General features: G+C 40.2%; 1 protein-coding gene across 1 annotated transcript; it reads left to right on the forward strand.

Moving 5' to 3' along the window:
• Window positions 1-5,399: 5,399 nt before the first annotated feature.
• INF2 (inverted formin 2) lies at window positions 5,400-51,462 on the forward strand. Its single transcript, XM_070931584.1, has 5 exons — window positions 5,400-5,618; window positions 46,525-46,933; window positions 48,023-48,138; window positions 49,325-49,484; window positions 51,425-51,462. Exons 2-5 carry the CDS (start codon window positions 46,540-46,542, stop codon window positions 51,460-51,462), a joined length of 708 nt encoding a protein of 235 aa, XP_070787685.1. The 5' UTR covers window positions 5,400-5,618; window positions 46,525-46,539.
• The last annotated feature ends 20,627 nt before the right edge of the window (window positions 51,463-72,089 follow it).

A 72,089-nucleotide genomic window follows, 5' to 3' on the forward strand; every position in this document is an offset into this window, starting at 1 on the left:
CCTAGTCCAGAATCAGCATCATTTTATGCAGAGATGGGAAACTTAATCCTCCAAAATGTGGTTTGCAACACTGGTATTTGCAAGCAACGGGAGGATCATGGATTTTTGTAAAGCTGAGGTTTGCACAAGCAAAGCTGAATCGCTAAATGTCTATGGAGTTTCTCAGTCATCCAGGTCATGGTTGTCCCAAAGGTGCTTTTTACAAAAGGCAACTGGACTTTCTGGTTTTTCTTTGAAGACATTCCTGCTTCTCATCCAAGAAGCGAAACGTCTTCAAAGAAATTCAGAGTCAAAAAAGCTTCTTGGATGAAAAAGCGAAACGTCTTCAAAGAAAAACCAGGAAGTCCAGTTGCCTCTTGAAACGAGCAACAGCAAAGTTTTAGCTTTGGGACAAGCAAAGCTAAAGTTTTGCCAAACCCCTTCCCTCTGTGGACAGTACTCCGATTTTACTTCTGCAAGCCTGGCAAAGTAGGTTTGTACAAAGTGGAAAGCAAAGCCCAGGGCAAACTTTAAGAGATGGCTAAGCCCAGAGGTCTAGACAAATGAATAACAAGTCACTGTAGTTAACTTATTTAGCTGTTTAATTTTATTCATGGAGAAAATTGCAGAAATTCATTTGTTATTTTGAAGGTGCCAGATACATACATTCCTAGGTTACTTCCCTGGTCATTCAGAGCAATCTTTCAATTGCTTTAATTGTTGCTTATATGCCACCCAGAGTCATGTTTTGTGAGATGGGTGGCTATAGAGGTTTGCTAAATAAATATATTCAGTGCATAAATTAAATGAATCTAATTCCATCAACACCTTTGGGGAGACATTTTAATTCTGTCTCTTCTCTCTTTAATTGCAAGGGAACATTTATTTTTAAAAAAACGAATGATTAACATTTGGATAGCATTACTTTTACATATACTGTAAAAGAGGTGGGGGGAGATGAGGTGGGAACCCAGAAGTGAAGATGGAATGTATAACCATGTCATTACCCCCTACACACACACACACACACACACACACACACACACACACCATCATTCAGGTGTGGGTTTTTTTCATGCTCTTGGACCTTTTTTGAACCCTCGAACCCTTGTCCTTTGCCTATGTAGCAAACCAAGCATGCACATGACAACCTGATCACAATTATCCCCAGACTTCAGAGGGGTGTTTTGCAACACTATTTAAATTATAGATGTCAGATTCTTCCAATCAAGATATGGCTGTCAATCACGATTTGTGATTAAGTTTCAAGGCTTAGCTTCACTTTTTGGCTTGCCTTGGCAGAAAACTCACAAACACAGCTTGGATAGATTAGAATGTTTATTGCAGGCCAAAATTGCAAACATTTACAATCACAAATAAATGCAAATACAATATAAAAGTGCATCATAGTACAAAGGCAGAGGTGGTATTCAGCAGGTTCTGACCAGTTCCGGAGAACCAGTAGCAGAAATTTTGAGTAGTTCGGAGAACCGGTAAATACCACCTCTGACTGGCCCCGCCCCCATCTATTATTCTCTGCCTCCCGAGTCCCAGCTGATCGGGAGGAAATGGGGATTTTGTAGTAACCTTCCCCTGGATTGGGGTGGGAATGGAGATTTTACAGTATCCTTCCCCTGCCACGCCCACCAAGCCACGCCCACAGAACCAGTAGTAAAAAAAATTGAATCCTACCACTGTACAAAGGTAGCAGGGACATATGTTCTCTGCAGTTTCAACTCAACTCTTCCTCCTTCCTCTTTACAGATTGTTTGAGACCTTGAAAGTTAAAGGTTGTTATACGTTTTTGTTATGACCTTCTTTAGCCTGGGAACTGCTGGTCCTCTCCTCACTAGCTTCAACCCCTACAGATATTATTTCTCAATGTGTATCATCTCTCCCTGTACTGATCATCTGCAAACTGCATGCAGTACTGTGCTGGTTCTGAGTAAAGGAATGAAGCATTTATTCTTTTAGACTGACATATGGCCATTCTGCTAAAATATGGTGCAACCCATCATATTAAAAGTATACCACCCCCTATGCACATGTTAATTCAGCTTTGGGGCTGAATTTAGTTTAACCAAAGACATATCTCTGGGGTGAGAAATCTGTTGGCCTTTAAAGATACAATTCACAATTGTAGCTTGTGGTTTTCCAAGTTGACCTAGCAACTTAAGTTACAAATACTTAAAAAAAAAAACTGAAATATCTGCACTAGTATCAAAACTCGCTGCCAACAACCCACTTTTGTCTGTGAGGGATTGAATAGCAAAGCTGGGTATTTTTAGAGAGGGCTAAAACCATGGATTTGAGCATCTGTCAAAATTATACATGGGTCACAGTGTTGTTTATTATTTAGTCATTTAATTTTTGGCTAATTAATCACTATCAGTTATTTTGTGATTCAGAGGGAGGTTGCAAAGATTCATTTAACCCTTAGGGTGTCACATTACTGCACAATCTGGGAATATCTATCTTGATCCAGTTTTTTTCGTTATTACTTATTACAATTTATTTTATGTTTAAAATAAGGGCTTTTTCTTTTTTTAAAAAAATGACTTATTCAATACAAAGAGAAGGGAATTCTACATTGTTCCAAAATATTCACACTGTGAATTTTGGTTCCTTGCATTGTCCCCAAAAAAAGCACTACAGAAATACTTTACTTTGAATAGATTAAAGTGGGAATCTATTGTGAGTCACTCCCAGCAGCAGCTCTAAAAATAAAGATGTTGTAAAAGCAAACAAAGGTAGAATGATAAAATGGTCAGTTTAACCCTGTGACCTATATATCGATTGACTCATTGGGCCCTTGCTTTGTGAGCAACAGTCACAGAGGCACAGAAAAATAGGAAACTGCTGTATCCTTTTCGTGTGTGTGCCTTTGAGTCACGTCATTTGCCATATCATTTGACTTGTTGCTCTTCTGTAAAACCCTGAATATGTAGTTTTGTCAGCAGGCCTGGGGACCCCAAATGGAGATGGAGATGGAACCGATCAAGTGGTTGATTTGATTGTGTTGCTGCTGCCATGGGGTGGGGGGTGGGGTGGGGTGGGACTTGTATGGTTTTTAAGTTGTTTAATGTTGTAAGCTGCCCAGAGTCACCTGTGTGTGTTGGGTAGCCATCTAAATTTGAGGAAGGAAGGAAGGAAGGAAGGAAGGAAGGAAGGAAGGAAGGAAGGAAGGAAGGAAGGAAGGAAGGGGGAGGGAGGGGAGAGAGAGAGAGAGAGAGAGAGAGAGAGAGAAAGAAAGAAAGAAAGAAAGAAAGAAAGAAAGAAAGAAAGAAAGAAAGAAAGAAAGAAAGAAAGAAAGAAGGAAAGAAAGAGAGGGAGGGAGGGAGGGAAAAAAAGAAGGGAGGGAGGGAGGGAGGGAGGGAGGGAGGGAGGGAGGGAGGAAGGAAGGAAGGAAGGAAGGAAGGAAGGAAGGAAGGAAGGAAGGAAGGAAGGAATACACCACCTGGACAAGTCTCCAAATTTTCTTGGCAACATTTCAACAGTGGCTTGCAATTCCCTTCTTCTCAGTGCTGAGTAAGAGTGACTGGCCCAAGCTCACCCAGTCTAAGGCAGAATTAGAACTCCAGCCCGATGTATGACTACATATACTGGCTCTTGAACTGGCTCTGTCTCCATAGAGACTATTTATAAATCTATCGTTGCTATTGCTTAAATTAGAGGAAGGCAATCTATAGCTATATCCCAACCTCAGTACCCAATTTGTAGCCCCAACCTCTTTAGGCAAAATTAACATTTCCAGACCTTTTGATTTTTAAAGGTTGGGAGAAATTTAAGGAGAAAAAAGGGATAAGAATTATAGATATTTACAATATCCACAGCACTGCTTAAAACCCTTGTTGGCTGGTCTACCAGTGGAGGAAATATTAAAAGGCAAAATGAGAAGTGTGTTCAACAAATTTCAGCCACAGGCAGCCCAGTGTTGTCACTTTATAATCTAAAGCCCCTAAAGGCTCAAACAGAAAGTGATCCTCTCCCACCCCCAAAAAAAGACAGGTAAAGCTGGTAATTTGATAACATTTTCAAAAGCCAAATTTGAGATGCCAGAAGTTGGACCTAAGATTTTTGTATGAAATGCTCGGCTCTACTAATGAACTGCAGTTTTTCCTTTACCCTCCCCTGGATGACCAGTTCAGCAATGAAGTACATTTTTAAATCTGCCAAATTAATATGTTGGCCTTCTGATCAACATGTTCAGGTGGCAAGTGATGGGGAAATCCTTTATAGCAGAGGTCTCCAACCTTGGCAACTTTAAGCCTGGCTTCAACTCCCAGCTTTGCTGGCTGGGGAATTCTGGGAGTTAAAAGTCTGCCAGGCTTAAAGTTGCCAAGGTTGGAGACCTCTGCTTTATGGTGTCAGAGTTCTGGACAAGATGGGCTCATAACAATCTAACAAAAAGTATCTAAATGTTTTACTTTTCCATCAGGACAAGAGATATACAGGAATCTCTGAGCAGATCTTCAAGGCACATGCAACATGCAACACAGCCCAGAAAGTTACTTTAAAGAAGTTTGATGTAGCGGGTGCGTAATTTTCCTTCCCATCCCCAAAACAATGTCACTTATTCAGATCGGCAGCAGCTCCTCAGGGTTAGGAAGGGGTCTGTTATGAGAGGAACCGATGCTCCACTGTCTCCCACCCCCCAACACACACACAGAGCCCCTCTACAGCTATTCCTCTAGAGCAGGGATCCCCAAACTTGGCAGCTTTAAGACTTGTGGACCTCAACTCCCAGAACTCCCAACTTCTGTGAGTTAAAGTCCACAAGTCTTAAAGCTGTCAAGTTTGAAGACCTCTGCCCTACAGCCTGGGATCTCCCACCAGGGGTGAAATCCAGCAGGTTCTGACAGGTTCTGAAGAACCGGTAGCGGAAATTTTGAGTAGTTCAGAGAACTGGCAAATACCGCCTCTGGCTGGTCCCAGAGTGGGTGGGAATGGAGATTTTGCAGTATCCTTCCCCTGGAGTGGGATAGAAATGGAGATTTTGTAGTATCCTTCTCCAGCCACGCCCACCAAGCCACACCCACAGAACCGGTAGTAAAAAAAATTGGATTTCACCACTGCCTCCCACCCACTTTCCCAATGCCACTAGCCGGCAAAGCTAGTCCACGTTTAGCTAGATCCCTTCGTGCGAAGTCTCTCGCAACGCAAAGAGAGGCGGAAGATGTATCCTTCCCGGGACAGCGGGGCGTAGGATCGCGGCTTTCCCCTCCCCAGAAAACGCTGGATCACGCGGCGTAACAGCCAAACGGGACGGCAATGCCGGCTCCGCCCCGCGTGAGATTCAACCCGGCGCCCTTCCCGTTTTTCCCCCCCACGCCTTCCACGTGGGAGCGCAGGCAGGGCTGTCTTCTGGGCTTCCTTCCACTTTCTAGCGCCAGTGCGCCTTCTCCTTCGGGGTTGGGAAGAGCAGGCAGGCAGGCGCGGTCGGGAGCGTCTCTGTCCTGAGCAGCCCGCGCCCGTCTGTGCTAAACCGATCGGGTTTCTTTTCCGCCTCTGTCCTCGGAGCCAAAGGGAGAGGTTTGGCCACGAAGGGATGCCTGTCTGGTGAGCCGGGACTGGAAGCGGCGGGCCGTGGAGAAAAAAGAAGGAGCGAAGGTTGGGGGAAAAAAGAAGAGAAGCGCCGGGTAAGGAGGGGACCCGCAAGGTTATCAGGAGCTGCCGAGGGAATCAAATGGGGGGGGGAGGGAGGGGGGGGGGAGGGAGGGAGGGAGGGAAGGAGAGAGAGAGAGAGAGAGAGAAATTTGGGGCTACTGTGGGAGCAAGAATGTTCTGCTGCTGCTGCTTCTAACGATATACTGGGCGATGTTTCTAGTTTGCTTCCCCCAAATCAAAACTTTTGTAGCGTCGCGAAGTGTCACAAAGCAGTTTTAAGATTGGGAGCATTTTTTATTTATTTATTTATTTTTGAGATGCCTCACTGTCTTCATTCTTTCTCTCCATTCTTCTTCAAGGCTTTCGGGCTTTGGGCAATAGTGGAAAGTTTGATTCCCTCCTCCTGCCTCCCCTCAGCCCGCCGCAGCCTTCCTACTGTGCCTTCTGTTATGGCTGGGTAGCCATAACATGGGTCCCAGACTGGTGCTTGTACTCCAGATGTGCTTGTACTCCAGATGCGCTTCTGAAATCCCCAGCTATTTGACCACACCGGCTTACGGGTTATGGGAGCGTAGTCCAATTTCCCTGACGGGCACCAAGGTTGGGAAAGGTTTTTGACAGGCTTTCAGGCAGAGCAAGGGAACTAAAAAAGCTAACAACAGTGTACCATATTCTGCTCTTTTTATGTGCGGCTGAATGGAACTGGCTGGTGTTCCATGGTTGCTAAGTGACAATGTCTGCAAAATCAGTTGGTGGTAGTTGCTTCAAGTTCATTAAAATGGGCACAAAGGTGTAATTTTGTGTACACAGAGTCAATGAATAAGTATAATGCGCTTTCCTCCCCACACACTGAATCCTGCTTTATATGCATGTGCTTCCAATTTCCACTTTCATTTCAATTCCAGTTCAATTTCATTCCCCAATTTTTGCTCCTCCTTAAAACTGCAACCATCCTGCCTTTCTTTCCCTCCAGGGTAGATTATGCAAACATGAAGAAGGAAAGTTAGGCTTTGAAGCCGCCTTTGAATTTGCAGGTTGGGTGTGTTGTTTGCCAGCTGTCAAGTTTTGGGGAGTTTTTCTTCTGTCTCTGGTGATACCAATACCTTTTCCCTACTTGACAAGCACGAAAAGTTTACTTCCAGACTACTAGCCATGGCCATCCAATTAGGGAAGTACTCTTAAGTGCTACATAACCATTCGATCTGCATATCATCACATTAGCACAGATTGCAGATGTCACTGAGAGTTATTAATGGAATTTAAAGCACCAAGAATGTTGTGCGCCTTAAAAACAACTTATTACAGCACAAAATTTCATGGATTAAAGCCCAAAGCATCTGATGACAAAGAATTTTTCCCATTTGTTTTAATGGCAATTCTTGAAAATGTTCAGCCCCTGGAAATGATATATTTTCATCCCATATTTTAACTGAAACTAATTCCCGAGGCCATTGCTTACTTTAAAAACATTTTATAATAATGAAGAGAAGGAAGTTGCTAGCCATGAAAAGTTCAATGCTGTCATGTTTCCTCCAGCTCTTCTGCCTTGAACTGCAATAGGGAGGGTTAATGGTGTATTGTTTTTTGGAATCTCACATTCCAGTGGAAGTTTATTCCCGGTGAGCACAATGGAGTTTGCTCCTGAGCGAGTGGTTTGCTCCTTCATTGTCTTCTGTGGCTTACACAGTGTAAGCATGTTTGTGTTATCAACCACAGCTGTCTGTGAAGGCTATTTTTTTTTTGTATTGTTCATTTTGCAGTTTCATTTTCCTCCAATCACCCTATTCACAATTCCTTCTTCAAGGAAAGACTCTCTGTATTTGATCAGTCTGCCATCTCACAGATTTTCATAAATGCCTTGCTTTCCCTGTATTGGTTATGGGGAACAAATAAATCTGAGTGGAGGCCTGAAGTCTTCCAGATATATAGGTTCCCATAATTCCCAGCTAGAAGATAGGGAAGACTGACTGAAGAATTTCTTACCCAGCAAGATTCACAAATGGTGCTCTTTGTGTACTTTTTAAATAGAAAAGCAGAATTAAAATATTACAATCATACAGATAGTCCTCAATTTATGACCAATTGTTTAACAGCCATTCAGAGTTATAACACACTTGGAAAGGGTGCTTTGTGGCCCATAAAGCACTTCCAGCTATCATAAAAAGTCATGTTAGTGCCCTCCTATGGTGATGAGATCTCAATGTGCGTGCTTGGCAACCTCTTTGCAATTATGACCAGTTGCCAAGTGTGTCATGATCACCATTTGCAATCTTCTCTGTCGACTTTCCCAAAATATCAGTGGGGAAGCCAACCGGAAAAGTTGCAAGCTGCTGCTGCCTGCAGGATAGCTCCCTGTAATCTCTGGGGGCTGGCTGAAATAGCTGCCTGATGGACAGAGCTGAATTCCTTCAGCAGGATGAAGGAATGGAATTCAGATCCTGAAGATTTGCACCCCCAAAGGTATTATTTTCCATGCACAGAGGAGAGCTGACATCCTCTCATGGGGTGAAGAAATGAAGCTCATGTTCTGCACCCTGCCAAAGATATTCCCTTCCATGCTTGGAGAAATGTTGAACTCCATTGGCAGACAACTCTTTCAACCAGCTCCTAAAGACAAGAGGAAGCTGAAATCCAAGCAGAGAGGCAGCATAGTAAGGTAAAGAGTGCAGGATGGCTCAGGTGGGTGTGAGAGGCCCTAGGATGCCCAACACAGGCCACAATGCAAGTGTCTCTCCCTGGGGATGAAAATCCTACTTCACCAGGTAAGATTTTCAGCTCCAAAGTCTCCCCTGCCCCACAAGAGGAGCCTTGGGCTCTTTTCCTGAGACTCCATCTGCATGATCGTTTAATAGGTGGGAATGCCGGGTTTGCAGTCATTACTAAAGCAGTCTCGTGGGCAGTCATATGACATGTCACTTAATTTCACTCAAAGACTGAGATTCCAGCCCTAACTGTGGACATTAAGTGAGGACTATTGTAATAGGCAGAGGCAGATGGATTAGACAGTAGGAGCAATAATGTCTTCCTCCATTTCTTGCTACCATTTCAGAGTTCACTGCCTTTTTATGGGGAAGTTTCATTTAGTAAACATGATAAACACCTGTTGTTAGATCCTGTCTGCAACCTATATTCATATGTTTATTATTGCTCATTAAATGTATATTCTACCCTTTTTCTAAGAGCTCAAAGCTGCTAATTTGGGGATTTCACTTCCTTTTATCCCCAGACCAATCCCCCAGGTTGGGCGGAGAGTGCCTGGTCCAAAGCAGGGGTGAAATCCAGCAGGTTCTGACAGGTTATGGAGAACCAGTAGCAGAAATTTTGAGTAGTTCGGAGAACCAGCAAATACCACCTCTGGCTGGTCCCAGAGTGGGATGGGAAAGGAGATTTTGCAATATCCTTCCCCCAGGAATAGGATGGGAATGGAGATTTTGCAGTATCCTTCTCCTGCCACGCCCACCAAGCCACACCATGCCCACCAAGCCATGCCCACAGAACCGGTAGTAAAAAATTTGAATTTCATCACTGGTCCAAAGTAATTGGGTGAATGGGTGAGTTTCCATGACTGAAGATGAATTCTGCTCCTAAATCATCATCTTAACCCCTATATCAGTTTAATAGCCTTGAATGGCAGTTTAATCAAGGGATGGGAAACTTCTTAATGGTACATTATTTTTTTCTTATTATTTCAAGCTCCAGGGCATATAATATCTGGTGATGTAGTGATGATTTTATTTATTTATTTTATTTATTTGTTCAACTTGTATGCCACCTTTCTCCGAAGACTCAAGGCGGCTTACAATGTATTTAAAAACCATATATAAAAACATTAAACATTAAAACATTAAAAACAATTAAAACCCATTCATGGCCGGATCTCGCCAGATCGCAACAGCGAGATCAACGGCCCCAGGCCTGCAGGAAAAGCCAGGTCTTCACCGCTTTTCGGAAGGCCAATAGGGTGGGGATGGTCCAGATCTCAGGAGGTAACTGGTTCCAGAGAGCTGGGGCAGCCACAGAGAAGGCCCTCCCCCGTAGGCCCGCCAGCTGGCATTGTTTAGCTGATGGGACCCAGAGGAGACCAGCTCTGTGGGATCTTACCGGTCGCTGGGAGCTGATTCCCAAGGGCATTACAAAAATTTCCCTTTTTTCCATTTGTCAGAGCCTGAACAGTATACTGATTGTGAAATTGGTGTAAGCCTCACAAGCCTCATCATTGGTTTTGTTACTTTAGTAACACATGCCAAAATAATCAGGGTCTACTTGCAGTCCGTGGTCATGGTTGTCCCTCCTTGGCTCAGTATGTCATACTCTGACATAGCCTTTTTGGTTACCAGCTACAAGTGTTTTTCAAACCTAGTGTTTGAGATGTCCAGGACTGCATTTTAACTTTCTGTACATAGACTACATGTCATCTTCTTTCTGGCAAACCCAACCAGCTTGCTTCCTTTTGTATAATATCAAAAAATAATGTCTCCTTGTATCAAGTTCAACTCTTGGCAATTTCATATATGTGACAACAAGGAGTTTGTCATTGACTCCTTGGATGGTTCTGTATCTTTCCTATCTAATCTATCAATTTTCTGTACAGCTATCAATGGCATTTGCGGGGCAAGTCAAAAAGTCAAAATGGCAATACACCTTTAAAGTGGAGGGGTTTAAATCAGGTGATCAGCAGAGATGGGTTTCAGAAGGTTTTGACCAGTTCTGGAGAACCGGTAGCGGAAATTTTGAGTAGTTCGGAGAACCGATAGTAAAAATTCTGGCTGGCCCCGCCCCAATCTATTCTCTGCCTCCCAAGTCCCAGTTGATTGGGAGGAAATGGAGATTTTGCAGTTACCTTCCCCTGGAGTGGGGTGGGAATGGAGATTTTACAGTATCCTTCTCCTGCCACACCCACCAAGTCATGCCACACCCACCAAGCCACACCCAGAAGACCAGTAGTAAAAAAATTTGAAACTCACCACTGGTGATCAGTACTGCCATCTTGACTTTGTTTATATGTCCCCACCCCAAATGGGTGCTCTTGCTGCCAGTAAAATACTAATTAGGTCAGACATTAATTAGCTCTTTTGAGATTAATCAAGATCCGTTCAGGGCTGTTATCTTCCATGTAAGAGCCTTGGTGGCGCAGCAGACTAAAGCACTGTTAAGTAACACCAGCTGCCTGCAATTACTGCAAGTTCAAATCTCACCAGGCTCAAGGTTGACTCAGCCTTCGATCCTTTTGAGGTAGGTAAAATGAGGACCCGGTTTGTGGGGGCAATAAGCTGACTTTGTATAAAAAAGAACACCGCTTTTGGGGAGGGGTGTGTGAAAGCCCTACTAAGCAGGTATATACAAAAGTATGAAGGCTATTGCTTAACGCATTGTAAGCCACCCTGAGTCTCCAGAAAAGGGTGGCATATAAATTGAACCAATAAATAAATAAATAAATGTCAATTGTATTGTGTTTACAGCTCATTAGGGACTAGGCATTAATTAATAATTAATATTTCACTTAATTTATTTGTTGCTTTTCAGATTTTAATGTTTTTAAGCAGACTTCTACTTTCCCAGAAAACTTTGGTTTGTTTGTTTATGAGATTTATAAAATCACCGAACAAAAATAACTTGACTCTAGGAAGTATACAGCATAAAAATAAACTAAAGAAAGAAGAAAAAAAAATGCAAAATGTAAATTCAAAATATAAAATGATGGCCAAACGCACAAGAAAACAATCTTTAGGTGGGAACTCCCAACCAACTGTCTCTAATAGCTAAGTCTTAAGGGTTTCCTTAAGTGAATTGGATCCTGTTGTATAACAGGGAGAATGCATTCTATTCCATGTTTCCATGTTTTCTCTTATTGTTACTTTATTTTATTATATGAAAGTGTCTACACTAACATTCCCCCTTCTCTTATAGAATTGGATAGAATTTTTATTGGCCAAGTGTGATTGGACACACAAGGAATTTGTCTTGGTGCATATGCTCTCAGTGTACATAAAATAAAAGATACATTCATCAAGAATCCAGATGTTCTAGAGAACAAGGAAACCAATAAAGGAGAAAATTTGTAGCTCACGGTTGAAATGAGTGGTCCTTGGTGCTCTTTGAGCTTGGAAGTTTTCTTGCAGACATTTCATTATCCACATTACATAACATCAGCAGAGCACGAAACATCTGCAAGGAAACAACCAAGCTCAGAAAGCACCAAAGACCCCTCAGAACAGGGGAAACCAAAGAAAAGACACACTTCCTAGGTTTCATAAAATGCCAAGATTTTTAAAAAGGAACCTGGAGTAAACCCTTCGGGAGCTTGTAGAGCATGTTCGTGAGGGAAAGTGGTCCCTCAAGTAACCCAGTTCTATGTCATGAAGTTGTACCTTCAGAGGTAATACCCAGCACCTTGAAACACACATGGAAGCTTGCATGAGCATATCAAGACATGCCCACAACCACCCAAACTGCTGCTTTTTGTACCAATCAGGAGAGTAAACTTATAATAAATAAAAATAGTAATAGTTAAAATAATGCTAAATCATCATCATCATGATTGTAGGTCAAGGCATCCACATAACCAGACCCAATTTTATGACTTTGTTTCCAAAAAAACAGAGACAGACACTATTGTTCAGGCATATTTTCCAGTGGTGGATTGCTCCCAGTTCTGTACAGTTCTTTAGAACCGGTAGTAAAATAATAATAATAATAATAATAATAATAATAATAATAATAATAATAATAATTTTTATTAGTCATATTTCTATGCCGCCCACTCTCCGAGGACTCTGGGCGGCTTACACCAAAGACAGTATACTAAATAGCATATTGCCCCCAACAATCTGGGTCCTCATTTTACCCACCTCGGAAGGATGGAAGGCTGAGTCAACCTTGAGCTGGTGAGATTTGATCCACTGATCTGCTGAATTAGCAGTCAGCTGAAGTAGTTACAGTACTGCACTCTAACCACTGCGCCACCTCAGCTCATAAAAGCAGTGGGAGGAACCACCCACCCGCCTGGATGTCATAAATGATGATTTGCACACTCCCGTTGTGCGCAAATAAGGGAAGGGAAGGGAAGGGAAGGGAAGGGAAGGGAAGGGAAGGGAAGGGAAGGGAAGGGAAGTAGAACCCACCCCTGATATTGTCCACTTTAAAAATTACTGCAATATGGACAATAATACTTTATTATAATTAACAGAACCATCTCCCTTAGATAGCAAGCCATCTTTCTCAGTCGAGCAATTTCTTTGCAGTGAATGCATATGTAATCTGAGAAGGTGAGCTCTTTTTTCCCCATTTTGGCTGATCACAGTCATCTTTTCTTCATTCTGCACATTTATATCCTAAATAAAAGCCCAGATCCTCTTTCAGTTTACTTTTCTTCTAATTTGATCTTTTAATGCATGTACCAAGTTGCACTTTATTTAAACACGAAATACAATCCAAATAATTTTTGTGATGACGTTTACTTTTTCCAAACATGATTAGTGTATTGTTTATTACCGCTATTTTTTCTCTTAAAAATATAAATCCAGACAGAGCAACACAAATTGAAAGAATCAAAATGCAGCTGGCTGTGATTTCAGTCATGGTGATGTTGGAAACAAATGTTCAGGATGCTCTATTAACCTGACCCAGTTGTGAAAGAAAAGTCTTCATATTGTAGTTGGTAGAAGTCTAAGAAATTGGATAATTGTGTGGTGGTTATTTTTGTTTGTTTTTGCCTTTCTTGGTGAGTGCAGCATCCAGAGGAGATTGGAATTGAAAGGGGTCACCTTGGCCACAAAATACAACTTTTGCTCAGTGCAGGAGTGTAGAGGAAACTATCTACTCCGCTTAGAATGTAAAGGATGTATATTTGTGTTTTTATTTTTATAATTATAATGTACACTGAAGACGGCATTTAATTTCGTTGTACCATGTGCAGTGACAATAAAGTAAACTAAACTAAATTAAGACATGACAAGAAGGAGAGCCCACACATTTCTCAAGTTTAATTTCTCTTATTGTTAGAAAGTCTTTTTAACATTCAGCTGGAATCTCTCTTCTTATATCTTGACTCCATTGTTCCACATCTTTCTTCTGTATGAAGATATTTCTTTTCACCTGATCTTTTTTTAAGACTTAAATGTACCCAGTTTTCCTCAACCTGCCCTTGGATCATTTCCACAGTAGTGACATATAGCATCACCCAGGCATCATTGAAGCAGTATAAAGCCGGCTCACATTATTATGCTGGCAAAATTACGGCTGGATGACTCCAGAAGATGTTATAAATCACAAATGACCTTAGTTTCTAATCTTGATGTTCTCATTGCTCTTTTATGAACCCATTCCAGTCTGACTGACTTTTTCTTAAATTGAGGTGCTCTGAACTGAACACATTACTTAAATGGGATCTGGCTATTAAAGCATACATTAGCATTGTTTGTTCATATGGTTTGAAAACTATACTTCTGTTGATGCAGCCTAAAATTACGTTTGCCTTTTTTCAATCCTGTCACATTGCTGATTCATATTCAGATTGAAATCAGCCCAGTGGTGAAGTCCAAATTTTTTTACTACCGGTTCTTTGGGCGTGGCTTCATAGGCGTGGTGTGGCTTCATGGGCGTGGCTTCGTGGGCATGGCAGGGGAAGGATACTGCAAAATCCTTATTCCCTCCCCACTTTGAGGCCAGCCAGAGGTGGTATTTGCTGGTTCTCCGAACTGCTCAAACTTTCCGCTACCGGTTCTCCAGAACCTGCTGGATTTCACCCCGAATCAGCCCCAAATTGTTCCTCAGGGACTGTTCAGCAGTGACCAATTCACAAGACTTTTCATAAGACTTCATAAGACTTTAAAAAAAAACAGTTATTAAAACTGTGCAAATATGGACCACAAAGAATCCCCCTCTTAAGGATATGGGCAGTTTAGAAATGTAAAATATAAAAGTAGCAATCATACATGCCTTTGAAAACTCAGGTTTTACTAAGGAAACGGCAATGAAGGAGAATGCAGCAATTGCTGGGGAAACAGCAATTAAATAGGAGGAAAAGTATAGCAGTGAACAGCCGCCCCTGAGGTCTAGCAACCGCATGTAACATGTACAGTTTTTAAGGAAGAGAGTGAATCCCATATATGTTCTGTACAAACTATTTTCTGTACCTAAGAGCGGGAGAGAGAGCATGCATTTTTGATAAGCACAGAGAAGTCCCGGTATGCATGCCTTACTTTTGGGACACAGGAGTTCAAACAAGAGAAGAATGCAAAGAAAACTGAAAAAACACCTGTATGTAACAGACAGAGCAGGAAAGGAATGAGAGAAAAAGGACAGGGAAGAGAAAGAGGTCTGAGTAGTCAGCCTATGTGTAAAGAAAGGCAATACATTAATTTGGCAGGAGGAGAGTGAGAAGGATAAAAAATGCCATATCTGTCCATTTTACACTCCTGGTTCTCAAGGATTGACACTGCATGGTGCCTCCAGAAGTTCCTAATAGGAGAGCAAGAAAAGTAGGGGATCCTTATCCAAAGCTACTAGCTAGAGTTTTTTGGCTGACCTAGAGTTAGGATTCCTGAAGCCACAATCCCCTAGGAGATGGAGTGATAGAATGTGTACCTGAAGCAGCAGAGAGGGAGGATTTGACCAAATCAGAGCTTTCCCAGAAAGAAACCCAGATTAAGAGACTGTAAAGACTGTATTCTGGGCTCAATATCACCACAGATGGGGACTGCAGCCAAGAAATTAAAAGACGCTTGCTCCTGGGAAGGAAAGCTATGGCAAATCTAGACAACATACTAAAAAGCATCACCCTGCCAACAAAAGTGCGTATAGTCAAGGCTATGGTTTTCCCAGGTGCAATGTATGGCTGTGAAAGTTGGACCATAAGAAAGGCTGAGCGCCAAAAAATTGAGGCCTTTGAAATATGGTGCTGGAGAAGGCTCCTGTGAGTCCCTTGGACTGCAAGACGATCAAACCGGTCAGTCCTAGAAGAGATCAACCCTGATTGCTCTTTAGAAGGCCAGATCCTGAAGATGAAACTCAAATACTTTGGCCACCTGATGAGAAGGAAGGAGGAGAACCTAATGCTGGGAAAGATTGAGGGCAAAAGAAGAAAGGGATGACAGAGAATGAGGTAGCTGGATGGAGTCACTGAAGCAGTAGGCATGAGCTTAAATGGACTCCAGAGGATGGTAGAGGACAGGAAGGCCTGGAGGAACGTTGTCCATGGGGTCGCAATGGGTCGGACATGACTTCGCAACTAACAAAAACTGGACTGTGTAGTCCAGAACTGGAGGCTGGAGGGAGAGAAGAAATTCAGGGTAACCACATTTTACAATATCTCAGGTTATATCTAGTATCTTAGAAAATTATAGCTTTAATTTGGCAAGATTCTGTCTTGTTAGGTATAAGCAAATAAAAAGGATTTGACTTGATTGAATCTCACTGTCTCATCTCTGGGCTGGGCCCACATGGGCCTAGTTCAGAGGGTAGGCATTGCCATATTCCTCCTGTGTCTGCCCTGGTCCCAGCTGATCAATGAATCCAATTACTCTTTCAGACTGTGAAACCCAACTCAAGAGGACATTCCCAGAACCTAGAAAGATTTTGGTTCTGAGGTCTAAAGAGGCAACATGCTAGACGAACTAAATTCCACTCCCAGAAGATCAAGAGTTTTCTTGATATCTGTTAATTTGAAGAGGTTTTCTCCTGTGCAATATTGGAATTTCTGGAATGAGTCTCTTGAGACAAGCTCAAAGAGAGGGTGTGCCTTTTCACACTACTGATTCCAACCCATGAAATTCCATGGTTGAGGTTCACTGCTGAATGGTTTCTGAATGGTTTCATTAAATGAAAACAAAGAGAAGCTACACTCCACAACAGAGGTCTCCAACCTTGGCAACTTTAAGATTTGTGGACTTCAACTCCTAGAGTTCTTCAGCCAGCAAAACTGGCTGAGGAACTCTGAAAGTTAAAGTCCACAAGTCTTAAAGTTGCGAAAGTTGGAGACCCCTGCTCCGCAACATACTGGAGCTACATATTCCAGTGGGACAGAGTTGGCATGCTTCAAGTCCCATTGATGAAGCAGTCACCAGATGAACCTTATTTGCCTTCATGGCTGCCCCCTGGAATAGCATCTTCCAGAGAGTCAAATGGCCTTAACTTTGGCCTTTGTTAAATGAACCCTTAAAACTTGGCAGTTGTTCCAGGTCTTGTGATAGACCCCCATGTACGATGACTGATTTACTAGAACCTGTGCTGTTTTTCTCTGGACATTTGTTTTATATTCTTTTAGTCTGAATTTTATACATTGTTTTTATATTATACACCAACCAGAGTGACAATGAAGCTAGGCAGCCTGTAAATCTAATCAATCCATAAAACTATTTATTGCCTATTTAGGCAATAAGGATAAGATGTTTAAACTTGAAAACTTACATAGGCTGATCTTCTGCTTTGTTCGGGACTCTTGCAATTGTATTTGATGATGAATCTCTACAATAAAAGAGGCCCCTCTGTCTTCCATGGCAGTCCCATACCTTGACAAACAGCTCTCGTATACATTCTTTAAGTGGTTCAGTGGCTAAGATGCTGAGCTTGTCGATTGAAAGGTCGGAAGTTCAGCGGTTTGAATCCCTAGTACCGTGTAATGGGATGAGCTCCTGTTACTTGTCCCAGCTTCTGCCAACCTAGCAGTTCAAAAGCACATAAAAATGCAAGTAGAAAAACAGGGACCACCTTTGGTGGGATGGTAACAGCGGTCTGTGCACCTTTGGTGTTTTGTCATGCCGGCCACATGACCACGGAGACTTCTTCGGACAGCACTGGCTCTTCGGCTTTGAAACGGAGATGAGCACTGCCCCCTAGAGTCAGGAACAACTAGACATATGCGTGAGGGGAACCTTTACCTTTACCTATACATTCTCTACGTTGCATAATGAAGAGTTCCAAATATCTTGAGATCTTGTTCTCTGAAACAAAAGTACAACCATAATTCCTTGTTTGTTAGACTTATATGAATAGTTATCCAAAACCAAAGTAGTATGTCATTTGATTAGCAGTTTTTCAGAGCACTGCTGAGGGACATGAACATGTAGAGAATATGGATGATTTGTTTGAAGGAATAAGCACTGTGTCAGAGGAGAATCTTCTTTGAGATTAATCATTCTCAGTTTCTTTTAATTAATTAAGTTGACCTGTTCCCTAGCAGAACCACTGTGAATTTGGAGTTATCCATTTCTTGTTGCTCTAGTTTGGCCTGGATGTTACACTATTGGAATGTTAACAAAGAGCACTTTTGCAGATGGGCACAAGAGATTGGGGAGATTTATTGACCCAAAAATTGTAAACTCTCCCTAGGAAAGAAAAAAAAACTATTCTTGTATAACAGAGTTTTTCAGTAATTGTTTCCAAATGCCAGTGAGGGTGGATGGGTGTCTGATTTACAGAGCCTGCTATAGAAATTGGAATAAAACAGGGTATGTGTGTGCCTTTGTTCACCCACTATTTAGTCATTCAACTGTTGGAGTGATTGCTGCTGACTGGAAGCACAGATATGGTTAAAGAGCACAATTTGTCAGCTTTGTCCTTTTTCTTCCCCGGGTAAATAAAATGTAAGCAAGTTTATGGGTTGATTCAGAGAACAATAATAGCAATTCATTTCTGCAATGCAATAAAAAAAAAAATTCTTAAATACCAAAATCTCAAACAGTTGAAGCGCTAAGTTCAAAAAAAACAATAGTATCCAGAAATACATGCATTCTGCCCTAATTACGTTAAGGTAGTCCTCAACTTAAGACCAAGCGCTTAACGGTCATTCGAAGTGACAATCTACCTGAAAAAGATCTAGAACTGTAAATCCAACGGTTACACCCCACCACCCCGTGCGGTCACATGACCTCACTTTGGGCACTTGTATTTGCGGCTGTTTGCAGCATCCTGCATTTATGTAATTGCATTTTACAACAGTTTTGCAAAAACCAAACCTTTCTTATAGTTCTCAGCAAAATTATACCATAGAGAACAATGGGTCCGTACACAAAAAATGGAAAATCGGGTTTATGAATTTACAAAAATAATGGGCAGGCTCCATTACAGTTCTAACTCAAGGGCTACCTGTATTAAATTAAAGACAAAAAAAATCATTACCATAGATAGTATAAATATGAATTTATCCAACTTTAAAAATGCAGGTACCTTAGAAAGCCCTCTGTTCTTGGGTTTAGAATGCAAAATATGATCAAGGGCTCTTACCGTTGCTCCATGAATGTCAGGCTGCATCCAAGATGAAGGCTCCATTGCCAGAGAGCCTGTCCCCCATAAATGGTGAGTAGCCCATCTCAAAGCAAAGACAGGAAGGGGGAGAGTGGGTGAACCCTAAACGTGCTGAAAAGGCAGACTGACCAGGTTAACTTCTAGCCAGGTATGGAAATTGTTCCATAATGTTTTTTGCCTTATCCTTGATGAAACCAGTGAACTGGATTTTTATTTAATTTTCAGCAATTAATCAGCAACCTTTTGTTTTTGGAGGGGAAATGTTTTCAATCAATTATCTCAAAATTATATTTTCCATGTGCTCATCTTGCCAGAGCCTGTATAATCCCTACACCTATCCTGTTGGTCAGGTATTGGCTTCTACTAGGAATTTTCTAATTTATTGCATATGGAGGACATTCTGTCTCGGCATATAAGCGGTGAATTTCATGCTCACCTGGACACATCTTTTTCCTGGGACTGCACAGCAGCTGCAGAAAAAAAAATCACACAAGCACAGAAAAACACAGAATTCCTTTAAGATGTTTCTGACAAATGCTGTTACAAATGTTTGTGTACATATTGTACTCCAAACTAGATTTTTCCCTTTGAAGCCAAAGCATTGCACAATTCTATTGCTTACTGGCTGAAGAAAAAAGTTGTTTTTTCATGATAGCATACAAGTAGCTACTTGGTATTTCACCTCATCATTAGAATAGAACAGAACAGAACAGAATTCTTTATTGGCCAAGTGTGATTGGACACACAAGGAATTTGTCTTTTAACGTAAAATGTAAACAGGATAGGGAAAACTCACCACCTAGTAATTTATTAAGTGATGAAGCTCTTTTACAGTAAAAATTAAAGATGTGCTTCTGAAAACAACCACCTTTTATTTTAACATGCATCCTCTTCCTTCTGCGCCTGCTGAGATAACAACCATTTTTAAGTTAGCCCAGCTGTTTCTGGTTTGTCTTGATAGTGGGAAATACCCTACTTGTTTTCAGTTTGACATTTTAATAAATGTTGCATCTCTTTTTCCTGTGCTGAATGTTGGTTGGGAGTCCTATTCTTAGCTCTTATTACATGTTTATCTCACTGGGATGCAGCCCAGGAAAGAATATGTTTGTCTTCTTTCCCCTCTGCCTTCCCTTTCTTGCTTCATTTACTATGACAGGGGTGTCAAACTCGATTCCATCGCAGGCAGTATCAGGATTTGCTTATCCTTGGGGGGCCAGGGTGGCATGGCCTGGTCATCACGGCCAACTGGGTAGTTGGGGCCGGGGTGAGCCAGGGCGGCATGGGCCAGTCCTTCACCATCTCTGAGATGGCTCCACGAGACAACTCTGGGCCTATCACGGGCCAGATTTTTGATACCCTTGTATTACAACAACCCAATGGAAGGGTTCACTTGCATTCTGCATGATAGGCTAAATATATTAATATCAGGAGAAGAGAGCCGAGTTCCCAATCTTATCCCAAGAGCTGAACACAAGGGCTTCTTCAAGTCAAGTTTGACTCTTTGTGACAGGCTGTGCACTTTGATTGTTAACATTACAGAAGTGATTTAGCAATGCCTTGTTTCTGGATTGTTTACAGTTTTCCAGCCTAACAGCCATGCAATCCTCAAATAGTCTCCAAGTACTCATTTTCCAGTCTAACCAGTCTAACTTCCAATCTAATTAATCAGTTTTCAGGTCTCAAACCGCCCTTCAATTCCCAAGTGGCCCCAATCTAAGCCTTAATTAAAGCCCACCCTGTTTAGAGCTTCTGAGATCAGTCTAGATCACTCTTTTTCAAACTTGGCAACTTTAAGACACGTGGACTTCATCTCAAAGTTTCCATCCAGGACTTCATCCAGAGCTTCCAGAATTCCCAGCATGGTGGTTGGAGGAATTCTGGGAGTTGAAGTTCACATATCTTAGTTGCCAAGTATGAAAAACACTGGCCTAGATTGTGCAAGTTACTAATGTTTTACCCTGACCTCCCACAACAACGCCTCCTAATGCTAATGTTTCTTCCATCATCAATCACTCCAAAGTGCAGTTCATTTGTTGCTCACAACAGGGGTTGGTTCTGTGCCTCATTCATGGCCCTTCTTTGTTTCCTTTCTGTACTTTTAAACTTTTTTTTTTTACTGGGGAATGCTAAGAATCTGTCTTTGGATTAGAAACCTGCTGGAAATTTGTGGCATTTCCAAGTATCAAGACAGAGTACTTCCTAAGTGCTTTGTTCTGCAGTTTATTCTGACAAAAATAAAACAAGAGAGAAGAAAGTGAATCTGTCACCTACTTTTTCACTTATAATCTTGGTGGGTCCCATTCCCATACTAGCTTGAAAAAAAAAATGTAAACGATAATATTCAAAGGTCAATTTTCCTCGTGATATTTGTTTATTTGTTCCCCTTGTTTATTTGCCATTTAAGTTTTTTTATAATTTCCCTTAATATGTTTGTTTGTTTGTTTGTTTGTTTGTTTGTTTGTTTGTTTGTTTGTTTGTTTTATTGGTTCGATTTATATGGTATATTTCAGTGGTGGATTGCCCCCAGTTCGGACTGGTTCACAAGAACCAGTAGAAAAACTGGCGGGAGGCTCCACCCACTGACCTCGACGACATCAGGGGTTTCTATGCATGCATAGAAACGGGCACAGCCCCGTTGCGAACCGGTAGTAAAGGTAAGTAGAACCCACCCCTGGTATATTTGTTCATTATTTTTCAATAATCATCTCTATCCTCTTTTTTTAATATGTGCTTTTTAAAAAAATTGCATGACAAAAAGCACATTTTGAAGGATAGTTAAGCTTCAATTTATGTACTGACTCAAACATGTGCAATTAGATGAAGTCTCATTCAAAGGGGAACCAAACAAATGTTCACCCCCCAGGGCATAATATTGTTTATGTTTCCCTTACCTTTGGATAACTTCCATTGCCCTAAAGAACCTTGTTAGACTTCAGATTTCAAACTGTCTCCTTGAAGACTATTTACAGTCCCTTATCCCAGGGGAGAACATCATCCATTGATTCCACCCACATCAGTTCCTCTGACTGGCAGTGAAGGTGTCCAAGGTCTCAAGCAAAGAAAGGTTCTACTAATAGCCTGTTACCTGATTCTTTAAAACATTTAACAATCAGTGATGCCAAGTATTGATCCCAGAACTTTCTCCTTACAAGAGATTTGCTGTATCACTGAGAGGAAGAAAGCCGAAAAACTCTCTTCCATTGTCCCAAAGGTGCTTTTTCAAGAGGCAACTGGACTTTCTGGTTTTTCTTTGAAGATGTTTTGCTTCTCATCCATCTATCTCCAGTCTACATTATCTATCTCCAGTCTACAACACAGTCCTTTCAACAGTTCCATTTGCGCCACTCAGGTAACCCTGGTGGCACTGATAAACCTCCAGGTGACCTTAACAACTTGTTAAAAGAATGCAAATGACTAGCTGCCTGCAAGGAGTATAAATCCTTCCATTCCCCACCATCCAGTCAGCGTTGAAGAAACTTCTTGAATGAGAAGTGAAATGTCTTCAAAGAAAAACCAGAAAGTCCAATTGCCTCTTGAAAAAGCACCTTTGGGACAACCATGACCTGGATGACTGAAAATCTCCATAGACATCTCATGCATTGTGTATAGATATAGCAGGACCAGGAAGGCTATCATCCAGCAAAAGACATAACATTCAGAAGGCCTTAGCATGAGTCCTTGCATTTGCAAACTGCCAAAGACTCCTATCCTAAATCCTGGAAAGTTGATGCCAACCTGGTGCCTGCCAAGTATGATGGCTACAAATCCCAGAATTTCCCACTAATAGCCATGCACTGTAATTCAGTGCTTGCTTATTTATTTATAACACATTTAGAAACCTCCCATCTCCCTCATAGAGAAACTCTGGAGTGACACATGGAGACTAATAGATTGTGGAAAGTTAATATAGATAATACTGAATCAGACCTCAAGTCATAAGCTGATTTGATAGAAGGCAGCTTCTATGCACCTAATAATTAGCAATGAATTACTGTTATTTCTGTCTACATGTATGGAATGTAAACCCTAATCCCATGGAATGCAAGAGTCCAAACTGATTTGTATCAACAATAATATCTGCTTGACCAATTTCACAAATTATTAGGAAAAATTCCACAAATTATTGGGGAAATCATTGGGTTCCAATGGCTTGTTGTGCTTTGGAATTTGCAGTATCAGCATTCTTTCCAGTATATCCCTTGTTATTGTTCATAGACAACATATTATGCAATGGTTTTTTTTTTTTTCATTCTGAGACTAAGCTCAGAGGCTCATTTTATTGGAGGATTTAGGATTTATACCTTCCAAATCATCTGAACATAAATTGCTGTTACTGATGTGAAATCCATATAATAGAATATTGTGTAAGCTGGGCTACAAAAATAGCTCTCTGGTCTTCCTTTCCTCCCCAGAGGGATAAGGAGAAATAGGTTTTTTGCCAACTCATTTCCCAGATCAACAAACACAGCAGTCGGCCAGGATGAAGCTTTAGTTGCCCATTAAAAGTTTGGGCACAGAGACCAATTAATTTATTCAAACCCTTTGCTCAAGTAATTTGCTGGTAAAAATCAGCATAACATTTGAACATCTTACAATTTAGCTTTCTAGAATGGTGCTTTCTAGAATGTCTGCTAGACCAGGGGTCTCCAACCTTGGCAACTTTAAGCCTGGTTGACTTCAACTCAGGGGTGCTATTCAGCAGGTTCTGACAGGTTCTGGAGAACCGGTAGCAGAAATTTTGAGTAGTTCGGAGAATCAGCAAATACCACCTCTGTCTGGCCCCAGAGTGGGATGGGAATGGAGATTTTGCAATATCCTTCCCCCAGGAGTGGGGAGGGAATGGGGATTTTGTAGTATCTTTCCCCTGGGGTGGGGTGGGAATGGAGATTTTGCAGTATCCTTCCCCTGCCATGTCCACCAATCCTTCCCCTGCCACGTCCACCAAGCCACGCCCACCAAGCCACACCACACCCACCAAGCCACGCCCACAGAACCGCTAGTAAAAAAATTGAATTCCACTTTGTTGGCTAGGGAATTCTGGGAGTTGAAGTCCGCCAAGGCTTAAAGATGCCAAGGTTGGAGACCCCTGTGCTAGACTATGTTTGCATCATCTGAAATCATGCAACCAAAAGTAAAAATTGAAGATGATGGCAACTGTAGTCCTGCATATCTGAAGGGCCCCGGGTTGGAGAAGCTGTTGCAAATAAGATGTTTTGTGACTTTTCTGTACCTTGTACTTCTCAGACTTGGCATAAATATACTTTAGATGAGTATTTAGATCCCCACAGATGTATATAATAATACATCTCACTGGCATTTGGTAGCCAGTGAGATATATGCATACAGAAGTCTTTCTCATAAAGCTGAATTTTGTTTGCCCCAGAATTCTCCACTGCATATGTAGCCATTCAGCACTGTGGAGGCAGGCAGGAGTGTCTACTGGGCAGTTCAAAATAATCAAAATGGTGGGTGCAACCATACCCCCTTTTTATATGAATCTTAGCCTACCTAAAAAGAGGTGGGGCTTCAATCACACAAGATGGATGCCATCTTGATGTTTGGTTTTACCTACTTTCTACAGACGTACTTTGGAGAAAGGATTTTTAGCATGACATTTTAACCCCTTCATGTATTATTTATTTATATCCCGCCTTTATTGGTTTTACAAATATTTCAGGGTGTTAAACAAAATGGGACAGCTGTCTGTAATTGTTATTATCACCATCATCATTATCATATTTTTAATGCCAGGGAGGAACAAATGAACCAATAGGTTCTTCTGCCTAAGGTGCCAAAATATCTTGTAACTACACATTTTGAGATGCCATTTACTGTTCTGCCCCATCAGCAAAATATCTAGGACCAGCTCTGAAAAGCCGAGTAGATCATTTGGTCCACAGTAAGCATATTTCAGGGGAAATCCTAAGTGCATTGAGACTGTTTATTCTCAGTTAAAAGGAGGAGTTAAATCTGAATCTGTGAAGAAGCAGAAACAATATTCAACAATCTGTAAGGAAAATTATAATCAAACTTGGGTGTCAAACTCGCGGCCCGCCGGGTGGATGAGTCACGTGCTGGCTCCGCCCCCGCCTGGTTTAGCGAAGGGCGGGGGGAAGTCCGACTATGTCACGAGGCGACCCTGTGACGACGTGAGTTTGACACCCTTGATCAAGCTGAACACAACTCCAGTATTTTTTTTTTGCCACGTCATTTTGAAATGGAGAATGAAATTCAGAAGATACTATTACTGAAGTGTCATTGTATTTAAGTACAAGAGACACACCAGAAATCTCCTAGTGAATCCTTTTCTGTATAACAAGCACTTGCTTATTTTCAGCAGAAACAGCCTGACTGATCTGAACATATAAAGTTAACACCAACATCCTGTTGAACTCTGTTCTACAGCACAGTTGGCCGACAGGATAATAAATTAGCAAATTCTTCCTCCATTTGGCAAGTAAATGGCTCCTCTCAGAGTAATGAAAAGGATGAAATGAAAGTCATGCTACTATTTTAAATCCCAGTGATTTTTTCCCAAGCATTTAAAAAAACACACAAGATTTAAAAAGCTGAAGAAAGTAAATTTTCAAATCACAGAATGTGTTAATGAGGCATATTTTTGGATAAATATATAGAATTGCATTATGGTTTGTAAACATATTTTATTTAAAGTTCATTAATGTTTTAGCTCCTCCCCCAACCCAGAGATAGTTACCTGGAGTCTCTAAATCCTGTTTTTTTTTTTAATTCTTGAGCCGCTGATCTCAATGATAATATATTGCACCATTTTGTTGTGGGAGAGTCATAAATGGTTATGAAAGATCTGAAATCGACAACATGATTTTTTGAACCAATGAAGGAAACAGAAAATCCCCATCCCACTTGCATTATTGCACCCGGTGTAGCTTTTGCTGAACCTTAGAATATTGAGTGTGACTCCAAAAAGTTGTCTACCACTGCCATAATTGAATGTGTGGTCTTATCAAAGTATCAAGGAATTGTGGTTTATTATGATAGCCAGATAAAATTAATTACATGAGATTAGAATCTGAACTCAAGAACTAGTGATGAGTAATGTATGGAAAGAAAGAGAAGCTTGTTGAAGGTGTGGGAAGAAATATCCATCTGGTTCAGTTCCAAGCCGGGAGAAAGGCATTGGAGACAAAATGGAGGCTGGAGGCTGATTGGAAAGAGGGTCCATTTATTGATGAAGCAGAACCACCAAGCATGTGTGATTCAGGGCAGCTGACTACATGGAGTTGAGAGTGAGGGGTGTTTATACCTTCTCTTGGGCTTTGCACTTGAGCTTCCTGTTCTTGTGCAGAACATGTATTCTGTTGGCTGTTGTCAGACTCCCATCGGGCCATGTAGCCGTTATATAGGGGTCATAGCTGGCTCTATAGGCAAAGTACAAATCCTAGCTTTGTCCTAGCTAAGTTTGGTTGAAGTTTGGACTGCCCTGAGGGTGATGCAATGAAGGGCATTGTGTTCTGAAAGAGTGTTGGGTAATTCCTATTGTGGCTTAATGGCTTTCATCCTGTTTTGGCTCTTCGGTGAGGGTATTTGCTTATGAATAGAGCTATCTAGATACTTGTCTTCTTTCAATAAGCTCTTTATCTCTTAAGTGCAGACATCTGCTGTGGGCTATTAAGGAAAGTGGGGGTTGCTTTTTGCCTCTAAAAAACATGTTTCTCCATTTCTCCCTTTAGGAAATATAATATTCTGCCTTTTTTAATATTCCTCAAAATATTTCATTCTTCTAAGAGGGGTAGGCGCTGACTTTCTACAAAGGAATTGCAAGTAACTTTGACGTTCAACAGAAGGGTATTTCTTCTATACTTCTGAGGTTTGGTGACGACATGAAGAATTGTCCTCTTTTCAAGAGAGATAATGAAGGGATTTGTGACTCTTCACCTAATCTGATCTTTGGTCTCTGAGATACCCTGTTGCCTGCTCTCTTTCACAGATATCCTTTAGAGCAGGGATCTCCAACCTTGGCAACTTTAAGCCTGGTGGACTTCAACTCCCAGAATTCCCCAGCCAGCTGGCTTGGGAATTCTGGGAGTTGAAGTCCACCAGGCTTAAAGTTGCCAAGGTTGGAGACCCCTGCTTTCGAGAGGAAGAGTCTTCAAATTCATCACTCTGTAGTGGTTTCTGATTGGGAGCCCTCCCATTTGTTTATTTGTAGAAAACTCTTTATCTGTGTATAGTTTTACCATAATCATTAATCCAGTTTTCTGGGTTTCTGATCCAGAAGGTTTGCACAACATGCAAGGCTAAGATTGGTTGGCTGGTTTGTAGATCAATATATACATCATGTGAATACTCCCCATCACCTATGACTTGGTGATTTTCAAAAAAACCTGGGGCAAAAGTGGTTTAACAAGTTCCAGATGGAATGCCTTCCAACTGATAATTGCTCTGTGATTGCACAATTTTTAAAAGGGATATTTTTATGCCTATTAATAACTAGAAAATTAATGCTCTGCGTGTATGCTTGTGCGCAAGGGAGTATTAGTGTTTATTAGCTTTATAAGCCAACTTGGGAATGATTCTACTAAAAAGCAGGTTATAAATCTCTAAATTAAATATGCATCCACTTTTGTAGAGTGATAGCGGGAGATAGAACATTTGTGGTCTTTGAAGAAACATTTTGCTGGCAATTGCAGTAATAGGATGTTTGATTCAGTGGACAGTTGATTGGATTCAGCAGAGCTGTTTATGTGTCCTTTAAGTCTTGCAGTAAAACAGAAGGCCTCAGCAATGTTTCCTGGATCCGGATGAACACTGATATTAAAAAGGACAGGAGTGCTGAGTACAGACTGTACATATCCTTCTAGCTAAGAAACAAAATAAGGATGGTGGGAACTATTGAACAGATTTCAGCTGGAGAATGAATGTAAGCCTTTTTTTTTCTCCCAAAATTTGGGTTAAATTAATTTTAAAAAAAGAAAAAGAAACGTTATTCAGCTATACTACATATCCTCTTTCCCATAGACAATGCAAGTATCCTGAATTTCTAGTAGAGTTGATTTCCCAATTACAAATAATTCTATTATGGAGTTTATTAGCTCTGCCTCCGCTTCCTTTGGCCCTCAACTATATCTTCCTATTTCAACTTGCAACTACCACTGTTGCTATTTTTATTAGAATCTTACAATTTAATAAATGAATAAAAAGGAAAAGGAAGAAAAAGATACAAAAAAGGGAAAAACAAGTGAAACAAAGAAAAGAAAATGTAGAATTTTTACTTTCACTCTTTTTTATCAGCGCTTCCAGTCTGACTCTTTCTCATCCCTCGTTTACCATTTTTAATCCCAAACCCATAAATCATCAGTTCAGTCTTTTCTTATTTCAGCATGAAGTCCATATAAACACTTACATCTTTTTTTTTTTTATCTTTATTTTTTCCCATGACTTAATTGGTCAGCTTTGCCATTTTCACAGGGCCTAATGGAAACATTTAAAAAGATGAAAATTTGAGGGAAATGGGTGCATTCACAAAATAGCTGCTGGGGAGACATTAGTCCATTCATAAAATGATGTCTTGGACAAATAGTTATAAAGTATTAATTAATCAGACTGTTCCTTGCCATCTGTTGTAATGAGCCTTTCGGTAGGAGGCTTCCTTTCTCCTTTTGGAGGACAATATTTTCTAATGTGGCTCTTAGATATGGAGCAAACGAATGGAAATGCAGCTTTATCTCATTTTCATTTTGGGAATGAAAAAAGCCCATTACCATAGCATCCACCCATCTGCCACTCCTATGAAGAATAAACATGCCATCTGTGAGTCATAACTCATAGAGAGGAGAACATGTTGAATCATACAGTATAGGAGAGTCCCAGGAAATCAGAAGAAAAGCTTAGGTGGTGGACATAGAGTTAAACTACATGCCAATCAGTGCTATGCCATTCCATATATTAATATTAAAAGCCTGTGTGATTCATTTGTGGTTCTTATGCAAGCTAAGAGTGTAGGGTACCTTAAAATAGAGAAACCCCGATTTCCCTGAGTGAATCCCTTTGTCTTTAAATAAGAGTTACGTGTAGTGTTATATCAGACTTAGTGTGATGCCCATACCCTCTCTAGCACAGTAAAGATATAGTGAGCATTTAATTACTATTACAGTCGCTACTCAACAAATATTAACACCCTTATGTTTCCTGCTCCTGAGTTCAGTGACAATCGTGCACAGAGTTTCCCAATCATGTAGGCGTCATTGGTGAAGATCTGAAAGGTGTGGTTAGAGACAGGTTGTTATGGAAAAAAGTATCCCTATGAGTTGACAATGACCTGATGACACTTAACCCATCAAATCATTCAGGAGCCTTATTTACATTGAAATTGTCTACTTCATCTTAATGAGGCATCTCTAAGCCAAAAACCATAAACATAAATGCTTACATTAATATGCCCATTTCATACGCCTTTCCCCAGCTATGAGAGGTGCTATGTCAGTTCATTGCTGGCCTTTTTGTTTTAACCATTCTAAATTATTCACTGTGTTTAGATTTGATCAAAGTTGCTCATTGACAAATTTAAAGGAGCTGATCCCCTGTTGGGAGATATTATTGTTGGAAGAATTGTCTAATTGTCCATCTGGGTCAACTTCAGTTCCAAGTGGGGAGAAAGACACTGGAAACATGGAGATTACTTGGAAAAATGGTTTAATGGTGGACTGGACCACATGGTTTTGAGGTCCTGGGCAAAAAAGCACATGGGTGTGAAAGAGAGAGATTTATACCCTCTGTTGGGCTTTGAATTTGAGCTTGTATTGGTTGTCAGACTCTCATGGGGCCATGCAGGGGTAACTTTGAGTCCCAGGCTTGGTTGAGCCTTGCTGGGTGATGCAATTTCCCCAGGTGCCATGTGGTGAGTTCTGTTGCTAGATGGATAGAGGGCTAATCCTATCTTTGTTGGATCTTGGGTGAGGGCATTTCCTTATGAATAGATCTAGCTATCTCTTTATCTCTTAAGTGCTGACATCTGCTGTGGGCTATTGAGAGTGTGGGGGCTATTAAGAGTGAGTCTGCTTCCTGCCTAAAAACATGTTTCTCCATTTCTCATCCAGGGAGGTATAATATTCTGCCTTTTTAATATTTCCTAAAATATTTCATTCTTCTAGGAGAGAGGTGGGGGCTAACTTCCTACAGTGTCATTTCCCATTTCAGGCTTTGGTCATTTAATCTTCTTTTCTGTTTCTTGATATTGTATCTAATCAGTTAGTGTTCCATTAATGAAGCTTTTTTTCCCTTGTAGTATTGCTTTTCTTTTTATTGCTTCTTTAAGTGTTTTTAACAAAATATTAAGGCAATGTAGGGAGCCAGTTAAGGTAAAAGTTAAGGCTTCATACTTAAAACCAGGAGACTGGGAGGTCTACTCCTATCTGAGGCACAAAGCAGAACAAAATATAAATTAATAATAAGTTAATAATTTGTTATTTTTTCAACTGAAAATCAAGCTATTTTTTTAGCAGCTGATTGACCTTCTCTCCCTGTGGCAAATTCATACAGTGTAGCTGCAAGTACCTAATTCCTTTTTAGCTTAATGCTTTGCTACTGGAGCTAAAAAGTTTCATCCTTATGCTCATAGAATCAGGTTCCTTTACAAACCTAATTGAGAGTGTTTTACAGTCAGGATTTTCCTGAAAGCAGTACAGCTCTTCAACTCACGGCCACAATTGAGGCCAAAATTTATGTTGCTAAACAAGACATTTGTTAAGTGAGTTTTCCCCTATTTTACATCCTTTGTTGGCACAGTTGTTAAGTGAATCGCTGCATTTAAGTTAGTAACATGGTTATTAAGTGAATTTGACTTCCCTGTTGACTTTGCTTGTCAGAAGGTTGCAAAAGGTGATCACATGACCTCAAGATATTACAACTGACATAAGTATGAGTCAGTTGCCAAGCATCTGAATTTTGATCATGTGACTATGGGGATGCTGCAACGGTCATAAGTGTGAAAAATGGTCATAAGTTACTTTTTCCAGTGCTGTGCTAACTTCAAATGGACACTAACTGAACTGATCTAAGTCGAGGACCACCTGTTGCAATACATTCATCTAGAATAAAAAGATACAATGCTTAGTGATATCGTATAACATAATAGCAAAGTGAAATAAAATGAATGTGGATAAATTTAGTGATATCGCCAAGTTTCATTAGTGGTGTCACTAAACTTCTGAAAGTTTTCTCACTGTCTGAAACTTCTCACACTGTCAAATGTAAACAATTTGACACTTGATAAATCTGTTGCCAAAATAAAGAACAACTAGAAACTCTGTCTCCTTTCCAAAAGAGTTTCACTTTATCCCTTTTATACAGAACAGGTGGAAGAGGCACCAAACTTATTGTTATAAATAGAGCTTGCATTTGATACATAGCAGTCTCTGGAATTCTTTCATAGTGATTTCATAGTTTTGCTATAAAAAAAATTACTTATCTGACAAATGAATGAAGGCAAATATACATGTCCCAGGATAATGTTGCAGGATCCAATCTGAGTCAGTCACTGGGACCAGAGGTTTATTCTTCCAAACTTTTGGACTCATGCTGGAGCCAGGAGTAGGTTCTAAAAATTTTACCGGTTCTGTGGGCGTGGCTTATTTTGTGTGTGTGGGGAGGGGTAATGTGACTGGGTGGGCGTGGGCATTTTTTTTTTTAACTTTTAAAAGCATTTTTTCTGCAACCTCTTAAGGTTGTAGAAAAAATGCTTTTAAAAGCCTCTGACGATCCCAGCTGAGCCCCGCAATCATCAGAGGCTTTTTTTTTTTAACTTTTGAAAACATTTTTTCGACCGAAGAGGTTGTAGACAAATGCTTTTAAAAGTAAAAAAAAAAAAAAGCTTCTGATGAGGTGGGTGGGGTAAGCGAGCGGCGACCAGGCCGGGGACCTGTTCGGGGACATGGGCAGCCAATGTTATTACCGGTTCTCCAAACTACTACAAATTTTTACTACTCCCGGTGCGAACCGGGAGCAACCCACCACTGGCTGGAGCCCATCCTTGGGGAATTTCTCTCACTTATCTGAGCCTTACTTATCTCATACTTATCTGAGCCTTTGCGTCCTAGAAAATATAGTCTTTAGTGCTAGTCATGAGAGGTCTGATGTTATTTTTTACAGGAGCCCTTTTAAGAATATTAATATTTTTGAAATCGAACTATTTGGTGGCATTTTTGCCATTTATTTTAATCTTGCGATTTTGTCACTACAATTCAATTATTGTTCTAGTGCAGCAGTCCCCAACCTTTCTGGCTTCGCGGACTGGCAGTGGGAGGGGGGAGGGAATGGTTTTGCACACGCTACTTGTGCAAATGCATCTCCATGTGCACATGCTCAATCACCACTTATATGGCCCAGTTCCTAATTGGCTGCAGCCTTCTCTCCCCCGCCCCCAAGGATTGGAGACTTCTATTCTAATGTTACCCAATCATATACCATTACCAGCTTTCAGTCTCTCACTTCTCCAAAAATTGTTCCGAAATGTTGGAGCAGTTCTAATATCAAAGAAGAAAGAAAAAAAAATAAACTATAATGTTTTAGGATTAAGAAATTCTCTTTAGTCTGGCTGCTGAAACATAAACAAGAAAAAAGGCATCCAACTTATTTTATTTTTCTTCTAAGAATATCCAGCAATTCAACATTGTACTGACATTTCTGCAAGCCAAAGAACTGTTAATCAATATACTGCTATTTTTCTTTCAATTGTGTGCAAGGTGCTTATTATCTACTAATGGCCTATTATGCACAACCCATTTATTTAGCCATTTCCCTGTTAATCTTGTTTTTGTGGCCAGTTACCATGCAAATTTGTACAAACCTCCTTTTAAAAGTTGAGGCGAGATGGATTTAAATAACCATAGACCTACTGTGAGGAGGGAGAATTAATTTTAACAGTACTGTGCCTTACACAATTGTGCCTCACAATTCCATTTATTATTTTAATAATTTATTCTGCTCTATAATCAAGATTTGATTTCGTATTTTAATGATTTGATTCCTTCCTGGCAGTTTGTTAGTTGTAACTGAAAGATGGACTCAAAAAATCTGACTGAAATCTTCCCTCTGCCACAAACGCCCTCGTCACCTCCCGTCTGGACTATTGTAATGCTCTCTACATGGGACTCCCCTTGAGGAGCACTCAGAGGTTCCAACTGGCGCAGAGTGCGGCCGCGCGGGTGGTGATGGGAGCGACATGGCGCTCCCATGTAACACCTCTCCTGCGCGAGCTGCACTGGCTCCCAGTGGTCTTCCGAGTGCGCTTCAAGGTTTTGGTTATCACTTTTAGAGCGCTCCATGGCTTAGGACCTGGCTATTTACGGGACCGCCTGCTACCACCAATAGCCTCCCACCGACCAGTACGCTCCCATAGAGAGGGACGCCTCCAGGTGCCGTCGGCCAAATAATGTCGACTGGCGGCCCCCAGGGGAAGAGCCTTCTCTGTGGGGGCACCTACTATCTGGAATGAGCTCCCCCCGGAGATATGGAGGATCCCGGATCTGCGTACCTTCCGTCGCGTGCTCAAGACTTTCTTATTTCATCAGGCTGGCCTGACCTAAGTCTTCCCCTTTTTAAATGGAAATTTTAAATTTGGTTTTAAAGTATTGGAGTTTTAAATTTGTTCAGCCAAATTATTTAATTTGTTTTATTCTATTTTAAATTTTGTATTTATATTGTTTTATTTTATGGCTGTTCACCGCCCTGAGTCCTTCGGGAGTAAGGTGGTATACAAATTCAATAAAAACCAAAAAAACCAAAAAACAAACAAACACTGTATATGTTATTTTGACAGCATAAGGAAAACACTGGAAAATAAATAGGCTATTAGTGTATTAGATACTAATGGTGTATCTTTCAGGTCTTGTATGACCATGTTGTAGCACTAGAAAAAGTAATACGCAAGCATTGGTGGTGGTAGTGGTGATACATTGTAGAAATTAGGAAATCCTGGTGACTGGTTCCTTGCTGTTTAATTGGTAGCATAGTGGAAGTGATTTGCTCTTTCCATCTTCCATGTTGCTGATTTACTTCTTAGTGTAGCCCAGCATTTGTCCATCTCTGCAACGTTAAGATGTGTGAACTTCAAGTCCCAGAATTTCCCAGCCAGCATGTATGAAGTCAACACATCTTAAAGTTGTGGAGATTGAGAAACACAAAGGTCTGAAATTCCTAGTCAGTTCCCCATCCAAATACTAACAGTAAAGGTAAAGGTTCCCCTCACGCATATGTACTAGTCGTTCCTGACTCTAGGGGGCGGTGCTCATCTCTGTTTCAAAGCCGAAGAACCAGCACTGTCTGAAGACGTCTCCATGGTCATGTAGCCAGCATGGGTAAACACCAAGGGCGCATGGAACGCTGTTACCTTCCCACCAAAGGTGGTTCCTATTTTTCTACTTGCATTTTTTATGTGCTTTCGAACTGCTAGGTTTGCAGAAGCTGGGATAAGTAACGGAATCTCACCCCATTACACGGCACTAGGGATTCGAACCACTGAACTGCCAACCTTTCAATCGACAAGCTCAGCATCTTAGCCACTGAGCCACCGCATCCCTATCCAAATACTAACCCTCTATAATTAGCCCTCTATAATTAGCCATGATTGGTTATGTACTGCCATGGTCTGCCATGGTCTGTACTGGTAGAATTTTTAAGTCTTATATGACTCAGAGAGTCACTTTATAGGGGAGATGGGTAATATAAAAATTTAATAAATCAATAAAAATGAGCAAGGTGAAATAAACGGATGTTATTATGCCTTTGCAATGTGTAGCAATAGCAATATCGCTTAAATTTATATACCACTCCACAGTATTTTACAGCAGTCTTTGAGCAGTTGTTTACAGTGGTAGCATATTGTTCCCAACAATCTGGGTCCTCATTTCAACCTTGAGCCAGTCAGGATCGAACTTGTGGCAATGGGCAAAGTTAGCCAGCAAATACTGCATTCTAACCACTGTGCTACCATGGAGCAGACTTGACCTTCACTGGAATTTTTTCCCAAAGAATATTTTCTATTGAGATCATTAGATATAGATGGGAAGGAAGTTCTTAGCGTAATAACTTTATTTCAAGTCAGAGAGGAAACTGACTTCCTTTTATATATTAATCCCATGTGTACATATTAAATGAGCAAGAAAATGCCATTTATTTTCAGACTTGTTTAAAAGAAACTTTTTTTGATTCAAAGGAAAAAAATGTACCATATAAAAAGGGAGTACTGTACTGTAAAGAGATTTGAGGGAGTTGAAGCTATTTTAAGAAAAATGTACAATACTTGCACAAAGGTATTTGTAAAACAGTTATAGGGAAGCACCGATACTTGTTATTTGTTTGGTTTGGGGGTTGTTGTTTTTTAGCAATACATGATCTGAAACTGTTTAGCATTCAATACTCATCAATTGTTGATTGCTTACATTCGGATCAATGACAGACTGAATTTGACTACCCAGATACTACTTTTGTAAGCACACTTCTTCGTAATTAACCAAATTTCATCTTGGAAACATTTTATTTTTGATGAGTCAGAAGAAAATGGAGTCCCCAGTTTAATAAAAGCCTTGGTAGTACAGGGGTTTAAGGCACCCTGTTATTAAGCTTATTAAGACCAGCTGCCTGCAATTACTGCAGGGTTCGAATCTCGCCAAGGCTCAAGGTTGACTCAGCCTTCCATCCTTTCTAAGGTAGGTGAAATGAGGACCCAGTTTGTGGGGGCAATAAGCTGACTTTGTATAAATATACAAAAGGATGAAGGCTATTGCTGAGCACATTGTAAGCCGCCCTGAGTCTCCGGAGAAGGGCGGCATATAAATCAAATTAAAAAAAAAAATTGTCCTTTAACAGTTGCTAACAATCGCTTCTGCGTGTTCTCAACAAATAGTCTTGTTTCTTCTGAATCACAAGCCATTTCACCCTCCCCATATTACACATATTAAGTGGCACACAACCCAAATAGTTAAACATAATCCTGCCATGTTATTTAAAAAAAAAAATCTTGGCATTCTTTCAGCTGTGTTACCTTGCTTTGATGTCTCCTAGATTCATACATCCCCCACCCCAAAGAATGTTCCTCTGACTAGTTTACGTATGAGCAGTCACACCTGTTGAACAAGCAAGTTTGCTAATACCTTAAGTTTCCTTATCTTTTTCTGTCTTCAGAGAATATTTTTGACATGAATAGCCTTCTGAGGAATCTCTGTTGAAAGAGGATTCTGGGCAATGTTGTAGCATGTTTGACCAGGAACAATGTTCTCACATTAAAATCAAGAATAGATCCTAAGCTTTTCCTGTTAGCTTCATATTGTTTGTCTCTTTTTATTAAGATATCTTACAAGCTTTCAAAGTGGATTGCTGCAAAGTTAGGTAGCTGAATTCCCTACATAGGGAAGTTTCCTGTATGTAGTTTCCCTACATAGGATTAGCATGCTGTTCAGCTGGTGATATAAATATCAATGAATCTTATCAATCAAAAAGATTTTTAAAATTTTCAAGGTTACTGTACTTAATTTCGGTATCCTAGGGATGGAAATTTTTTGGTGGATGAGGATCAAACGTTTTTAGAAGTGGAAGAAGTGTGAGGAAATGATGGTACAGACAAAATGGAACCAAATCTTGCACCTTAAATTTTCCATTATTTCTAAAGTTTTCTTTTATGTCTCAAGTTATGTCTCAAGTGTATCATGTATAATTTATAAAGAACCGTGCATAACCAGGAATCAAAATATTCAAAACTAAAAGAACCTTCTCATCACCCAGAGGAATAATCCCAACAACTCTTCCTCCTAGATCAGGGGTGTCAAACTCACGTCGTCACGTCGGTGTCACATGATGTATCAGAACTTTTTTCCCCTTCGCTATTGATTCTTAATCTTAGAACAGCAACAAACCCTGACTTATTTACTATCCGTTATAACTGTAGATATCTCCAAACAGGAATGTAAGCAATCTTTAATAGCAAAGGCTGCTGTCTGGCACTACCTTCTGATTTTCTGCAGGAATCAAGAAGTCTCACTGTTCAGCCTAGAGTGGTCTCATAAAGAAGCATACTGAGATCCAGGGGCTATTTAACCTGTAGTCAATTTTACTGTTTAAAGACAGCTGAAATCAAAAGTATCAAAGAATATAAGTATGCATGCATGCACATATGTAGAATAAGCTGTTTATGGTCAGGTGTGTTTTTCTAAGGAAATTGGACCTGTAAAGTTATTTTCAAACCCTATATCAGTCAGGAAATTGGAATGCTTGAAAATATAATTTTATTGCACTGTGGTAGTTCTGGGTGTGTCAAAAGGGAAACAATGTGTAAATGTGTTTGCTCAATAAAGTATTTTGCAGCCTTCAGAGGCTATAAGACACCAATAAGGTGTCTCCCCCTCCACTCCCCACCCGAAATTCCTTCTTTCTGCCAAGGAAAATTTATTGAGGAACTAGAAAGGATCTTGAGAAATAAGGAAAAAGGGCAATCCTCAAAATTTCTTGGGAATTTTTTGACCCCCCTCAGAAGTTTGAAAGATAGAGCCATTCTGCCTGAAATAGTCATTCATCTCAAAGTCTGTTGGCCCTGAACAGTTTAGTGTTTCTTTTTCTTGGACACTATGCTCACAAAAAGCTTATTCACTGTTCCAATTTTGGAACCCTGTGGTCTATTTTTTTCCCCTTCTTTCAGCCTCTAGAATAGCTTAACAACTGGGCTGTTACCAAAATTGTTCCATAACAAAACAAAACCCGAAAAAAAGGGTTGCTGGGTATTTTTTAGTTTTATTCAGCCTTTTCAGCAAAGAATTCAATACAACGTATTTTTTTTCTTTGCACCGTTTTCTCTTACAAAATCATGTGAGTAGGCTAGGCTAGCTTTCTCCAGTTTAACTGCCACCCAGATCTGTGGCCCAGAATTTGCAATAATTCCCATGCTGGCTTGGAATCTTGAAAGTTGGAGAGTGAATTTGTAAAGGATGCCCAAGTTGGTGAAGGTTGGTTTGTATCAGAGAGTGCAGCAATCAAAATTTACCTACACCAAGTGAATTTCATAGCTCAATAGGAATTTGGTCTTGAAACTTTACTAGGTAAATGTGCATAAAATTTTAGTTTAAAGATTTCCAGAATGATTCAGAATTCCCAGATTTCCTCCAGAATACCAGGATTTCTGCCCTCCACTCCTCAGCACTCTTTGTATATAAAAATAGAAGTGTTTATAGCAGGGGTGTCAAACTCACAGCCCGCGGGCTAGATGCGTCATGTGCTGGCTCCGCCCCTGCCCAGTTTAGCAAAGGGGGAAAAAGTCCCAATGTGTCACGTGAGGCCGCCATGATGCCGCAAGTTTGACACCCCTGGTATATGGCATCCTTATTTATATGAGAAAATACATAATAAAAACTTACATTTGTTGAGAGTAAAGTTCAAAAAAGAAATTAGGATGAGCAGTAATAGCAGGGTGGAAAACAGGGATACTCATGAGACTTCCTTCCATCCTAGTAATTTTAGTGTTGTTCCTTGATGAGTCAAAGTCAACTTCACTCATCCAATCATCTCAAGAAGGATGGCTAAGAATTGTTCCTCTTTGAGGTTTCTGGATATTGGGTCAGAAGCTTTCTTTATGTCAGCCCCTTTACTTTTACTTTACTTTTATTTAATTTATATACCGCCCTACTCCCGAAGGACTCAGGGCAGTGAACAGCCAACAATAAAATATATACATACAAAATTTAAAAAGCAGAGATAAAATCAAATTAAATAGTTTGGCCCAGACAAATTTAAAACCAAATCAATTTAAAACAAATTTAAACTTTGAATATTAAAAATACTAAAAAATATTAAAAATATTAAAAATGTTTAAAAAGAGGGAGAAAGTTAGGCCAGGCCTGCTTGGTGAATTAAAAAGGTCTTTAGAGCGCGGCGGAAGGTGTGCAGATCCGGGATCCTCCGTATCTCGTTCCAGATGGTAGATGCCCCCACAGAGAAGGCTCTCCCCCTGGGGAGAGCCCTGGAGGAACATGCTTCCTCTGGATACCTAAACGGCACTTCCCATTCTCATATTAATCAGATATTCAGCTCCATGTTTTGCTATTGATTTCATATCTTGTATAGCTTATTGTACAGCAGTAGTGGTGTTATTTTGTTCTTACTTCTGTGTACATCATCAAAAGTTACACCATTGGAGTGGTTAACAAATAGAATTAATTAATTAATTAACATGTGTGCAGTTCATACTACTCCGGGTATGCTCTGCTTTATATTGTTTAAAGATAACTTTATTAATCCTTTTAAACAAGAAAGATGAAAACTAACAAGAACTGATAATTAAGATGAGAGAAAGAAAAAGAATAAAGAAAGCAAAAGGGAATAAGGCCAAAAATGCAGAAAGTAAAATAAAATAAATATCATTTTCCTTTAAAATAATTATAACTATAAATTTAAACTGTCATCTTACTTTATGGTTACAATTTAACTTCCATTTTCCCCCATCATCTACTATTTTTTCTAATCAAGGCCATATATCATAAGGTTTTTTTTCTGTTTCACACAAAAAGTCCCAAAAGGGTTTCCAATCAGCATTACAATTAATCAGCGTGTTTTCTCTAATCAAATCAGTCAGTTTTGCCATTTCCACAAGCTCCATCTTCTGCATCATCCACTCTTCTATTGCGAGCAATGCCAAATCTTTCCATTATGTATGTACTGTGTAAGTCTTGCTGTTGTGTACATAAGAAAACTACTGAGATGTACATCCTTTAGATGTCAAATCTTCCCTTCATTTTATTTTGACATCTGCCTGAGCAAATTGCATTATGTCACTGTAAATACTAAGTATGAATTAGGGCAGCCATAAGTCACCAAAGACTCAGCACAACAGCCAGTTCCCAAGTAATAGATTGGTACTGAGAAAGAGTATATGTAACATTTTATTTAAAAAAGATAAAGGAAAATAAAGTTATGTTAATTCCAACTCCCTATAATGTATTTTTAGAAAGCTGTTATGTTTTTAAATAGTTCATTGAACCTTTCCAGAAGTGGCTAGAAAGGAGAAGTAACTTTGCTGACCTGTTTTCAGAACTAATCCTCAATTAGCATATCTACTATACTCTCTAGGCTCAGGACGTATAAGTAATAATTATATTTTTACAAATGCAAACACATTCCGAATTAAAAACTGTCCTAAGGCACAGCTTGTTTAACAAGTCACTGAATAAAAGCACAATTACATAAAACTAGAATTAGTTCTGTCCCACCTGTCCTGCCTCCTTTTGGGATTACAATCCATAATGCACCATTAAAGGCCAATTATGGTCTCCTATAAATCATAGTTTACATGCCACAGTAGTTGGATTCATATCCTATGAAACCCCAAAAGAAACAATTCAGTGGTTTAGTGTGAAATATTGGTTAGGGAAGTACGAAATGTCCTGAGAAATTTCAGTTGCTGTAAGCCGACATTTGATTCACTACAGAATATGTGGCTTGTCTACTCAGAAGTAAATCTCATGGATCTCAATGAGGCTTACTTTAAGGGAATTGGTTCCCAGATGGTAATCTTATGATCAGAAATCTCTAAACATGCCTTAGAAACAATTTGTTTGGAAAGCTAGGAGCTCAGAGCCACGTTGGAAAAACATTGGTAATCTTCACATTACTCTCTTCCCAACCCACCAACTGTACTTTCCTCCAGTGTTCTCTTCCTTAACTGGGTTACTTACACAAAATTGCTTCTTACAAGGGATGTGACAATCACTGCTGTACTAAGAAGACAAAGCAATATTTTAGATTGAATTACCAGAGAACTGGACCAATTCTGACCAAAGCAAAAATACTCTTTTGCAATATTGATGGCTGGAAAAATGTAATATTTCTACAACAGAAGACTTCAGGATTATATTCTGCTTTACAAATGAGTAACTTTGGGGCATATGTTGCAATTTAAATGAATTTTGCTTGAATATTACTTGCTTGCCCTTTAGCTATACTTCAAGCAATTTGAGCTCTCAGACTAGGGGTTGATATCAAGGTATATGTGTTTGCACCAATCAGGCCACAGAAAAATCAGCTGTAAGGGGCGTTTCCATCCCTTACTCAGCAGATTCAATTCAATTGGTAATACTAAACCAATGGGCAGAGAAGGATTAAGGATATTAATTCTACCCACTGATTCTTGTCTGTCTATTATTATTTATTAATAGTTTTACACAATCCTTCAGGGGAGGATTTGTCCAGCTTTGCAGTACTGTGACTCCATAAATAATATATGAGTTTGTGTTTAATGTATAAAACATTATTTCATTGGGGTCAGGATTAGGCAATAAATAAACATACTATTTAATTATTAAATGTTGATCCGTGCGCATATGTGTGTGTATTTTTTCACAGTTCTGCAGCCGCCTACCAAGACTTGCCCAGGCAAAGTAGAAACTCTGTCAAAATTCACTCCTGCTTTGCCTAGGAACACCCATAGTCTTCTTGCCCAGACAAAGCAGGGAACAAAGTCTAGAGTGAGTTTTGATGGAACCCCTATAAAACCTTGCAAACTTGAATCAGATTTTTTTAAAATATATATATATAGTGACTACCTCTAAAATGGTTATGTCCTCCTGGTTGATCTTCTCCCATAATTTGAGATTACCTACCCTGTTATAAAAATCTAGACTACTAGATTTGTACCACAAAGAGTTGTGACATCTCTTTACTGCTATCTGGATTTTGAAAATCATGTGTGGTAGCTAGTCTGTTCTTCGTTTAATATAATATGATTGATTTGATTGATTGATTGATTGATTGATTGATTGATTATGTGACAGTCAGTGTTCTGCTAGTGACCATATGGTTAGAGTTTCTCCTTGACAATGTCCTTAACCTGGCTTTTCATGTCTTCCAATGGTGTACCACTGTCACTGTAACTGAATCATCCATTTTGTTGCTCGTTTTCCACTTCTCTTTTATTCCAACTTTCCCAGAAAGCTTTGTATATTGTAACCAATGTAGGATAATTTGAGTCTGGTTATTTGTGCTTGAGTGAAAACTCTGGGTTAATTTGTTTGATGATCCATCTAGGTTTTGTTTGTTTGTTTGTTTTGGGGGGGGGGACTGTCCACAGTATTCTTAGGAGTTTTCTCCAACACCAAAGTTCAAAAGTGACTGTACTCTTCCTATCCTGTATATAATTAATAATAATGGAAACATTCGGTAGTGCAAATATATAATAATAAGAAATAGAACAATAGCAAATAGCAAATAAGGACATTTTATTTATTTGATGGCTAGATTTATATCTTGCTTTTTCTTCAGGAGCTCAAGATGGTGTCAATAATATTTCCTCCTCCCATTTTCCCCCACAACAACCTCTGAAAGAGCAATGAAAGAGTAACTCAAAGTTATTTATCTGTTTACACATGTTATATGGCCACCTATCATATAGCAATGACTCTGGGAGGTATATAGAGTTAAAAACAATTTCAACAAAGGAAACAATCCAAGCCTTAATGTCTGCGAGCACAACAACAATCCCAGCACATAAGAAAACAATATTAACCTGTAGAACCTGCTTCACCTCCCAGTCCAAACGCCTCGGGGAACAACAAGGTCTTTACTACGTTATGGAAAAACTAACTGGGTCAGGGCCATCCAGATCTCTGCAGGGATGCTGTTGCATTGCCACAGACACGGCTCTTGGATACAACAACAACAAGGTAGTATTGTTTAATGGAAGGGACCCTAAACATGTTAGAGCTGGAGGGGCATGCAAAGACAAGGGGAGATAGCAGTTCCACAAATGTCATGTCAGTCAGCATAATATAGTAGTTTAAAATACTGAGAAAAAGAAATTATTTTGAATTTACTGTTTAATGGCGTCGCCACTTGCATCTCCATGAGAAGTATGTTCCATGATCAAACTGCTATTCTTCTATATGCTCCAGCAGATGACAGTACCTAGCCAGCATTGGTTGATCTCAAAGGGCTAAGCAAACTCAAACCTAGTTAGCAATTCAATGGGGAGGCAATCAGGAAAATTTAATTTGCGGACCTAATTGGAAAGTTTAAAAAATAACAGGGAAGAAAGTAATAGCCAACCACATCCTTATCCAGAAGGCAAGGCTGTCTTCAGAAGTCTTCGCTTCTTTTTGTTATGTATAATGTACCGTGTCATTTTGGAGAGGAGCCTCTTTTAATTGTCTTGGGAATAAATATCCCCGCAGCTATTTAAAGTAAAGAAAAACACTCCCTGTATTAACATCAAGAATTAGGAGGCCACATTTGGAATATTTATTTCTCCACCCCCAGATACTTTTTAATTTAAGATGTCTGTGAGCTCTTTCAATAGGTCAGGAGTTTTTTCTTCTACAGTTCATTCGACCTACCATACATTCCTTTCTGGTGATATATTTTTCTGGTAGGAAAGGCCTTCACAGCATAAACAGAGCTTTGTTCTAAGTTTCAGCTGAAGTGTTGTTACTTTTGAAAAATTAGGCCAGATCCTGCAAATGTTGTTGGGGAAAGCATGAGCAAAAGTTATGGTGTAGAAAGTATGCATAGGATGGAAAACTCAGCTATTTTTTTCTGAGAACTTTTAAAGAAGAAGTGAATTATTCCCCTGGCAGGAAAGAAATCCGACTTAGCTGAAAAGCTGTAGGAAGGGCTGGAGAAAAGTTAACAAGCTTAGGGAAAATACTAACAGGGTTCTCTAAAGTCAAAAGTGAATTTGGTTTTCTGTTTCAAGATAACAGGCAGTTTTTTTCCCTTTTCTCCTACACATTAAAGTGTTTACATGGGTGTAAACACCATGGATGCCCCAGAATTACATTACAGTTAGTCCTCGATTTAGGACTATGATTGAACCTGGCAGTTGTTAAGTGGGTCATCATGTGACTGTTCCTGATATTACTAGCTTTTTTGCAATGGTTGCTAAGCGAATGTGATGGTCATTAAGCAAATTCATTGTACCCAATGGACATTTTTTTTACCAGAAATTAGAAGTTTACCAGACGTTTCTGGCAAAAAAAACCCCACCCATAAATCATGGTTATGTGACTGTGGGACGCTGCAAACAGCCAATTGTGAAGTCCAAAATGTGGTCATGTGACTGTGAGGGGGAGCACAGTTAGAATTTCAAAACCTGGTCATAAGTAGCTCTGGGGAGATCCATTGTAATGTTAACTAAAGTGACCAGTCATAAGTCAAGGGCCATCTGTACATCGTCTCAGTATATTATACAACATACCTTGATATAACTTTCGAGGAAGAGACGCATCCTAGTTTTTATTGTCGCCTCATAGCGAGATGTGCAGCAAATCAGAAATAATTTTGTTATTGAAATCTTTGTGATTTATTACTAGAACAAAATTAGGGATGAGATATAATTTGTAGTTAATTTTAATTGCTTTTTAATTAAGGGAAAGAAGTACAACAAGGAGAAAGGAACATAGTATGATGAATTATTTTAACAGTAAAGTTACAATTCATGAAGATATAATAAGGATAATGTTTCTTTAAAAGACATGTTTTTACAATGTCCTATACTTACTATATTTTGGGAGGAGGTAGTGGTTTATATAAATATGATTGTGTGCCAAAAGCTAAAATTTTCACAGGATAATATTCTCTTGAACTATATACCAAGTACATGGAATTTGGCAACTAGATTTTTCCGTGCAGTTATTATGGCCAAAAGACTGATTCTTCGGCACTGAAAAGTTAAATGGGTGGCTCTTTTCATTCAGTGGATTGAAGAACTGACTGCACTTGCCACCTAGGAGTGGATTGCCTGTAGATGTAGACTTCGTATAGACAAGTATAATGAAACATGAGATTCATTTATACAAACACAGTAGATTAAAGTACAATAGTTTTATAAGGGTACTATAAATATATATGTATTTATAATATTTGCATTAGATATGTATATATAGAATTGTAAATGTTTACTTTTTAAAAGAGATGAGATGATACCTTGATAGGTAGCAAAGGATATTCATGTTCTGTATGTGGCCAGCAATTGTACATGTGCAGGCTTTTAATTAATCTCTTGGGTTTTCTCAGAATAGATATGCCTGCCCAGTTAATTAATGAGCTGATTAATATTATGATGATTGGCCACCAAGAAATCTCAGTGATGAGGTTTGACCAAGAAGGACTATATTGTTGCCAAGAAAATTATATGAACCATAAACTATGTAGCTTTCAGGAGGTGACCTTGATCCAAGAAAGTATTCTTCTACCCATTTTAAGAGAATTGGCCCTAGGCCAGTGATGGCAAACCTTTTCGGCACCGAGTGCCCAAACCAGAATGCACACACACTGGAGCGCCGGAAACCCGAAGACCACTTGGTCTTCGGGTTTCCAGCACGCACATGCACACCAGCCAGCTGGTCTTTGGGTTTCTGGTGCTCGGGTGCATGCAAAGATCAGCTGGCCAGCGCGCATGCGCATACCAGAAACTAGAAGCACATCTGCTGACGGTGTGTGTGCCCACAGAGAGGGCTCTGCATGCCACCTCTGGCCCTAGGCTTTAATCAAAACATCATCCTGCCTCTACAGCAGGGCTGTCAAACTGGATTTCTTTGAGGGAGATCAGTATTGTAGTTTTACACGGGTCACCCAGGAACGGAAGCCTCCTGCAGCACCCATCGGCCAACATGGGGCACAGGAGGGTCATGCACGGCCCTTCCACAGCCCGTTTTTGGCCTCCACGGCCTACTGTAGCACTCTGCCGGCCAAAAACAGGCTGCAGGGGGCATGCGAGGCCCACCCATGGACCGTTTTTGCCAGCAGAGGCAGCACTAGCCAGTCCTTTAATATTTCCAGGCTGACCCCACGGGCCGAATCTGGCCCGTGGACCTTGAGTTCGACACCCTTGCTCTACAGCATCATAGAAACATAGCATCATGTGATGTAAGGGTTGGAAGAGACTTTAAGCCTCTTCTAAACCAATTCCTGCTTGTTCAGAACTTCAGTGTAAAGGCTCTTGAAAGTTTGTAGAATTGGATATTTATGAGATAAAGAAGCAAGCAGTTGCTAATTGGTACATTGAGAATTTTAGGGTATACCTATTATAGTCCAATCATTAGTATAGTTTGAGAATGGTCAACAAACTTCTAATGAGGCTTCAGAATGCACAAATGGGGTTCTTATGAGGATGAAGCTGAAGATAAAGGGGGGCAGTTGTACATAAGAAAAGGATGTGGTTTGATTGAATTCTGGAAGAATCAAGAGAGATAAAAGATAAAAATAGGGGCTTTTTTTACCTAATGTGTACTTAAACTCAGGAACACATTACTATGAGATGTGGTGCTCGTTACTGCTTGCCAGCTTCAAAAAAAAAAGGATTAGATAAATTCATGGAAGTCATCAGATTCAATGGCTCTTGATGTCAATGTAACAGTCTCTAAAGGCCATCTCCTGGGACATTAGTGAGTTTCCTTGTGCCACTGTGAGAAGATACTGTTGGACTAGGGTCTGATGCATCAAGGGTCTGATGATGCATCAGGGGATTGCTTATGTTCTTATGATGCTGTGTTGATAGCACAATTTGTGGAAAAGACGAGAAAAGATCTGAGATGATATATGCTTAATTAGACCCTCTGGAAGATTGAAGTAAGGCAGTAAAAGCGTTATCTGTCTGACGACTTGGACAGTAATTTGTGGGGAAGTCATTTACAGACAAATATAATAACATCAATGAAATCTTGATGTCTGTTTTTCCTCTTCCTCTTTTAGGAGCAACCTGCCAAAATGTCTAGCAAGAAAGAGAATGCGCACAAGAAATGGAGCGTCTTGAAAGAAAGGCTGGGGTCCCAGGATTCGGATCAAACAGAAGCCAATCTGGAAAACGCAGAGCCGGAGCTCTGCATTCGTCTCTTGCAGATCCCTTCGGTGGTGAATTATTCAGGGCTCAAGAAACGGCTGGAAAGTAGTGATGACAGCTGGATGGTCCAGTTTTTGGAACTCTGTGGACTGGATCTTCTGTTAGAAGCCCTAGACAGGCTGTCGGGGAGAGGAGTTTCTAGGATCTCGGATGCCCTCCTGCAGCTGACATGCATCAACTGTGTGCGGGCAGTAATGAACTCTCAGAAGGGCATTGAATATATCGTGAGCAATGAAGGTTATGTCAGGAAACTCTCTCAAGGTGAGTGCATGTTCTCTCTCTGTCTCTGTCTCTGTCTCTCTCTCTCTCTCTCTCTCTGTGTCTCTGTCTCTGTCTCTCTGTCTCTCCATCTCTCTCTCTCTGTCTCTCTCTCTGTCTCTCTTTCTCTCTCTCTCTCTCTCTCTCTCTCTCTCCCTCTCCTTCCCTCCCTCTCCCTCCCTCTCCCTCCCTCCTTTGGATTATTTATGATTTGATTTTTTTATGATTTCATAGTTGGGGGCTCATTATTGCTGGATTTTAGAGCTCTTCAGGAATCCCTAGGAAACACAGAAGTTAGTGTGGGTAAATGAATAAACTAGCAATCATGACACTGAAAAATCTGTAGGCTTTGTCATCCCTTGCAGGGAAGTCAGATGAGTGCAGTGACTTGAAACAAAGACAGCAGAAGTGGGAGCAGGGCAGGAGATGTCATGTCAGTGTAGTTTTCTGCTGACTCAAGTTATGATAGATAATAGCTCTTCAGCTCAGCAGTGGGGAACATGTGAAATGGCTGAAGGGTGTATAAGAATGTCCTGTCCTGTCTTGTATTGTGGAATTATCTCTCCAGTGGTCTGCAGCCTTTCTCTCCTTCCACTCTTCAAATAACACGCCAAGGGAAAATAGCATGAGTACCTATTTCAGAAATGCAGAAAATAACTCATAACAAGAAATGAACTCCTCCCGGCCTTCTTCAGAACAATAGAACTCGATTGTTAGGTACATTACAAAGGGTTGTATATAAAGAGATGTCTCACAGAAAATACCTTGTACATTATCTTAGATAGCGAAGAAAAAAAAAGATATGTAGGAAATTGGAGTACAAGATTTTGGTATAGTGTAGGGTGTTGAATTAGCTTGTAAACTGGAGAGCTGCAATCCTACGTAGGGAGAAGGCGGCCCATTAGAATGAGTTGTATTTGTATTGGGACAGGGAACAAAGAATTAAGGTCCTTTCCTCCACAAATTAGAGCCTCAATCTAGATTGGGTCCCCTGAATTTAGAGTTGAATAGAAAAGATCTTTTTCGAGCTATATCATCTATAAAATACATAGAATAACTCTGAAATATAATTGTCCTTTTTTGTCTTTGTAGCACTGGACACTTCAAATATCATGGTCAAAAAGCAAGTGTTTGAACTCCTGGCTGCTCTCTGCATTTATTCATTTGATGGCCATGTACTGGCTTTGGATGCTTTAGACCATTACAAGGCAAGTAGAAAATCAGATGTATAACCATTACCATCATCTGCATCGATCAATGTAGCTCTTCAGAATCAAACCAATCGGTCCATCTCATTGGTCCTCATCCAGAAAGTCACAAGCATTAAGTCTCTTCTGAACTTGCAGAGCAGAATGAGGTAATCTGGTATTTAAGGCAACAGGAATCTTCCTTGGCGCCCACCAGACTACTTTTATATTTCCTTTGAGGTTATTAAAATTTAATTAATTAAAAACTGTCATGCTGCAAAGCAAAATGTCATTCTCCAACATCATTCTTCCCTGCCCCTAAAATGAAAGCAGACTGCCTCTGGACCACATAGACATTCTTAGAAAAGAAAAATTGTGCCTATCTATTGACTAGAGTTTTGTACCCATCTACGTTAAAAGAAACACACACACACACACACACACACACACACACACACACACACACAATGAGATAGGAGGGAGATTCCTTAAAATGCTCAATATGCCGAGTGGTTCAAAAAGATTGCTGACCTCAGGTTTAGGTTCTGTTTAGAACATATATACCCACAAACCCTTGTCCTCTGATAAGGAACTCAAGTATATTTTCCCATGTCTATCCTTTCTGCTACCTCTGTTGACTATACCAAGGTCAATGGCTCCTATTAACACATTATAGCAGAGGTCTTCAAACTTGACAACTTTAAGATTTGTGGACTTCAACTCCCAGAATTCCCACCCAGCATAGCTGGCTGGAGAATACTAGGAGTTGAAGTCCACAAGTCTTAAAGCTGCCAAGTATGAAGACCTCTGCATTATATAGTAAGGAATTCCATTGGTCGATAATGAATTCTGTCAAAAATCTTCTGTTTTAATCTACTATGAAATGTCAGTCCATTTCAGCGGCCCACTTTCACATACTAAAATCATTGCCATCACAGGGATGAAGAAGCTATGGTTCCTTAGCATTTTTTTTTTCATCTTGCCATTTCCCATGAATTGAGGGACTTCTTATTTCAGAGAAGGACCATAGTTCAACTTGTGAAACTTTTTATCAGTTGGATTTCTGGCATAACCAGATTTCTGAATTTTCTACTTAAAACTCTGAAGGTCATGGCTAAACCGAGGTGACGATAGTAGGCCGAACAAACTTGGTTTTGAAATCTAGCATTCAATCCAGCACATCTTTTATTTGCCTCCTTTGCCACAGACTGTGAAAAACCAACAGTATCGGTTCAGCGTCATTATGAATGAGCTCTCGGTCACCGATAATGTGCCCTACATGATAACGCTCTTGAGTGCCATCAATGCAGTTATATTGGGAACAGAAGAACTGAGAGGGAGGATGCAGCTCCGGAATGAGTTCATTGGTAAGAATGGTTTTCAGTTCAGATGTTCCATATGAAATTAGCTTTGTCAGAAAATCTCTTGGCCTATCAGAAAGCCACTAGTGTACAGGTGTCAAACTCACTGCGTCACGTTGCTGTCACGCACGGGTGCTATTCAGCAGATTCTGACAGGTTCTGGAGAACCGGTAGCGGAAATTTTGAGTAGTTCAGAGAACCAACAAATACCATCTCTGGCTGGTGGGGTGGGAATGGAGATTTTGCAATATCCTTCCCCCAGGAGTGGAGAGGGATTGGGAATTTTGCAGTATCCTTTCCCTGCCACGCCCACCAAGCTACACCCACAGAACCGGTAGTAAAAAAAAATTGAATTCCACCACTGCTATCACATGACTTTTCACAATGTTTTTCACCAAGAGCCTTGGTGGCGCAGCAGACTAAAGTGCTGTTAAGTAACACCAGCTGACTGCAATTACTGCAAGTTCAAATCTCACCAGGCTCAAGGTTGACTCAGCCTTCGATCCTTTTGAGGTAGGTAAAATGAGGACCCGGATTGTGGGGGCAATAAGCTGACTTTGTATAAAATAGAACACCACTTAGGGGGGGCCAAAAAAAGCCCTACTAAGCAGGTATATTCAAAAGTATGAAGGCTATTGCTTAACGCATTGTAAGCCGCCCTGAGTCTCCAGAGAAAAGCGGCATATAAATCGAGCCAATAAATAAATAATAAATAAATAAATTCATGGAGCTGCACATGATGCATCCGGCCCACGGCCCACCAGTTTGACACCCCTACTCTAGTGGAACCATCTAAGAACTATGACTGACAGATTTACCTACTCTGAATTTATCTAAACTGAAGAAAATAAAACAAAACAAAAAGTTGGTTTCCAAGAAGTCAGATCCTTCTTGCTAAACTATTTTTTTTTTTAAATTAGCAATTCCATGTTGTGCATCATTTAGCAATTTTCAAATTTACATCTATTTCACAAAAGATTTCCTTACCTAAATTGGTAGCCCATTTACAGGTAGTATTTGACGTACAATAGTTCGTTTAGTGACCATTTGAAGTTACAACAGCACTGAAAAAAGTGACTTATGACCGTTTTTCACACTTATGACCATTACAGCATCCCCATGGTCACATGATCAAAATTTGGATGCTGGACAGCTGACTCATATTTATGATGGTTGCAATATCTTGGGGTCACATGATCCTCCTTTGTAACTTTCTAATAAGCAAAGTCGAGACCGCCTTCTGCCACCAATAGCCTCCCACCGGCCAGTACGCTCACACAGAGTGGGCCTCCTCAGGGTGCCGTCCGCCAGACAATGTCGGCTGGCGACCCCCAGGGGGAGAGCCTTCTCTGTGGTGGCGCCCACCCTCTGGAACAACCTACCCCCAGAGTTACGTACAATAACAGACCTCCGGATTTTTCGTCAGGCCCTGAAAACCCATTTATTTCAACTAGCTGGGCTGGCTTGAGTCAAATTTTAAATTGATTTTAAATTGGAACAGTTTTAATTACGGCCAAGATATTTAATTATTTTAATCAGTTTTTTAGATTTTGTATGTTTTGTATGTATGTCTTGTTTTTACTTCGGCTGTTCACCGCCCTGAGTCCTATATTGGAGAAGGGCGGTATAGAAATTTAAACAAATAAATAAATAAAATAAATAAAAGTCAATGGGGAAACCTGATTCCCTCAACAGCTGTGTTACTAATTTAACAACTGTAGTGATTCACTAAACAACTCTGGCGAGAGAAGTCAAAATGGAACAAAATTCACTAAACAAATGTCTCACTTAACAACAGAAAATTTTGGTTCAATTGAGGTCATAAATCAAGGACTACCTGTAGTCATTTTCTGTATGGCATATTTGTTAGTGTTACTGATGCTAAAGTAGTTTGTTTTTATTAGACCATATATTGATGAGGGGTTTTTCCTCTTCTCTATTTTCAGGTCTTCAGTTCTTGGATATTCTAAGCAAATTGCGGTGAGTGATTCATTATGCTTTGGAATATGTAACTATATTATATTTGAAATAGGATAATTGTTTCACAATTTTGTACTATATACATCACATGATTAAGGGAGAGCCATTTCCTTATCAGAACACTTCTTTGAATCTACTGTTGTATCCCTAGTATCTAGTTCCTTCCTGTAGAAGGAAACAGACATGAGCTTAAATATAGTTGAACACAATAGTATTTCTTTTAGAAAATAAGGTTTCATTGATCATCTGTTTTGGTTCAGCAAGATTTCTATCCCTCAGATCGAGTAATAATTGCTCTTTCGTTTATCTTCATCACCTTCCTTTACACTTCATTAGCTTAAAAAAATCTAGATAAACTTTTTCAAATTGTTTCTATCAACTTGGGATCTGTAAAACTAAGCATTCATTATGCTCAAAATTTGACATGTCTTAGCAGTCTCTCCAGAAACTATCTGAAGCTATTTTGCAGTGGTCATCTCTATTCCCACTGAAGTTTAGACAGTCCGGGTTAGCTGATCTAGATTACATTGTGATGATTGCCACATCTGTTTGGTGTGTCTATGTGTGTTACTTTTAAAACTGTGTGTTACCTGCAAAAAAGTTCTTCTTAGAGGGAGAAATGTGAAAAATACATACATACATACATACATATTCATACATACTTACATACATACATACACACTGTATGTCTATAAGTATGATAACAAGCAAACTTTTTTGTGAGTAAATTTGGTTTTAGGATATATTTTTACTTCCACATTTCTTTAGCCTGCAATCTCATCAATTTAGAGGTTTTTTTTATCAATCAGATATTTAGATGCAAGGTTGGAATATTAGCTTCTGCTTTAGGGTTATTAACTGATGTGATTTTAAAATTTTAAAAAAGTTATTTTGATTAATGAATTGCTAATATTTATTGTTGTGGGCTTTGTATAGAGACATAGAAGATGAGGACTTGCTTATCCAGTGTGAGACATTTGAGGAGGCTAAGACTGAAGATGATGAAGAGTTACTGAGAATATGTGATGGCATTGACATGAACAGTCATCAAGATGTATTCTCGTCTCTGTTCAACAAAGTGAGTAATATTTTCTTTTTAATGCAACATATAAATTCCTCTTTGTTTCTGTATCTCCTTGTTATTCCATAGAATTCAGCATTCCTAAATACTGATTTAAAACTACGTATATAAATATTACATATCAAAAGTTAGGGAATAAAACTTAAATCAGCCACACAACCAGTTAAAGGCACAGTATGGCAAACAATTATCTTCTAAAACTTGCTCTGGGGACACCCAGTTCCAAATCTACTTTCAGCTATAGAAATCGACTGAATAACCCAGGGCCAATTAGCATGATGGGGAGCGTCTTGAGTTCCGGAGGAAAGAGAATGATCCTAGAGTCATCCTGAATTTTTTAAACAGCTCTTATCCCACCCCTTCATCACCTAACTTTGGTGTTTTTCTTTTGGGAAATAATCATCTAAATTGTAAGGCAAGTTCTATTAAGATTGGCCTTGCTTTAATATAATCTATTGGATTCTCCATGCAAACTTGCTGCTTAAACATGATGCATAAACGTGATGCTTAAATGCGCTGCACAGCTGCAGCACATCATTTCATTAGTTTGTAGAATCAAAGTGGCATTTTCCCCCCAAATGGGTTTTATATATTATTTATAATTGTTATCTGTTCTAGTACAAGCATGTGCATTGCATTTAAATACATATTCATTGAATTTACATCCTGAGATTCTTCCTACAATTGGGAAACTTGATTAGCTATTGCATCCATTTATTATTATTTTAAAATAATAATAGACAAACAAAGGAACATCACACACACACACAAACAGTATATCACAGAAGTGAGTGCACCCCTTCACATTTTGTAAATATTTAAGTATATCTTTTCATGTGACAACACTGAAGAAATGACACTTTGCTACAATGTAAAGTAGTGAGTATACAGTTTGTATAACCCCTCAAAATAACACAACACACAGCCATTAATGTCTAAACTGCTGGCAACAAAAGTGAGTACACCCCTAAGTGATAATGTCCAAATGGGACCCAAGTAGCCGTTTTCCCTCCCTGGTGTCATGTGATGTGTTAGTGTTACAAGATCAGGTGTGAAGGGGGAGCAGGTGTGTTAAATTTGGTGTCATCATTTTCACTCTCTCATACTGGCCATACTTAAATATTTACAAAATGTGAGGGGATGTACTCACTTCTGTATATATACACTGTGTGTATAAATCACAACAGAAAAACAGTTTATAAATAGCAATAGCAAAAGCACTTATATACACAGTGCTTTACAGCCTTCTCTAAGCGGTTTACAGAATCAGCATATTGCCCCCAACAATCTAGGTCCTCATTTTACCCACCTTGGAAGGATGGAAGGCTGAGTCAACTTTGAGCCTGGTGAGATTCAAACTGCCAAATTGCAGGCACCCTACAGGCAGCAGAAGTAGCCTGCAGTACTGAATTCTAACCACTGCGGCACCGTGGCTCTTTATAATAAATTATAATATAAAGTATGTCATTAAAAAGTATTATAGATAGACAGACAGATAGATATAGGTGAGATAGTTGGAGGTAGAGATGGAGATGGAGATAGAGATAGAGATAGAGATAGAGATAGAGATAGAGATAGAGATAGAGATAGTGAAAGGTAAAGGAGCCCCTACAGATTTTACTCCAGGAGTTGTTATCAGCTTTAAGGGTTGGTGCTCATCTCCATTTCAAGGCCATTGAGCCAGCACTGTCCAAAGAAATGCTGGTCCGGTGACCAGCATGAGGTCACAGAGCACTCTTGCAGCTCTGGATTTTTGGTAGCACAGATTGTAATACTAGATATCAGTATTGTAATATACAAAGAGATAATAGCTTCAAAGTTTCATTTTCTGTTTCAGGTGAGCAGCTCACCAGTCTCCGTTCAATTGCTGTCCATTCTCCAAAGCCTCTTGCATCTCGAACCTTCTCATCGCTCCAGCCTATTGCTCTGGGAATCCTTAGAAATTTTAGTAAGCAGAGCCATCTTGCTTGCTAATGACAGTAAGTTTTAATGCACTATGAACCGTGATGCAATATGTGTTCCCCAAAAAAGCAAAGCAAGCCAAAATACAGATTTCAAGTTTGGTTTTTAAGAAATCTGGCTCTGAGATTGTGACCCACCAGGTTTGTAACAGACTTCTGCTCCATTTACATCATCTTCCTAGATCAACAGAATAAAGGAAACAGTACTTCGGCATTCCAGGACAGGTGGCAATAGAAAATTGTGATGAGAGATTGTGTTGCTCAGAAAGAATATGAGTAAACATTTCCCACCCAATTTCCTGTTTCCTGTTTCTTTCTAAAGGGAATCTGCTGCCAGAGGATTCTTCACCCAGAACAAAGCACTCTTTATTAAGGGAGTTATCACTAGGAACGATGTTGGATTGGCTTAGAGAAAACCAATAAATTGAGGTTCAATCCATGCAAGATAGAGGTTTCATTAGTTGTTCGGGAAAGTGGATTTGCTTTGCAGCTTATGATATTTCCAAGTCAGACCACAGTTGTGTTCACAGGTGGTACAGCCCAAGTGGCTGATATATCATCTGGTCATTATCTTAGAGAAGATGATCTTACCACAACGATCTTGCTTTAGTTAGATTTGAAAGATTTCCAGTTCATGGCGAATGCACTCATGCAAGGCATGAGGCCTTTATTAATAGGCTTCCTTCAACTCACACCATGGCCCCACTGTCAATAATCCTTATGCAAAAGGTAATTTGCTGCTAAGAAAGACCGATCTTTAGATCTCCTATGCTTTTGGGTTATTACTGCACCCAGAGTATACAACTACGTAATAATTACAATAAATGCTTGAATACAGAATAAACCTCAATCGAGCCTATTTCACTTATTAATCTTAATTGTCACCATAAAGTGTAAGATTCAGAGCTTGTGTTTGATTTCTCTGGTTCATAAATCCCTGCATGGACTCAAAATCACCTTTCCCTCTACTCAATCATTAATATAAGCCTCTCTTCAGGTAAATGCCTCTTCTTTATAAATACATTGATGTGGTCAAATGGCAAAACACAAGCAAGGAACATGTTTACATATATTTACAGTAGTGGCCAAAATTGTGGAAACCTTTTGGGGGAAACTGTATTTTCTAAAACTAGCTAATAACACCATTTATTTTATTTTTTTTGGAGTAGCACCATAAAATTATATATCAATGGAAAAATAATTTAATCAAGAATGTAATGCAATAACTTTTATGAAAGATTTGCTATTAGAATAGCAGTTACAGTATAAAGAAGAAAAGTTAAACATGTAGAAAAAACGAGATATACAAAAATTATTACCATAAAAAATGAGATACGCAAAAATTATCACGTCAGTTAATACTTAGTTGGGTAACCTTTAGCATGAATTACGGCTTTACAACGTCTTCCCATGGAGTGAACCAGGTCTTTTAGTTCTGTAACTGTTATAATGTGAAACCAAGATTGATTGAATGATTGCTTCTATTAACTGGGTTTTATTGCTGGGTCGCTTCTGAAGTTTCTTTAGTCAGCTCCTATCGGCTCCATAGATTTTTAATTGGGTTAAGGTCTGAGCTATTCCCAGGCCATTCCAGCAGTGGAATATGATTATCTTGAAACTCCTAAAATAAAGTGATGTTATTAGCCATCAAATCTCAAAAATACACTTTTCCCAAAAGGTTTCCACAACTTTGGCCACTATTGTACAAGTAATTTTGTAAATGACCTTCTAAAATTGCATAGTAAGCATGAGAAATAAGAATATACAAAGAATAAGAACATAAATAGATGCAGATTGAAGATTGTGATGACCAGTTGGCTCCAGGATTTTGAAGTCTGGCTGGAAAAATGCAGAAAAGCTAAAGTTTATTTTCATTGGCTCCAGTCCATCTCTGCTTTTAACTCTTCGGCATTTCCAACTAGGCCTTCTTGGCTCCTTTTTACTTAGGTTTGGCTTCTTCAGAGTAGCTTTCCAAGTGTTGGATCATCATGAGCAGCAGAGAAAACACTGCATCTTCCAGGGTTTTACAAATAATGTAAAGGAAAAGTCTATGAAAGCTTTTCTTGCTGTTAACTCTCCTAATAAAAAGCTTTTTCAAGAAATCAAAATAAACATTCAAATTTAAATATAGAAATTTTACTCTTAATCAAAATATAATAATATGAAATACATAATATGTAATATACTTGTCTTCAGTCACGGCAATTATAGTTACAGGGTTACCAATCAATGTTATATTCTAGTATGAAGTCGAGAAAAAGCAGAAAGCGATATAAACGTCAAACAGAAGATAAAAGATTCAGACACCAATACAGTTCAAGCATGAGCACTTGAGGAAAATGGTGGAGATGGAGTGTGTGGTTTTTTTATGCATAGCTCTCCAACTGACATTCTCTCTTAAAGGAGATCTGCTTGGTTACATGGTTGCTTAGTTTGAGAAAGAAGACTATAAGAGTCTCGCCCACACAATAGCACACAATAACATTTAAACCAAACTAATATGTTTATTTGTATAGTTTAAATCATTTTTCCCTCATTTTCATCTGTTTAAATTCGTTTGAAAACATGGTTCATTTGCAAAAGATATCATCTTAAAAATGTTCATAATGACATTTCTATGAAAAAATAGAATAGGATTTAGTTTGTTTTGCTCTATTCTGTTTAATGTTTTGCAGTACAAGATAATAGTGTGGAAGAAGTAATGGACAGATTGTTGTCTGTCAAGAAACACCGCAAGAAAAGAGATTTAGGTTCCAGAAGAGCAGCTAAGAAGGTGAACGAAAGCACTCAGACCAATGAAGATTTGGGGCAATGCCCAAACATCACCCAGAGCTCTCCTCCAAGAACTTGCTCTTCCAATACTCCACTTAATGTAGAGCCACACGATGTGTCTAAGATGGCATCCTCCTGCTTTTCAGTCAGTTCAGCTTCACCAGAATGGAATCTGTCTTCAGCTGCTCCAGTGCCACCTTCTCCTCCTCCCCCTTCCCTCCCAGGAACATCAGACATGTTGCCACAACAGCCATCTCCTCTACCTGGGATACAAATGCCAGCATCAGTTCCCACGTTGAATGATGTAGCAACAATTCCACCCCCTCCTCCTCTGCCTGGGATAACCGGCATTCTTCTCCCTCCCCCACTGCCCAGTTTGACAGGGATCCCTCCACCTCCACCTCTTCCCATTATGATAGGGGCCCATTCCCTACTTCAAAATTCAGCCATGCCACCACCACCTCCCCCACTGCCAGGTGTGGTAGAAATCCCTCCCCCTCCTCCGCTGCCTGGCATGGTAGGGATCCCTCCCCCTCCCCCGCTTCCTGGCATGGTAGGGATCCCTCCCCCACCCCCACTGCCTGGCATGGTAGGGATTCCTCCCCCTCCCCCTCTTCCTGGTGCTGCAGGAATGCCACCTCCACCCCCACCACTCCCAGGCATGCCACCTCCTCCTCCCCCACTGCCTGGGATGGAAGGGCTACCACCCCCTCCCCCACTGCCAGGCATCCCACCTCCTCCACCTCTGGGATTCAATGTTGAGGAAATTGTCCCTGCATGGGCCAACACTCTTAGCTATGCCGCACCACCCCCTAAAAGAAGGAAGATGCCAACACTAAGGATGAAGAAGCTGAATTGGCAGAAGCTCCCCTCCAATGTGGTGAGAGGTAAGAACTTCTGAAGTCTTTAAGTGCTACATAAGAGCTGCGGTCGCACAGTAGTTAGAGTGCAGTAGTGCAAGCTACTTCTGCTGATCACCGACTGCCAGCAGTTTGGCAGATCGAATCTCACCAGGTTCAAGGTTGACTCAGCCTTCCTTCCTTCCGAGGTGGGTAAAATCGGGACCCAGATTGTTGGGGGCAATATGCTGACTCTGTAAACTGCTTAGAGAGGGCTGTAAAGCACAGTGAAGCAGTATGTAAGTCTAAGTGGGGAGCAGGGGGCCATATCGTGTTAGGGGAGTGCGCACTCGCTGTCTACGAGCGGTGGCGTGCTCCGGCCCCCAAGGCTCTACTCGCTCCTCAGGTTGCATAGACCCTCAGGACCCAGGCCTTCGGCTGATGCTGTGCAATGCCAGGTCCGTAGTAAATAAAGCCCCCCTCATCTGTGATCTTGTTCAGGAGGGGGGTGCGGACCTGGCAGGTATTACGGAGACCTGGTTGGGCCAGGAGGGGGGGGTTCCCCTCATTGAAATGTGCCCGCCGGGTTTCCAAGCATTCCATCAGCCGAGGTCACAGGGGAGGGGTGGGGGGGTAGCGGTTATCATTAAAGAAGGTCTGAGACCGAGGGAGGCCACTGTTCCTCAGACGGCCGGCTGTGAATCCCTTTTTGTGAAATGGGGTCATGGGGTTCAGATGGGTTTGCTGATCACGTACCTGGCTCCCTGCCACGTGGCAACAGCCCTGCCCGAGCTACTCAACGTCATCGCCGCGGTGGCGGTTGATACCCCTAAGCTTATGGTCATGGGGGATTTCAACCTGCCGTCCGTGGGTGAGACGTCAGAGATGGCTCGGGAGTTCATGGCTTCCATGACAGCTATGGACCTGACCCAGTTAATTCATGGCCCTACCCACACAGGGGGAAACACGCTGGATCTGGCTTTTGTCTCTGGACAGTGGTTGAGGGATCTTGATATAGGGGATATAGTTACTGAACCCTTGTCATGGTCAGATCACTCTCTCCTTCGTCTTGACTTTCGAACCGCTGCACCCCGCCGCAGGGAGGCGGAGACGGTCAGATGGTTCCGCCCCAGGCGCCTGATGGAACCTGACAGATTCCAGACGGAGCTTGGGCCATTTCCTGAGGTTCTGGCACACGCCTCGACTGGAGACCTGGTGGCCGCCTGGGATAGGGCGGCTGCTGGTGCTCTGGATCGGGTCGTGCCTTCGCGGCCTCTGACCCGGCGCCGATCTCAATTGGCTCCTTGGTTTACCGAGGAGCTGAGGGAGTTGAAGCGCCGGAAAAGACGCCTAGAGAGTAGTTGGAGGGCCAGTCTTCTTGAATCTGACCGGACACTAGTAAGATCCCACATTAGGAATTACTTAGTGGCGATAAAAGCAGCGAAATGTAGTTATTTTGCTGCTCTTATTGCGTCATCAGATAATCGCCCGGCCGCCCTCTTTAGGGTGACCCGCTCCCTGCTCCACCAGGAAGCGCGGGAGGACCCCTTGGAGGGTAGAGCCGAGGATTTTGTTCAGTATCTGTATGACAAAATCACTCAGATTCGGGAAGATTTGGACTCCGACTGGGTAGTCTCAGGGGGAGAGACAGGGGCAGGTCTTGAGAATGTTATCTGGGATGAGTTTGATCCTGTGACCCCTGAGGACGTGGACAGGATTCTGGGTAGACTGAACGCGACCACTTGTTTATTGGACCCGTGTCCTTCCTGGTTAGTACTGGCTTCCCGGGAAGTGACACGAGGCTGGCTCCAGGGGATTATAAACGCTTCGCTGAGTGAGGGTGACTTTCCCGCCGCCTTGAAAGAGGCGGTGGTGAGGCCTCTCCTCAAGAAGCCTTCCCTGGACCCGGCAATGTTGGTAAATTATCGTCCGGTCTCCAATCTTCGCTTTGTTGCGAAGGTTGTTGAGAGTGTGGTCGCGCAACAGCTCCCCCAGCACCTGGATGAAACGACGTATCTGGATCCGTTCCAGTCGGGCTTCAGGCCCGGGTACAGCACGGAAACGGCATTGGTCGCGTTGGTTGATGATCTCTGGAGGGCTCGGGACAGGGGGTGCTCCTCTGTCCTGGTCCTGTTAGATCTCTCAGCGGCTTTTGATACCATCGACCATGGTATCATGCTGCACCGGTTGGAAGAGTTGGGGGTGGGAGGCACTGTGTTGCGGTGGTTCTCCTCCTTTCTCTCTGACCGGTCGCAGTCTGTGTTGACAGGGGGACAGAGGTCGACCCCGAGGCCCCTCATATGTGGGGTGCCGCAAGGGTCGGTCCTCTCGCCTCTCCTGTTCAACATTTATGTGAAGCCGCTGGGCGAGATCATCCGTGGTTTCGGGGTGGAGTACCATCAGTACGCTGACGACACCCAGCTGTACATCTCCACCCCGGATCACCCCAACGATGCCCTTGAAGTGATGTCCCGGTGCCTGGAGGCCGTACGGATCTGGATGGGGAGGAACAGGCTCAGGCTCAACCCATCCAAGACTGAGTGGCTGTGGTTTCCGACGTCCCGATATAGTCAGTTGACGCCATCACTGACTATTGGGGGCGAATCATTGGCCCCCACGGAGAGGGCTCGCAACTTGGGCGTCCTCCTGGATTCACGGCTGTCTTTAGAAGAGCACTTGACGGCCGTGACCAGGAGGATTTTTCATCAGGTTCGCCTGATTCGCCAGTTGCGTCCCTTTCTGGATCGGGACTCTTTACGCACGGTCACTCATGCCCTTGTCACCTCCCGCCTGGACTATTGCAATGCTCTCTACATGGGGCTCCCCTTGAGGAGCACCCGGAGGCTCCAACTGGCGCAGAGTGCGGCCGCGCGGGTGGTAATGGGAGCGACTTGGCGTTCCCATGTAACACCTCTCCTGCGCGAGCTGCACTGGCTCCCGGTGGTCTTCCGGGTGCGCTTCAAGGTTTTGGTTACCACCTTTAAAGCGCTCCATGGCTTAGGACCCGGGTACTTGCGGGACCGCCTACTACCACCAATAGCCTCCCACCGGCCGGTACGCTCCCATAGAGAGGGGCTCCTCCGGGTGCCGTCAGCCAAACAATGCCGACTGGCGGCCCCCAGGGGGAGAGCCTTCTCTGTGGGGGCACCTACTATCTGGAACGAGCTCCCCCCAGAGATACGGAGGATCCCGGATCTGCGCACCTTCCGCCGCGCCTTAAAGACCTTACTATTTCACCAGGCCGGCCTGGCCTAATTTTCCCCCTCTTTTATAAAAGATTTTTAAAATTTTAAATATCTTTTAGTATTTATATATTCAATTTTAAATTGGTTTTAAAAGTTTGGGGTTTTAAATTTGTCGGGGCCAAAATTATTTAATTTGATTTTATTCTATTTTTTAAATTTTGTATTGTATGTGTTTTTATTGTCTGGCTGTGCACCGCCCTGAGTCCTTCGGGAGTAGGGCGGTATAGAAATCTAATAAATAATAATAATAATAAAAAGTGCTATTGCTATTGCTACATCCATAGTCAGACTCTTCCAGTGAAGCTTTTGAAGAAAGGTTCTTGATTTGTTCCAGCAGATTCTTTTCCTTCACAGTTGAGTCTGTCCCTCTGCTAGGTGCTGCATCTGAAGTGATGGAAGCAGGAAAAGGAGCTTTTTCTTATTGGTACCAATAATGCAAGCCAAGCTTTTACATTCATGTTCCCTCTCGTGCACACTTTTTTTTGAATGAGATGAGAGAAAGCAGAATTTTAATATTTTAATGTATATTGTAACTGACATATTTAACATTAATTTCAAAAGAGAGAAAATGTATCAGTACAGTCCGTGATATAAACTTATCAATCTTTGATTAATGGTTCTCTTTAAGTGGAAGCACTGCCATTTTTAAAAAAAATTACCCCTATAGGTGTCATCTGCAAGTAAAAAAGCAGGGAAGAATGTTTCCGGTTTTGGAAAGGCATTATCATTCAGTACATTATCAAGAGTACACAGTGTTTTAGCAATGAATGGACTTTCTCACTGATCACATAATCTCAGTGTTGCTCAAACATTCAGGGAAGTTACATTTCAGTTCCTGGCACTCCCAAAGTGGTGGGGGGGGGGACGGAAATCTACATAGGGCTCCGCCAGAACTATGCAATCATTGCATTGAATTTTTATTATTGTAACCCTAGTAATCATCCTATAAACTAAGGATATTGGAGTTAAAGGCAGCAGATGGGGAAAGGTCAAGAGTGAGGGGTTCGTCCTTGTTCTTCTTAAGCAACTGTTCTTCCACTTTTCTATTGAAAATCTATGTCAACTAAATAATTAACAACTTTAATTATAGGATATGTTTCTGTACATGTTTTGCTATGCATTTTCCTCCTACGTGTGAGTGTGTGTGTGTGTGTGTGTGTGTGTGTGTGTGTGTGTGTGTGTGTGTAGGTAGTCCTCGACTTACAACAGTTTGTTTAATGACTGTTTGAAGTTACAGCAGTACTGGAAAAAAGTAACATAACCATGTTTCACACTTAGAAATGTTGCAGCCTCCTCTTGGTCTCATGATCAAAATTCAAGACACTTGGCGACTGACTCATATTTCTGACAGTTGCAGCATCCTAGGATCGGAAGATCACCTTTTGTGACCTTCTGACAAGCAAAGTCAATGGGGAAACCAGTTTCACTCAATAACCGTGTTACTAAGTTAACAACTGTGACAAGAAAGGTTGTAAAATGGGGCAAAATTTACTTAACAAGTGCCTTGCTTAACAACAGAAGATTTGGGCTCAGTTATGGTCATAAGTCAAGGATTTCCCGTATATGTATATCCTGCTGTTCCTTCAGAAATTCAAGACTATTTATTTGTCCCACATTACAAATACTGAATTGGTCCTCTCCTTTCAAAGGCATAGATGTGGACTGTGAAGCTATGAGATGCAACTCACCATCCTGCCTTGTATCTTTCAGAGAGTCACTCCATGTGGGCATCAGCAACAAGAACGAGTGAAGAATATATTGAGCCGGATTACTCTAAAATAGAACAGTTGTTTTGCTTTCCACAAACCAAGCCCAAATCAAAGGAAGTTGCACCAGTGAGGACAGAACCAAAAGAGGTATGTTGATAATCTACTTGAACTAACCCTATTCATTTGGATGACGGTTTGAACCATCCAAGAGTTCCCATATATCAGGTGTTGAGCTTGCTACAGAAAAACATCATGTTGCCTGACTCAGCAAGGAGGTTTTTGAGGTTAGAAGGAACATGTTTTTTTTTTCCATGTTAGTTTGAGGGTTGCACATGCTTTAAAAATGATTTGCCAGGAATATTTCAAATGTTATCCAAGTATGGGACAACAATTCACTCCTTTTGATTAAAGCTTATACTGTGTACATTTTTTCTTTTTATTATTTTATTATTTTTATTTGTGAACATGCAAGCCTGTAAAATGATGTGGCCACTCTAAATTGCTCCGATACAGCAATTTTAATTAGTTCATTATTTAGGGCAAATGCAGATAAATCATTACTAATATTCCAAAAACAGGATTCTTAACAGAATTCAGAGTGAAGGTGATGGGCAGCAGGGAGAAAGCGGAACTGCTTAATTCCTTCTTTGCATCTGTTTTTATGCAAAAGTGTTATGTAAATAGGTTTGTTTGGCGGGAAGTTCGAATTAACTGACCCTCAGCTGATTGGCTGACCACCACAGCTGCAAGGTATATAAAGGGAGCTGGCTCCCCTGGTCAGTCGCTGGAGTCTCACCATATAATAAAGAGCTGTTGTCACTAACTACTCTGGCTTGCTGCGTCCTCATTCACCCCACATAACAAAAAGGGGAAAAATAGCCCAACCTATCAAAAGCAGCACTGTGGGAGACAGAACAGGATTGCGGGTCAAAATAGACAAGGAATTGATAAGGGAACACCTATCTGCTTTGGATGAGTTCAGATCTCCAGGACCAAATGGTTTACATCTCTGGGTACTAAAGGAGCTGGCAGATGTGATCTCAGAACCACTGAATGAAAATTTTCAGTGCTCCTGGAGCATGGGGGAAATGCCAGAGAACTGGAAAAGATTTAATGTGGTTTCAATCTTCAAAAGGGGTAAAAAGGTTGATCCAGGAAACTATAGACCAATCAGCTTGGGAAAATCCTGGAAAAAGATAATCAAATAGTAGATTTGAGAGCATCTAAAAATGAACAAGGCAATTACTGGAAGCCGGCATCGGTTAGTTAAAAAACAGATCATGCCAAACAAACTTTACTGCCTTCTTTGATAAAGTGACTCAATTAGTGGATCAGGGAAATGCTTTGGATACACTATACTTGGATTACTTCTTGGTAAGACAAAACCATGTGGAATGGACAGTACCACCACCAGATGAATTTGCAACTGGCTGACCAACTGCACTCAGCATGAAGTCCTCTATGGAGCTACATCTACATGGAGGGAAACACGCAGTGGGATACCTCAAGATATCAAGTTTTGGGCCCAGTGCTCTTCAACATCTTCAGAAATGGACTAGATGAGGATAGAAGGGGGGATTTTTCAAATTTGCAGCTGACACCAATCTAGGGGGAATTGCCAACACTTTGAAAGATAGATTCAAAATTCAGAAAGCTCTTGACAGACTTTGGCATTGAGCCCTATCCAACAACATGCAGTTCAGTGGTGAGAAAAGTACAGTCCTGCATTTAGCAATAGCAATAGCACTTCGACTTATATACCGTTTCACAGTGCTTTACAGCCCTCTCTAAGCGGTTTACAGAATCAGCATATTGCCCCCAACAATCTGGGTCCTCATTTTATCAACCTTGGAAGGATGGAAGGCTGGATTTAAGCAGGAAAAACCAAATGCATAGTACAGAATAGGAGGTATCTGGCTTAACACTAGTAACTGAGAGAGGGATCTAGGTATCCTGATGGATGATCACTTAAGTATGAGTCAGCAGTGTCTTGCAATTGCCAAAAAGTTCTAGGTTGCATCAACAGTGAGACAGCATCAAGATCATGGGAAGTGATAGTACCACTCTATACTACACTAATGAGGTCACACTGGGAACATTGTGTCTGGTTCTGACCACCAGGTTACAAAACCAATGCTGAGGCCTTAGAGAGCGTGCAAAGAAGACAAAGATTATAAGGGATCTGGAGATGATGAACAGCTATGGGAATTATGTTTAGCCTAATGAAGAGAAGGCATGACAGCAGTATTTGAAGGAGAGAGTGTCAGAGGGGAGAGAGTGTCAATTTATTTTCCATAGCACCTGCGTGCAGGACAAGAACAATCGGTGGAAGCTCATCCAAGGAGATTCAACCTGGAAATAAGGAGGAATTTCCTGGCAATGAGAATGATTAATCAGTGGAACAGTTTGTCTCCTGTAGTTGTAGATGCCAGACGTTTTCAAGAAAAGATTGGACAACCATTTGTCCAGGATGGTATAAGGACTCCTGCCTTAGGCAGGAGGTTAGACTAGAATAGAATAGAATAACAGAGTTGGAAGGGACCTTGGAGGTCTTCTAGTCCAACCCCCTGCCCAGGCAGAAAACCCTACACCACTTCAGACAAATGGTTATCCAACATCTTCTTAAAAATTTCCAGTGTTGGAGCATTCACAACTTCTGCAGGCAAGTTGATCCACTTATTAATTGTTCTAACTGTCAGGAAATTTTTCCTTAGTTCTGAGTTGCTTCTCTCCTTGATTAGTTTCCACCCATTGCTTCTTGTTCTACCTTCAGGTGCTTTGAGAATAGTTTGACTCCCTCTTCTTTATGGCAACCCCTGAGATATTGGAACACTGCTATCATGTCTCCCCTAGTCCTTCTCGTCATTAAAGTAGACATACCCAGTTCCTGCAACCGTTCTTCATATGTTTTAGCCTCCAGTCCTCTAATCATCTTTGTTGCTCTTCTCTGCACTCTTTCTAGAGTCTCAACATCTTTTTTACATTGTGGCGACCAAAACTGAATGCAGTAATACCAAGGCATTATAAAGTGGCATTAACATTTCTAGACTAGAAGATCTCTGTGATCCTTTCCAGCCCTATGATTCTCTGAAGTTCAGAAAATTATTATTATGGTTGGCCACACAGTCAGCCAGATGTTTAGGCTGGATTTGACATTTTTATCCACCTATGAAGTCCTAATTATTTACATATTTAAATTTATTGGCTACCCAACTCCAGTGAACTTTAATCTTAATGTTAAACTAATGCCACAGTAAAGGAATGAAAAGAAAACATTGGCATTATTCACACTTGCCAATTTTTATTTTTTTTTATTTTTTGGCTTTAATTTATATGCCGCCCTTCTCCGGAGACTCAGGGAGGCTTACAATGTGTTAAGCAATTGATGATAGCATTGTATAGATTTGGCAAAGTCCACTTACAGTGCCATAAGTCTTCTTATTTTACAAATTTCTATAAAAATAAGGCTGAGAATAACTGGCAAGTGGTTTTAATTTATATTTTGTAACGAATTTATAAAACTGACCAAAAATGTTTCAATTTTCCAAAACAGATTACATTTCTAGATTCCAAAAAGAGTCTTAATTTGAACATATTTTTGAAGCAATTTAAGTGGTAAGTGGTATTTTTATATTGATAAAATAATGCTAACATCATTAGAAATAATATTTGTAATAATTAACACTGCCATCCTGTGCTTGTTTTATGTAATTATTATAGGTCTACATATCTATTCTCTTAAACTGCACTGAAACATACCAGAATTATAACAGAGCTTGTCATACATTTAGAATCTAACTTCATGTACACATGAAGCTTCTCCAAGTAACCATCTTGCTTTAATGAAGCTTCTTTTTGTATTGAGACAAAGAAGAAAATTCTTTCTATACTGTGAGACCTGCTGTCAGGAGGTTTCTTTGTCTCAAGTCTAAAATATTTTTGCCTTATAACTTGGGATTGGTTCCACTTTGGATAGATGCTATCTGTCATAACATAATAGATGCAACCTAAAATTAGATCTGGGTATCTAAAGATCTGTGTCCTCATTCATCATTTACCCTACCTAGCATCCGCATTCATTGATAGCCAAACTCAGAATATACCTGCCATGACTAATAATTGCTAATTGATTTATCTTTCTTAAGTATACCCATTCCTTTTTAAGCCTAATTTAGGTAGCAACCAATACTGAATTTTGTTGTAATAAATTCCAAATGTCAACTGTAGGCATAGAATGAAGAGATCTTTTTTCCATCTGACTTGAACATGCTTGTTAATCAATTTCATTGGGTGGACACAACATTCTAACTTGATAGCAATAGCAATAGCACTTAGACTTATACATGTCCCATAGTGCTTTGCAGCACTCTCTGGGCAATTTACAATTTCAGCATATTGCCACCAAACATCTGGGTGCTCATTTTACCAACCTCAGAAAGGTGGAAGGCTGAGTCAACCTTGATCCCATTAGAATCAAACTCCAGACTGTGGGATTACAGTTACTGTGGGATTACAGTATTGTAGTTTGCAATACTGTATTCTAACTAGTGCACCACCAGGGCTCCTTATGAGAAGAAGAGAAGAAAACCCTGCCTTTGCTGTCCCCATAATTACATAACAGTGATTGCATCTAATCCACAACCTCTTTTATCCACAGCACAAATGAGGAGGTGGTTAAAATGATTCAGGAAGGTGACAGAACAAAGTTTGATGTTGAAGTGCTAAAGCAGCTTCTTAAACTCCTACCGGAAAAACATGAAGTAAGATAAACAACAACAGAAAAAGGCTATTATTTCAATTTGTCTTTGTGTTGCATTTGCTATACATCATGATTCAATAATCAATATATATTGGTGGGTGGGTGGGTGTTGAGAGAAAGAGAGGGGGATATTTGTAGCCTCTTCATCAGTGTGGCTGTGAAAAGAAGTTCAGAAGCTGTCTCCTCAGATTTAAATTAATCAGAATTTAATATTACATCCAAATAAAAATGTAGTCAATAAATTAATGATTTATTAGCATCTTGACCCATCATAATGCTCAGTACCACAAGCCTTTGCATATGTGGAAACAGCGATGTTACTGGAACATGACATTTCTCTTTTCTTGCTAGATAGAAAATTTGAAAGCTTTCAAAGAAGAAAAGGAAAAATTAGCAAATGCAGATCAGTTCTATCTTCTACTCCTTGGAGTTCCTAGGTAAGAGGAATGTTAATGAGAATAGTTGGTTAAAGAAACATACATTTAATTACTTAATTTAAATACACACATTTCAAACATTTCTGAAGCAGGAAATATCATTTCTTTTAAATGATTCCAGCGTTATAGTAGTCACAGAAGAGTTATAGATGGGAGGAAGGGGCATTTTTTTCAGACCGCAGTTATCTGCACTTTCAGAAGTACTAGTATAAAGAGGTATACTTTAATATCTAAATGAATAGATTAAAAGGTAATTTGATAAAATAAAAATAATGGTTGAATGTATTCAGTTGCCAGTTTAGAATAAGATTAATACAAAATATTTTTACATAAATAAATTATGCCAGCTACATCTTCCTACAGGTAATCCTTAACTTACAGTCATTCGTTTAACACTGTTCAAAGTTACAACGATACTTGTGTCTTATGACCATCACAGCATCCCCACAGTTATGTGATCAAAATTTGGGTGCTTGGCAACTGGCATGTACTTACAACCTAATCCTAACCATTAACTATTTATTTATAAAATTTATTTGCCTCCCATCTTACCATAAGGTAACTCTGGGCGGCTTACAGTCATAAAAATACATCTACATTAAAACATGAATAAATTAAAACCAAAGATTAAAATCTAAGGACACGTGGGGAGGGCGGGGGTGAAATGGGGGGAACTGGGATCTGTTACTCAATCTTCACTGTGCTATTAATGTTTAAGCAATATCAATATATTAATAATGGGCTTAATATTCCCACTTTTCCTGTATTGTCTATTGGGAAGTCAAGCATTTATATTTGTAAGATACATTTAACAGATTTCCTCCATCATAGTGATTGGCTTGGAAAATGTTAATTCTAGCTCTGTTTGGGTGCACAGTGTGCAATGTGGTATTTGTATGATTTCCCCATTCAAGCTACCAATTGAGGATTGAATGTATGCTGATGTGCGAAGAGACTGCTGTTCTGCTGGAGATGTTGCAGCCCAAAGCAGAAACAATAAGGAGGGCCTGTGAAGGTTAGTGATTGTCTAAGGCCTAAGTACAGTTTGGGTGTTCTGAGTTGTCTGAAAAACGGCCAGTTTCTTTCCACTCTAAAAATCACAATTTGCTGAGAAATCAAAGTCTAGTACCTTTGCAGAGAACCAAGATTTAAATAGTTTGGTCAGTGCTTACGTAAATGCATAGATCTGTGTTTGCTCAGAAGATCCGTGTCCACCCCTGCATAGAATATTTGCGTTCTCAATCTCTCCAGATTAGTTAGCCAGTCTTTGAGAATGGAACGAAGCCATTATCAGTTTGGTATGCAATGTACTAATCCCATCTGCCTAGCAGCAGAAATCCTGTTCAAGCGTTCACCTTTGAAGTAATTAAAGCATGCAAGGTGGAGAGCAAAACCTCGGTATGTCTGTGCTTTTATCACATTCCATTCTCACATCCATCATACCGTTCCCCTTTGGTGTAAATAACTGCAGGCAAAGGAAAGAGAAGGAGTAAGACATGAAACAAGAGACAGAAAAGGAAACAGCTAAACCTAATTTCCACAACAGCAATCACTATATCTCTACATAACCTTTTATCCTTTACTCTATCACCACCATACACATTTTTGTCAATTTCATTGAATTATGGCCCAGTTGCCACACCTTCTCATTGTGTTCACTCTTGCTTTGCATATCCTTCCTGCAAGATCCAGATGGATCTTAGTCTTCTGTTGTTCAGAAAAGCAGTGAAGACTTGGCTTTTCACCCAGGCCTTTATCTAGGGATAGTAAGATCCCCTCACTTCATTCCATCTAGTCTGTCAAACTTCTCATCTTTGATTGATGTTACTGTAATTTCTTTATTGTTGTGTTGACTTATTCAAAGTCAATGAGTGTCAAGCAGCATAGATGCTTAATAAATTGTTGCTCTTGTTGTGATTTGATCTTCGGTCCTTCTATCATTATGACCAAACCACCTCAATTATTCTTTCATACTGATCAATCACTTCTATACTGCATGAGTCAATGTTTATTCAGCATCCATTTATTCTTGACTGTATCTCTTCTTGTTTCCCCACACACATTTCTTAAACAATCCATTCTCATTGCATTTAGATAATTTTTGACATTGAACTTTTACAGTATACATTACAACAGAGAGGTATTTTTATATGCAACCTTTTAAACATTATTTTGATAAGCATTCGTTCCTGAAAATAGACCACAATGTATGAACTAGCTTTCTCTCAGCATTTGCACATTATAACATTTCTCCATTCATTTCCCACCTTTAGTAAATATTCTGCTGTCTGCTCTTTTTTTCCCCACTTAGGTGCAGCTATAGGATCATCAAGTTGGAAGGGGTCTCAGATGACAGCTAGTCCAAGCCTTGGCTTGTTGCACAATCTACTATAACATTTGTTCTCACACAATGTTTATTTCAGTCACTTACTACCTCTGTTATGACCCTCAACAAACACGCTTCAGTTCCATATTAATGTAAAACATACCCCTTCAAAACTAGTATTCATTTTGCCACACACTGTTTCTGGCTTTGCAATACTGTAATACGCATGATCTCTAATAAACAATAGCTTTCTCAATAAATGGAGCCAATGATAATTTCTATTTAGAGGTTTAAATTGTGGCAGGTATGTAGTTTTTGCATTTACTCTTGCTCCATTTACATTTGCAGAGAAGAACAGTTGCCACAATCTTTTTCTCATCAGGCATGGATGTAGTCTTTATATATACACACAGTAAACAAATCACACATCCACTCCATAAGAAAAAAGCTTTTATATTTAAACATTTCTTCATGTGCACCATCTAGACCTGCAGCATTATTATTCTTCAATGTTCTTCCAACATTTATTATTTGTTAATTAAAAATTGGAAACACTTATTAAATTGATATTGGTATTTTCACCAGGCCATCTGTGTTCACTTATTTAACAGGTTTTCTTTCCTCTTAGATCTCCTCTCAAGCCAGCGGTTGCCCGTTTTCTGTCAATTGATCCTCAACGTTGGAAATTTCCTGAACTATGTAAGTGATCTTGAGAAAATGCACATTTTTAAAAAAGCAATAAGTAAAACAGTGTTGTTCTTCTTGCCTGTTTTGCAAATATTGTTCAAACCAGCATTATGAAAATAGCAAATACAATATTGTTCATTCTTCTTGTTGTTCTTTTTCTCTGAAAGGGAAGTCACACAGGAGATGCCGATGGCTTTAAAATTGGTACTTTGCTCAAGTTAACAGAAACTAAAGCAAACCAGACTCGCATTACACTGCTCCACCATATATTAGAGGTAGTTTCTGTTGTTTTTCATTGATAAATATCACAATAATAGTAAAATACTAATAGAAAGAAACTGATGCAGCTGAAATGTATACTAGCCAGAAACCATCTATTTAAGATGGTGTCTTCCTTTATTTTGTTTTGTTTGTTTGTTTCTCTAATAATTTTATTGCAAAAATATTTGAGGGAGATGGTATTTAATTAATAGGTGTTGGCCAATATGCACAATATTTTGCTTACATAAAATATTCCTTCTTGACTTTTTTTAGTGTGTTTCTTGCTCATCTTAGCTTTATTGATTTGCTTTGCTGTCTTATTAATTTTTGTCCAATTGTTATTTATACTTTTTAATCTTATTTTCTGGCATTAATTATACTGCTCAAATTATTCCAAGGGAATGTAAGATGTCCTTGCAAAATATTAGATACAGAAGAAGGGCTTAAATTATGGCAGTTCTTTGTTTTAGAATCCATCCAGCCTAGACATGATTCTTTTTCCCTTTTATCTTCCTGGTAGATCTTTATGGTTGCTTTTTAAACTGATTCTTGAA

Source organism: Pituophis catenifer, unplaced genomic scaffold, assembly GCF_029215685.1.
Source record: "Pituophis catenifer annectens isolate HBS135680 unplaced genomic scaffold, rPitCat1.0.hap2 SCAF_1, whole genome shotgun sequence".
NCBI lineage: Eukaryota > Metazoa > Chordata > Lepidosauria > Squamata > Colubridae > Pituophis > Pituophis catenifer.

Coding starts and splice junctions, on each gene's coding strand:
- INF2 (XM_070931584.1), top strand. CDS start 46,540: ATGTCTAGCAAGAAAGAGAATGCGCACAAGAAATGGAGCGTCTTGAAA. Junction 48,139..49,324: donor ATGCTTTAGACCATTACAAG/GCAAGTAGAAAA, acceptor CCTTTGCCACAG/ACTGTGAAAAACCAACAGTA. Junction 49,485..51,424: donor GCTCCGGAATGAGTTCATTG/GTAAGAATGGTT, acceptor CTCTATTTTCAG/GTCTTCAGTTCTTGGATATT.